Consider the following 72089-nt stretch of genomic DNA (forward strand, 5'->3'; position numbering starts at 1 on the left):
ATTTTTTTGGACGAATTTGTGTTTTTCCATCAGCTGCCCAAGTAGCTCAAAGAACAAACTTACCTCTGTTTTATCATGGCAGTATGGTTACACGCTCTTTACTCACTTTTCGTCCAGGTACGTCTTTTTCGTTACAAGAAACGAAAGTTTTGTTAGGCATCACACGCCAAATAAGCCCTGATTCGTCTGCATTATAAACCTGTGACGGGACAAGGCAGGCTCTATGCAGGTGGTATCGTTAGAAAGTTTCTCTCCTGTAATAGTCATTAAACGTATACCATGACGACTTTTAAAACGTTCTAGCCATCCTTTGCTGGCCACAAAATCATCTTTTTTTGTTAATTCCTTATAAAAAAACTTAGCTTTCATCGCCAATATGGGTCCCGAAATTGTTGCATGCCTGTTTCTTTCCTGAAGAAACCACATGTACAAAGCTTCTTCCACTTCTGGATGTTCAGCTTTCTTGAGTGTCTGTCTCTTGCCTGGCCCGCAGTCAGTAGTTGACACGAACTTCTTAACCTTCTCGTGGTTTTTTTTAATGTCATAAATTGTAGATCGGCCTACGCCGTATTCACTTGCTAAACTACTGAAAGTTTCATTGCGATTTAAGCGATCTAAAATATCACATTTTTCTTTAATTGTCAACGTTTTGTGCTTTCGCTTCTGGGTTTGTGACGACATTACTAGGTACTACATATACCTAATACACAATGAATAAATAGTAAACAATGAACGTACGCTAGGCCGTACCGCTATCACTAGTAGTCAAATTCAAACTAAGTAAAACAATGCATACGCGTCGGTGGCGCGTACGAGTTGTGACCTGTTCAAACTTGCGTGATCTACCATATATTAGCAAAGATTGTCAAACATAATAATGTCGTGTCGGATTACAGGGGGCGCCGAGGGTCCACTGTATTTTTTATACATTAAATCAATGCGACGACATTTTTCTAATGTATTTCGCATTTTCAATTTCAATCACCTTTTTATTGAAATCGGGTATTGTTTGTATAATTTTTTTTCAATACTAAGTACAGAAAGTGCATTTAGCCGATCCTGAGACATGGTATTTCGGAGAAAAGTTTTGACTCTTTTCAGTGTCGAAAAACATCGCTCGCTCTCTACTGAAGTAATTGGTATAGTGCACAGAATTCGCAATAGTTTCATTGACTCTAAAAATGTTTCAGTCAGGTCATTATTATAGAACAACTGTAAAATTGCACTATTTGCGTTGGTGAAATCGTCAATGTACATATATTGCGGAAAGTTCGTTTTTAAATTTGTACTTGTCCCAACCGGCGTATGTGGATACTGTGATCGTGAAATCTTTGTCGGGAAAAGTAGAACGGTATGTGGTAAAGTTCTCGCAGTAAAATAATTTGACTGCTATCAAAAAATCACAACAATTGAATCTGTTATTTACTTGAGTAATAATTACATCGCACACTTCTTTTGCTATGACAGAGCTAGACGGTTTAAACCTTTTGTGAGGTGGTTCTTCAGTTGATCTATGTTGTTGCGTGCATTTTGTATACTGATTTCAAAATAGTTGAAATAAAACTAGCTATAACGGATTTGAATTATTAATTATTTTTATTTTTAACATCCCGACGTTTCGAGCACTTTACAGCGTTCGTCGTAGTAATATACGCGATTCAAATCCGTTATAGCTAGTTTTATTTCAATGTGTAATCGCGAAAATTTAAGATAACATTATATCCAAAATAGCTAATACAGTTTTTTATATGAATCAAATCAATATTTCGTTTTGCGTTTGTTTGAATAAAATGTAACTAGGGGAAGTCTGGGCAAAGTGAACACCTTAATGTTTGAAGTGTTGTAGAAACAGAAATAGTTGACATAGAAATAAAATTATTTGTTTATAGAAATCAGTATTTATTAAAGTTTTCAATATAATCAACAGAAATACGTAACATTAATACTTTAGTCAAAATTATTAATAATATGAAATTAGGAGATCTATCCGCTTTGCCCAACCCACCGGGTAAAGTGGATAAGATGATAGGGCAAAGTGAACACAAGTAATTTTTCTACAATAAAACTAATCAGTACAGTTGTCACAAATAAATAAGCCTATTCCTTCATAAGCCGTACATTTTTCATGACTCCATTGGCTACAGGAGCTACATTGGATCCAATCATCTATTGGTTGTCCGTTTATTTCTGTATAATCTTCTCCACAAAAATAACAAGTATATTTTATATTAGTATCTTCTTTCTGAGCTTTCTTAACTTTATAATTTTTGGTATTTTTCTTTGTTATATTTTTGGTTTTTGGTTTTTTATCTAAATCTTTGTTTAAATTTTTTAATACAGTTGTATTCATTTTTGTAAACTTAACTTTTTGTTCCTCTTTCACTGGAGTGCTCGTAAGAACTTCTGACTTTTGTATCTTTCGCTTGCGGGTACTCATTGGCACACATGGTGTTGGAAGGGGTTTAATCTCTTTGGGGCTGAAATAAATTGCAGAAGCAGATGGTTCTGGACCTTTTTCCATGCAGGAATCATTTTCTTCATCCATCATGCTTTGAAGTGGGTCTAGCTCATTGAGATCTACAATTGACGTTGTGGTAGAATCAATAAATTCAGGCAAAGATATGATCTCTGTAGGCAAGGCACAGTCCCGTTTCAAAACCACATCTTCATCTTTAGTAGAATCATCTTTTTCAGGTCCAATTTTTTCAGGCGTTGAAGGAACCAAAGTTGCTTTGTCTAATTCTGGCATAGACACTTTAGAACTGTTTGAAGTCTTATTTTCTTTTCTAAACTTTCTAAGACTTAGTGTTGAGGATCTTTCTGCATCAACAGCCATTTCGAACGCTACCAAGTTTGATGTGGAAGGACCTCTTGATGATCCTTGAATGTTTGATTCCAAACTTACTTCCTGACGAGCTGGCGGTTCACTGTTTGGACCTGAAGATTTATCAACTTCAGTTGATGTTTCATCATCCACCTCATGTAAAGTCACAGATTGGTTGGTTTCAACCGCCTCGTGTTGAGCTCTTTTTCTAGATGTCGAAGGGAGTTCGGAATTATCTTGATTAGCTAACGTTTGAAGACCATCATCTTGATTAGCGACATTACGATCACAGAGGCTTGTTGAAGACGGTGCGTAGTCTTCTTCTCCGAACACATCTTTATTTATTGGCCATAAACCGGGTGTTTGAAAACCTTTGACAGCATTGTTGGCAGTAGCACATTTCAGATATGCAGGAGTGAACAATCTCGCCACGTCATATTGGTTGACAATCCTTCCTGGATGCGCCTTTTGGAATCGGTTTATTTCTTGTTCAAAGAATATTTTTAGGGGGCCATATACGGCAACATCCAAAGGTTGTAACTTGTTTGATGTGTGAGGGGGTAGGGACAAGAGAATTACATGGTTTTGACTTGCATACTCCAGGGCAGGATAAAATTTGTGGCTTTCATGATTATCCAATATTAGTAAAACCTTACTCTCTGCAGTGGGTCGTACATGGTAAGTAAAAAACCTGATCCATTCCAAAAATATTTCTCCATTAATCCACCCAGATGGAGAGCAAGTTCCTTGTGTTTCTGGAGGAGAACCATCCAACAGGCGATCTTGCATCCTTTTGCGTGCAAATATCATGAATGGTGGTATAAATGATCCAGATGCATTGCAGCAACACACAATTGTTGTGGTTTGTCCTCGTTCCGTGCTAGCAATGACCCCTACCTGCTTCTTACCCTTAGTAGAAAGAACCTTAGGTGGCTTATTTGTTGACGTTTGTATCCCGGTTTCATCGACATTGTATATCCTGCTACCATCGATCTTGTGTTTTTCTACCTGTTCCGACAGCAGCTCGTAGAACCGTTCGACTTGAGGACGATTAAAGCCTTTAACCCTGGCAACTGAAGTCGCTTCTGGAACTCTGAGGCAAATGGATGGATTTCTACCCAAAAAACCAGCTAACCAGTCATCTCCTGCTTTCTCATTTTTGTCCCAACTTGGTGGACGTGCAAGATTATTTTTCTTTGCGTAAACATAGACTAATTTTTTGAAATCTTCACGAGTCAATCCATAAAAAACACTGTCCATCTCTCTTAAATATTCTTGAAGATCGGCTTCTTGTGCGTCAGTAAATACTTTGCGAAATCGGCCAAGCTGAGCAGATGAACTACCACTTTTCACATGCCGATAAAGTGTAGCATAAGGTAAGCCATATTTTGTAGCTGTCGTTTTCACTGGAGCCCCAGACTTGCATTCTGCCACAGCAATCATCATTGTATCTTCACTCCACTGAGCTTGATCTGTTTTTCGTTTATATTTATAAACCATCTGAAACAATTGAAGATATAAATACTACTTAGTCACACTCAACTTCTACTAGGGCAAATCGAATAGGCAACGGGCAAAGCGAATATAGTATCCGCTATGCCCAAATCACTTTGCCCGGCATGTACTTTTTGAACAGAATCTAACCTAAAACCGAATACAGTAAGAATTACCGAACGAATCATTCAGTATTTTTACTTGAATACATTCACTTCAAGGACACAATCGACTCATAATCATTCTAAACATATACTAATAGTTATAAACAAATTACTTACCATGAAATGTTGTAACAATTGTGCACTTTTTCGATTTTTTAAATTTAATGCGAAATTAGACGCGGCCGCTCGTTAGTTCGATTGGTACAGGACTGAGGGGTACCGGGTGGGTGTCCCTGCGCATGGCGGACAGAATCGCGGCCGAAGTTTGCTAGTAGTGGGGAGTATTCGCTTTGCCTGGCCTGTTCGCTATGCCCGGACTTCCTGTGGCAGAATAGATTTAAAAAAATCAAGGTAATGTAAAAAAAGTACTGTCGTTCAAATATCTCCTCGGGTCCTAGTTTAATTAGGACGGGGCGGTGGTCGGAGTTTAACTCGGCGGGCGACTCAATCGAGCGCAGCGATAACGCTACGTCGTTTAAGATCGCTATGTCGAGTATATCGGCGCTGTCTTTGCGATTGCTCGTTAGCGAAGGAAAGCGGGTCGGGGTGAGGGGGGCTACGATCTCGAAAGTGAACGCAGCGAGAGAGGTTAACCGGTCGAGTATACGACCGTTGTTATTAATTTTGAATGAATTCCATCGGGAGTGCTTAGAGTTAAGGTCGCCGGCCAGAATGACCGAGCTACCCATCGAAAGGAGCGACTTGAGGTCGCTTTCTAGTACGAGCTTAGTGGGCGAGAGATAGACTGAGGCTAGTACGATAGATTGATGACCTGTCATAGCCAGCTGACAAACAGACGCCTCGATGTTGCTGAGCTGCGGCGGATCTAGAGGTGAGCAGTGAAGCGACCTCTTATAATAAATTAGAGTGCCCCCGAGGGCGGTGGGCCTATCATTGCGGATGATATTATAATTCGCTATCTTAGGATCGCGAATGCTCGGTTTTAAGAAAGATTCCTGTACAAGCAGGATATCAATCTGATGCGCGGTAACAAATTCGCGAACTAGGTGGATTTGATCGATAAGACCGTTTGCATTAAACGTCGCTAAAGTTAGCGATCGGGGTTTGATTCTACTTTTGATTGACGCCATTAATGCATCATTTGGGTGGGGACTTGGTAGCGCCATATGGTGTCGATAAGACCTGCGTGTTCACAGGTCGCCTGAATCCTGGCCTGCGGATCGTGTTGCGCTGAGCGCAGCTTGCCTGCCAGGGTGCTTAACTCCATTGGATTGAAGGATCCAATGAAATTGCAAACTAGTTGCAAATCACCCGCGATGCTCGTACCGGATGGCTTGTCGGGTGACGCTTTAGTCGGGGTACTTTTTTTGCAGCCGTTGGAATAGGCTGCGGAGTGGTTGAGGGCTTGGGACCCATCTGGAGGGGTTTATCCCAAGCAGAGCCCCGAGGGGGCGGGGCTGTGACTACAGGAGTCGGCTTAGAGGCGACTGAGGTCGCGGCCTTAGTACGGCTGTTCGCTTTTTTAGCAGCGAACGACTGTTTGCGCCGAGGCGCTTTATCGCACCCGCGGTAGTTCGCGGGGTGACCCTTCGTCCTGCAGAGGACGCACGAAGGCGGGTCGGTCTCGCTGCGCTCCTTGCGGGGGCAGTCGCTGGTGCCGTGGTCACCTAGGCACTTGACGCACCTAGGGCGGGCGAAACAGTTGCGCGCGGAGTGCCCGTACATTTGGCAACGGTGACATTGCCCCGGGGCACCCCGGTTGCGGGGGACTTCTATTCGGATGCCAGACAGGTGGCCAACCGATTTGATGTTAAAGATTTTCTTCCCTTCCGGGGAGAGGTCTAAGACAACGAGCACTAGCTCGTAGGGGCGTTTAGATTGCGCGTGGTACATCCTGTGTACCTCGCGCACTGGCAGGTCTTGCTCTTTGAGGCTCTCCATGATGAACTCATTGCTGAGTTCGCAGGGGAGCCCCTTGATGACCACTCGCAGCTGCTTCTCGTCTTCGAGAGCGTACGAGTGGTAACCGATATTGTTGCTCCGCAGGAAGGCGGTCAGGCGCCTGTGTTCCGCGGAGGTCGGGACGGTGACTTTTATGCCTTGCGCGGTGGTGCGCGCGTGAGTGTAGTGAATACGCTTCTGCGTAATCATTAGGGAGATATGCTCCCAGGCACTCTTGTCCTGAACAAAAATCGGGGGCGGGGCCTTCACTCGAGGCTCCTCGTTAGATTGGGACTCGGGGGGTCACGCCGACTCTTCGCGGGGAGTTGGGGCAACGGTCGGACGCTTCGGAGCTTCCGATTGGTGGGGCGCCACGCTAGGCTCCTCCCTCTCCGGGCGGACTGCCTTAGTGGGCGGTGCCCGCTTGGATGGGGGCGTGGTTTTAATAATAATAATAATAATCATTTATTTCAGACCATAATTTACATAGATCCATATAGTGTTAGTAAAAATAAATAAATTAATCTTAATGCCTAAATTGGTTAGTAAGTTCACAAAAGCAATTTTACTTAATTATTTATGTATGACATTTTTTTTTAAACTAATTTTAAACTATTCTACTGGACTACGTGAAGTCGTATCCAGTGAGCTAGTATTGGTGAATCCCAGCGGTCCGACAATGCACGCAAGATGGTGTTGGGACTGTCCCGTACTCGTCGAAGTAAGGACGCGCAGCGTTTGCGCATGATGGAAGCAAAACCATCTGTGTGAGCCTCTGCAAACATGGCAGAGGCGCTGCAGTATCGCGGCAGCCCCATCAAAATCCTGAACGCATTGTTGTATTGCACACGTAAGTCATTGTATGCCCTCCGAGTATAGTTCACCCACAGACTGCACGCATAGAAAGATTGACAATATGCGTTAAAGAGCGTAGTTTTTACTTGTTTTGTACATTTTGCAAATCTGCGGATCAACATATTGCAACGAACAGACAGCGACCTTCGTTCTCTCTCTATATCAACATTATCTTTCATATCTTCCGTAATCCAGTGACCCAAGTACTTAATACGGTCAACCTTTTTTAGTGATGTACCACAAAGTGTAATATTTGGTACATGATTGTAACGCTTGTGATCCGGTTTAAATATCATAAACTCACTTTTCGTTGGATTGTATCTTAGTCCATGAGTCACTGCATAACTTTCACATATACTAAGAAGTCTTTTCATTGCACTACTTGAGGGACTCAGCAGTACCATATCGTCTGCGTAGCTAATATTATTGACACAGACTCCGTCAATATGACAGCCGATTCCAGTACTGCTAAGCTCCTCAAGCAGTTTATTAATGTACAAATTGAAAAGTGTGGGCGAGGTCAGACCCCCCTGCCTCACTCCGCAATCCAACCTATACTCTTCAGAGTGCTTACCAGCCCATTTAACATTATTTCTTTGGTGCCTGTACCAATATTTAAAAACTGATATAATTTCATCAGACAAATTTGTTTCAGTTTTTAATTTATTCCAGAGAATGTCATAAGATACAAGATCAAATGCCTTGGAGAGGTCTAAAAAGCATGCATATACTGGTGTTTTCCTGACATTATAGTATTGAATCGTTTGCTTGAGGCACAGGATAGCACTTTCCGTAGAGAGGTCAGGTCTAAAGCCAAATTGTGCGTCATTAAGCGAGACGTGTTCATCCAGTCGCCTTCCAAGCAAACGGTCAAACACCTTCGCCGTAACCGTAGCAAGCGAGATCGGCCTATAGTTAGAAACGTCCGATGAATCACCCGTTTTATTTTTTATAATGGGTACCACTATAGTACGCATAAGATTATCAGGTACATATGAATGCCCAATACACAGATTAAAAAACAACGCTAAGATTTTTGGTAATTGAGCTCCTGCATGTTGCAGGTGTTCAATGCTGAGGTTATCATGTCCAGGGGATTTACCTCTTACCATATTCTTTAGCACTTCCGTTACCTCATCAGCTGTAAATATTATACTACGGTTTGAGTTACAAACCTCAGCATCAGACACCTGCAACACGGGTCCTAGTGGGGATTTTACCTTAAAGTACTGCTTAAACAAATTAGCAATTTCACAGGGTTCATGAACACCAGCAACACTGATAGGAAGACCTGATCTTTGATTAAATCTGTTGGTGGTTTTCCAGAATTTGCCAAAGTTCTTGTTTTTATGGTGTTCAGCAATAATATCCATTTGTATGTGTTGCTGGTTGTTTTGACACCATTTCAGTTTCGATTTAAATATACGTCTGGATTCGCACATTTCAATATAAGTATCACCTGTAGTTGGCTTGCCGTAAAGTACCCAGGTTTGAAAATAAAATCTCGCCTTGTCGTGGGCGTCACGCACATGCTTATTCCAACCAATAAGGAATTTGTGTTTACGTTTGACTTTAACAATATGACTACAGATTGCAGCCTCAGAGAGGATATGTACTATATTATCATATAACTGATTTATTTGTGTTCTGTGATATGTATTACTACACACACTATCACAACATTCCATCAATTCCTCCGGAAAAACTAATGTTGATAACTTTAATTGACATTCGTAATGATATTTAGATATTTGTTCTTTATCCCGATGACCCCAAATGATTTTATTTTCACACCTGTTTGTTACATTTATTTTAGATGTTATTACATTAAGATTACATTCTATTACTAGAGGATAGTGATCAGACCAATAGGTATCATAAAGAACATATATAGACGTAACCGCAGGCCGGACGGCACTAGTCACCAGGCAGTGATCGAGCCAGCGACGGGAACCGTGTGCATCACTAACAAACGTATAGCTGTCTGATGGTAATAAGTCCATGTCTATACACGACCACATTTGTTCTGAACAAAACGATGTAAGTTCTTTTTCAAACAACTCACCCGGGTGTGCGCTGCGTTGTAGTCCCCTAACATAAAAACAGAGTCCACGTGTTGATTTTCAATTATAGCGGTTATCTCACTTAGACACTCAGTAAATTCTACTAAATTTTCACCACAATCGATAGGCATATATACAGAGAAAAACATTACACTGCGATCTTTGAGTGTGGCCTTAATTGCTGTAAGACGCACACTACTGCACTTCACTACATTTACCATAGGAAACACATCTTTCCTCCAGAGTAAGGCTACACCACCGTATGGCCTACCACGAAGCACTCCTGCCGATGTATCCACAGCTGACGTACCCGTGTACGCGAAGTTGTTACTCCCTAGAAAACTGAGGTCATGCGGCATCAGCCAGGTTTCCTGTAGCGCAACCACGTCCGCCAAGCCACACAGCCTCCGTACACAATCCACAGATCTTATAACATTTTTGCAGTTGAAAGTAACTAATTTAGTTTTGCTTATCATATTACGTTTTGATTATTCACACTGTTCTTATAGGCGTTGGCATTCACACGTTGTTTAAAGTCAAAAAATCGCCTATAGGCGACTCCTTCCGGCCAAAATTCATCCGACATAAACAAGTCTAATTTATGTTTAGGTACAAATATTTTGTATGATTCATAGTCTTTTTTTATTTTCATACTAATTTTTTCTATTAAGCGCAGACGCTTTGCGCTTGGACGATTTGGACATGACGGACCCGTCGTCATCCGTTTCCATGGATGGTACTACATCCACGGGGTCGGGGCTAGGAATGTCCGCACTCGGAATGGGAGATTCCGGGCGGTCAGGGGCGGCCGGTGAAGCCGGCGAGTCGACAAAGACTACCTTAGTAGCTTTGACGGAGTTCGTGTACCCGGCTAGGATTTCCGGGTGGTGAACTTGGAGGTAATTAAGGAGGCCCTCCAAGACCTCCATTGGGTTGGTGGCCATAGTGGCTCCAGTAAGTAAAAACTATCCTCCCTGCCTGGAGGGCAGGGAGTGTGTGCCTTACGGTGTAGACCCTACACTGTGAGTTTCTGTTACAGTGACGTAACAGAAGTGTGTAGGGGAAAGTGGGGTAATTGGGAACACCTAACTTTCAACCCTGTAAAATAATAAAAAAAAGTCATAAGTGTAATCAACTTTTATTGCAACATGAACGTTACTAATCTAGCTACAAACAAATTAACTCAAAACTCTTGGAATTAAACTTTATAATAAAGAATATAGAGAAAATCAAAAACATTGCCGTTCGCATTTACCCAATATCGTGTGGGGTAATTAAGATCAGTCCGCGGGGGAAATACGAACGATATGGGGTAATTGCGAACGACATACTTAAGTCTTAATAAAGTACTATAATTATTTGGCATAAATCACAGACGTAACCCCTACTGCATTGGCCGCTGGTACATTGATCATGTGCCCAGTTGTTGCAAATGACGCACATGATCCAATCTTCTGTGGGTGGAGATTCATATCTTTCATTGCAAATTATGCAGAAATATTCCTTTTCATTTTCATTTCCTTCAAACACCTTCTTTAAATTTCTGACCTCTTTCCGCTTTAGTTGTGGCTTCTTTGTTGCAGTTTTAGTATTCTTTTTCATTACAAACTTCTCTTTTTTAATTTTCCTTTCAACTTGTCTTTTCTCTTTTTCCTCTAATTGTAATTTTATAGGTGTGCTGGACAAAATTTGCTAATGTTTTTTATTTCGTCTCTTGGAATGAATGGTTGTTGTCGAAATGACAGGTACATTTGTTATTTCAGAAAGTAGCACAGGAACTGATGGAGTAGTATCAAGGGTCATATCCATAACAGTTTGATTTATAATATCAGAAGCAGCTGCATTTTGACTCTGATTGTCAATAGGTTCACTCGAGCTTTGCTCAGCTGGAGTTTCACGCATGAAAGTACTTGAGTCTAAAGTTTGACTGACGTTATGTTCGTCTGATAACATATTTTCAAAATATTCTTTAAACTTGTCGGTGTCCATAGGACAGATTCCAGACACCTTAAATCCACTTACAGCTTTGCTAATGTTGGCTGTTTTATTATATGAATTTGTGAAAAGCTCTCCCACTTCATATTGGGTGATTCGTTTGCCAGGATGATTTGCCATGTAAAGTTCACACTCTCGATTATAGGCCATCTTTAGTGAACTAAAGAAAGTGAAGTCCAAAGGCTGCATTTTGTGAGATACGTGAGGTGGCAAAGAAAGAAGGTGCAAGTTATTTTCTCGATAAAGTTTGTATGCTCCCAAGCTAATGTGACTCTCCTGATTATCTAGTATTACCAAGACTGGTGCTTCATTGGTAGCTTTTACATAAGAAATAAAGTGTTACAAATATGGACTCGTTTATCCAACCTGAATCAGAAATGGTAGCAATCATATCGCTATTACAGCCTTTCAGCAACAGTTTACTCATTCTTTTTCTTTTAAAGATGAACATTGGAGGTATATATGTCCGTATTTATGCAAAATGGAACCACACAGCAAACACACACTTTCGAGATATCAAAGGGTTTACAAAAACATGTGCAGCACTGTTAAATTAAGTAAAATTACTATTTTTTTATTTAAATATGTTGATAAATTACTAAATTTAGTATGTGTATATAATTTTTTGTTGATTATTGGTAAACCTTCTAAATAATTAAGAAATCGTGCATGTGGTTCCTTTAAACATTAAGTAATCAATAGGTTTTCTCATATACAAAAACGAACCACAATCTAGGGATTTGTTGATATAAATGAAACTATGTGATTTATAATCGGGATAAAGCTTTAATTTATCAAAATTACACGTTTATTCGACGTTATCATCAAATTGAATTTCGAAATCAACCGTGTCTAGTCCATCTATGTCGTCTTCTATAGTATTATCACAGTCGAGACCATTATAAAAACTCTGTGCATCTTGTGGTATGAGATGTAATATGGATTGAATATCGGCTAGTTTTGCGGGTGATACTGGCTTCCCTGACGGCCACAAGGGAACTAAATGTTCCATTAAGATTAAAGCTGGTCTGCCACGAACAGGTGCTCTCCCTATATTAACTTCTACAGCATTACCAAAGAAGTCTGTTTTAAAATAAATTGAGTTTGGTGAGTCTCTTTCTATGTATATTTCCCGAGTTTGTAGCCAATTAATACATTCTTTGTTAATACCACGTTTTCTATTAATAATCATTTTTTCAACATTAGAAGTTCCCAGAAAATCTGATTTTGCCATCACTGTCACTGTAAGAGAGTTCTTTTTCGTGCAATCTTTCATAACTTGTACATAATCATCAGGAGTGTATAATCTCGGATATTTTTTCATTGCTGATTCAATGTGGGAAAAATCTCTGTAATTGGGTAGGTAACTATGTCCGGGAATCAAAAACTTTTGTGTTATTTTTTTTTCAAAGTGGGATGACAATGCAAAAATGCTTTTAACATCAAAACTATCTTTATGTTACGATTTTGTCCGCCACACGAATCGCTCCATAAAATTAGTTCCTCGACATCTTCAGAAATATGCTCGAATAAGTATTTTAATAGACAAGAGCCGACTTCCTGAGCACCCTTCCCAGTCATTCCTTCTATCCAAACAAAACACCCACTTGAGTTGGTTTTTGCCGAATAAATACCCATATTATACAGCCAAAGCTGTCGTTTATAGTAAATAATTCCAGGTTTCGTTTATAGTAAATCTTAGGCATTGGAATCGTTTTTTGTAGATCAAACGTAAGACATTCTATTTCCTTACATTGAGTAGCCAGAATAAGTAGCCGCGCCTGTTCCCATTTTCGGCAATGGTCTTCGCGTTCTATGGCTATTTTTTCCTCAGCAGTTTTGCAATGAGTTAATTTTGCTTGTAATGTGTCACACTTGTTACACGTGTCTTTTTTAAGAGGCGCTTGTTTAACCCTTTATAACGCAACCTCGTAAAATTTATAAATTACCCAGTTTTATGGTAGTTTTCAATAAATTAAAATACACGTATTTTTTAATTTTTCTTTATTTTTATTAGAAAAGTACCAAAATGAAAAAAAGGGGAGTGTGACAGATATGTTACATTGACACAAACTGCTCCTTTAAGATGTATGGAAGGCCCTATAACAATTATTTTGTTTATTGTAGCATAACGCTACGCCACACTTTTCACACAGCGTTTGTGTTACGCCTCCACATTTAGGATATTTACACCTGATCCTTTTCTCAGCCCACACAGGCCAATGACCAACTTGGTCTTGGCGTACAGCTACCGGGGGCACATACTGAGCTGGACCTTTGCGCTTTTTGGCTTGAATTTCCGGCTCAATGTTTCTCCGTGTTATATTTGCCTTTGTCCCGATCTTACATAATACTGTACCAACCTCTTCTCGGAAATCGGCTGACGACAATATGTTCTCTTGCATGTTTTTGGTTTTATATACTCTCTTATATAGCAACCAGGCATTGGACATAGCAAGATCCAAAAAGTGGTAAAACATACGAACCTGCCATCTTTTGCTTCGGAGTTTGATCTTATATCTTCCCATGATACTATCTATCAAATCAACGCCGCCCATATGACGGTTATATTCTCCGACTATATTTGGTCGATCAATGGTTATATAACATTTACGCACCTTATCATACCTTGAAACTTGAGCTTTAGGTAGTTCGCCTACAAAACTTGAAGCAAGTGTGACTATTTTATTGTCTTTCCAGGCAACTGTAGAGATCTCTGTTCCTTCAATACTGCCAACATATTCAATTGAGTAGCCTCGATCTTTTTTAGAGATCTCTTTATCCTGGGGGAGTTTGCAATCAGGTATGCGATTACGTCGTATTGTCCCAAGGCTAAGAATGCCTTCTTTGGCTAGATATTCCAAGAGTGCCAAAGATGTAAAATAGTTATCGAAATAAAGGCGATAGTTTTGATTTCGCGGTATTTCACGAGAAAGTCTCACAACAACATTTGATGCAGCTCCTAAATCTGGTTCACCAGGCTCAACTTTATTTTCTGTTCCAGTTTCAGGCTCAAATTTGTATGCAAAACCGCTCACACCACTCAGTACATAAATTTTGTAGCCCCATTTATTTGGCTTCTTAGGGTTATACCTTTTCAAATTGTGTCTGGCTTTAGTTGAGCAAATTTGCTCATCCACGCAAAGATACTTTTCCAGGGGCACATTCTGGCAGGTTTCATTTAGAGTTTGAATAACTGGCCTAATTTTGAAAAGACGGTCATGGTCGTTATGATCGCGAGGAACATTATTTGAATTGTCGTTGATATGTATAAATCGCCTTATTTTTTCAAATTTATTTACTGGCATTGTGTCTTTTACAAAAGGTGTTCCTATGTTCCTGCTCCAATGTTTCGTAACTCTTGGAAGATGCACTAACGACATGATGTATACAAGTCCAATGAATTGCTGCATATCTGTCTCTGTGACACGAAAAGTCTTACTTGGATCTTTTTGCACAATATATAGATTCGTTTGATTGGCAATGTTTTCAATCAAGTTTTTTGGAAATATTTTGAAAAAGAACTGGATCGGAGTATCAAGGTCTAAGAAATCCGGGGACAAGGTCTCGTTACCTGTGAAACGGAGTTGTTGCTTATTCAGTTCTAGGTTCCTCTTCCTCGTACATTCAGTTTTTGCCTGGTTTGACGGCGATTTGCTGATGATCTTGACTGGGAAGAAGATGCAGCGGTGGGCGAATCCTGGGAAATATCATCATGATGCTCCAAACCTTCAATAATACTATTGATATCTAAACCCTCAATATTTTCAGAAGCTTCATCATCACAAGGGAGGTCCAGATCTGGAATAAAATCTGGATCTGCAACGCTGTCGTCATCATCGTCCAATCCATCCTCACTAGCTTCATAATCAAAGAGAAACTGTTCGATTTCCTCTTCTCGCAGGTTTCGAGAAGTCATCCTGTAAAAATATCAAACAAAGGTCAATGTACTAAACGATAGGAAAGTCATTAGGCAATGTACCAGAAATGTCACAAACCATAATTCAATAATTTTATAACAAATTACTTAATTTTTACGCGTAGTTAATAACAAGTTATCTAAATTACATACTTACTTTTTAGTTTCACAGCACAGCTAGGTATTTTATCCAGTTTTTATATTTTTTTCGAATTTTTCAATCCTTACCCACTAACGTCTTTTAAAAACTGACGACATGAGAATTGCGAACCAACTTTGATACAAGTAACGCCATCTAGTTTGCATAAATGACACTAAGTATGTATCAAACGGTTTGTTACCGTCGTGACACAGTGAATTAAAATGGAATAAAACAACAACTTCAGATTTTTTGAGGAGTTGTTTTGTTTGTTAGAGTTATGTCACATAGTGATATAAAGGGTTAAGATTAAAATATGTGTAAAATAACTTTGTGTACATAGCCTTACTAACCTTCTCAGCTTCTCCTACATGTTCACAGTATAAATCGTACATCTTGTCTAAAGTCATGTCTGGCATAAGATATTCGGTCTCGCGCTCACTTCTTCTATAGTGTGATTATACTTAGGAAGAGAGTTTATGTGACATCTTACTTGGGAAACTAATTCATCGCTGCATTTGTTCTTACCTCCACTTTTTGATCCTCTTTTATCTAAACAATCTTGTGACCTCATTTTAGTCGGAGCAGTATTAACTCTCTTTGTAGAAACACCAAGTGTTTTTACAAATAAATCCCGGTATACTTCGACTTTATCTAATAGATATTAACGAGAGAATTTTTTCTTCATATTGCTATTAGTCATCCTTCTTTTAACGTCGGCTTCTTTGACGCTTGCTGCGATGTACATATTCTGGGTATTGTAATTTTCTAGTTTGTAAAAAGTCTCAAATATTTTATGTCGATTGTTTGAATCTATTTTTTCCCAGCACTTTGTTTTACAATTACATTTATAATCAATAAATACTTTCGGTTGGACTTCGATGTTTTTATAGTTGTGAAAAGCCTTATTAGAATGTCTGTTTCTCTTTCTTTCCATCCTTGATGGACCGCTATACTTAAATTGTCGGCCTTTCTTTGGTCTTCCTTTCGTAGGTACTTCGTCATTAATACTCACTGTATCGTCATCAGAACATGGTATAAACGCTGGTGATTTTGGAGTATTTTCGCCTTCAGAAGCAGACTCTTCTATGATAGTGCGCCTAGACTTACCGTTAGGTAGCCTCATTTTCTTGCCGCCAGCAACTATTATATCATCACCATAATCTGATGAATCTGATGAATCTGATACATAGTCAGGACTTTAAAAAGGGGACAAGTTTCAAGTAGGTCTAATATCGGCAAGGAATATTCTTCTAAGCGATCTGGCGAAGTTAAATTATTGCTTAGAGGTGAAGAAAGCTTATCTAGAGCCTGTGACGTACTAGGTTCTTCACTACCTTGTGCTGTAATAAAAAAAAACTTTTATATCTTACGACAATAACGCGTGGTTCTATAAATATATGGCCACAGTGAAATTATTTTGGTTCTTATAAAGCCATGTCACCACTAGACAGGATATGTCGAGTGATGTATGTCGCCGAAGACATCGAGCGACAACGTTGCCAAAAGGGTAATGAAACATAGGGCCACATAGGACAAATGTCACCTAGTGTGAACGCGGCTTTACGGTTCTTCATAAAGTAGTAACACACACACACACACACTCACGCACGTACGCACGCACGCACGTACGCACGCACGCACGCACACACCCACTCTCTCATTATTCACATCAACCCACCACATCACCAGAATCATACCCAAGTCTTTCATACCTCAGCACTCATCATTACGTAGAAATGTAAATATAAGTATTTCAAAATTCATACCTGCATACTAGGGTGGGTCGCTTTTGTATGGAAAAAAATAAAGTTGTCCAATAAGTTTTGTAATAGCAAAAAAAAACGTGACCCACATACATTAATGGAAAAATAACGAAAAAAAAAATTTCTAGGTTAACCCCATCTACCCGCGCATTGAGTTTGAAAAACTGAAATTTTTGATATTTTTGTAATTTATTTGAAAATTAATTTCTCGTGACCTGTAGGAAAAACAACTAAGTAAACCAATAAAATAAAGTGCTTTTGGACTAATTTTTATTATTAAGAAAGAAAAATCAACAAATAATACGACAAAATAATAATAAAACATGTTCAAATCACGATAAAATCTTTTTTACTTTCGAACTTAGGCATAAGTTTTCGTGATCTAATTTTATTTTTAATTAATGCTTCTCTTGCTTTTTTATGGCAAAGCTGGATAGATGCCTCGGTCACTGTTTTAACAGCTCGCTCCACAGCTTGAGTATGACATGGTAGCCGCAGGAAAAGGACTTCATCATCACCACCTGACTCAACTAGGGAATGAAGAGTCTCATCCGGGACATTGGTCAGTATAGGTGGTTGCGAGTAAGATTGCTGCCAGTCTATCAAATCGATGTATGTCGAAGCGTTTAAATTTATCTTTGGCACTTCAAAAACTCGAAGCTGACGGGGTTCTGATGGTTTCCTCGCCTTTAAAATGCGTCTAGCGGCAAGTTCTCTTACATGTTTTTGTTCATCAGATAACATAGACAGGAGCAAGTTCTCTGGGTGCGCAAAAAAAGCATTTCGCCTTAGTACAGGATCAACAACACTCTGCAATTCTTGCGGAAGATATCTAGAATAATAAACCAACTTCCAAAAGTGCCTTGCTCCATCTTTACACGTCGGATTTAATTTGATTTCAAACCAAATAGGAGAATATACTTTCACTACAAAAACAGCTAGTTGTTTCAGTTCGTTTGTTGGTATCTCAGTAGCCACATATAAGCGCAAAATCCTGTTAGCCTTTGTTAGCCACCTGGCATGTGACATTTTTCCGGAGAGCGATTAGACAAATCGGGAGAGCACTTACCACTTATGACGGCAGATGTGATATCATAAAGGTAACGTTGATCAGAACTGAGGTATTTTACATTTGAAATGTCTGGTAACATGCCTTCTATCCTTTCAAACACGATAACAGGTCGCTTCTCACAATCATCTAATAACTTTCCGATAGCACCTGAATAAGTATTAGGTCCTGTTGTGGTGCCATCAAGTTTTGCAAATAAATGTCTCAAGGGCAGTTCATTTAAGTGTAAAAGGCATATGATCCATTGAAGTGGTCGTTGTAAACGCTTTTCTAAAAGCCGTATGACTCCGCCGTATTTGCCCGTATTGGTTACCGTCCCATCACAACCTATGGCAAGAGTATCCTCTAGAGACATATTCAATTGACCTGTTACTGTTTGAAAGATAGCTGACTCTAACCCTTTTGCAGTTCCATGGCTTGGAACGGCATACCCGACATAAACCGATCCTGGTTCTTTAATTATTGAAATGTGTTCTTCCACGGATGTCAAGCGGTATTTTTTGCCCCCTTTCATAACAATTTTCAGGGTTTTATCTTTTCGTCCATCAAAAAATAAGGCAGGTATAGTGTCTAAATGGCCTTGAGATAATGTTTCTTTTCGTAATTTTTGTCTCGCTCGCCGCAATTTTGACTTATCGTATACTTCGTTATTAATTTTCGCATCTTGCAAAACAGCAGAAGCGACAGCAGCGGCTGCTCTGTCGGATATCCCGTATCGGTCACAGATAGTTGACAAATTCTTCAGAGATGCTATTGTACGTTTTTTTGATACTGGTTTTAATGGACTTGAGGGCACAAATTGTTTTTCATCGCTACTTTCAGACGTTATTAAGGTATTAGGATTTTCGTGAGAAGGACCTGGTTCACAAACGCTAGAATCGTAATAGGTTTTAAGCTTAATTTTTCTATCACTCAGTTTTCTCTTCCTCTTACTTGTCAATAAATCAACAGTTCCCATAATCATTTTTCTCTCCGTTCTCTGATCTATTAAAAAAGCTCGTTCTTCCTTAGGAATCTTTTGGTCCTTGGAACATTTGCATAACTCTAAATCTTTACACTTACATGAACTCAAATCAAACAGTTTTTCCGAATTTCTATGAAAATCTTGAATCTTTCCTTCTGATAAACGCTTCAATGATTTTAATAAATTTTTACACTTTGCGTGGTAACTTTTAATCAATTGCATCACACGATTATGAGACACAGTAGGAATAGACGCTTTTCTCCACAAACATTCAACTTTAGATGACACTATTTCAGATATCTCATTAATAGATGGCTCCTTTTTGGAATTGTTCTCAAGTTTAAGCTGATGTCTTACTAAATTATAATATTTCATAACTTGTTTGTAAGTGGGTAGTTGATTTTCGTTAATATCTTCCGGAGCACCAAAAATGGGTCAACTTGTGGATTTTCGGGTGTTATTTGAAATCTCCATGATGCACAACGTCACAAAACTAACAAAAATACTTAAAATAGCGAAAAATGTAGATGAATGCGTGCGACCTTTCACCCGGAACTAATTAGACGCACTGAGACAATGACGCGTTATCGACAGTTTACGTCCTCTTTCCCCGCTCCTTCCCCCGCATTGTACGGACGATTACTCTAATAGTTTAGACTGATTATTGTTTATGTTACGTTTATCTCTGAATATAAGAATGTACTATCATTATAAACCATGTAGTTCATACAATAAACTCTGATAAAATAAATACGATTTTAACAATTTTTCCGAATTTTTAAACGTCATGCGTGGGTAATTAATATTAATAAATATTAAAAATAAATATACAACTTTTTACCCAGGTCATCTTTTGCGCACTATTACAAATCGAAATTCGGAAAAAATATTTTTCGACCCACCCTATTATACATATCAATATGGAACAACTGAGTTTGGCATTCAACTTTTTATTCGGTAAATAACAACGTTTCCACGTTATACGATCCTGAATCGCGCTCTCAACTTTTTCTACGATTTTTGCTATATATACAATTTCACCACCCTATTAACTGGGCGGACAAGGCAGCCTGGGAGAATATCTCTACTGATCTCTACTCTAAGATCTCTGCAAAGATGAATCCGTTACACCAAGGCCAAAAATCCCTTCCAAAGTATTAAGGTCCAGGTGCCCACGTCAGAGGACCATAGGCGTCTGACTGCACACTTGAGAGCTAAAAACATCGGCTTTCATTCCTACGCCCTCGAAGAGGAGAGGCAGCTGCGTCAGTCATACATACCTACTTGTATGTAAAGAAAAAGTATTTTCTTTAATTTGAATTCCATAAATTTTCAACCGACTTCAAAAAGGAGGAGGTTATCAATTCGTCTGTATTGTTTTTTTTGTTTTTTTTTTTGTTTGTTACCTCATAACTTTTCACTGGGTGGACCGATTTTGATAATTTTGTTTTTTGTTTGAAAGGTAGTGCTTCCTGTGGGGTCCCATTTTAATTTAATTTTTTTCCGATGATGGTATCCGTATGAAAGCGACATAAGTCTTAAATTTGCATTATGTATATGCGCGACAAATAGGTGAATAATTGAAATTCACGTTAACCAATTTTGATAATTCTTTTTTTATTATAAAATATATACTTCAAGGGTAGTTTGGTGAAAGTTTGGTAAGGTTCTGAGCATAGGATCCATGACAAAGTAACGGAACGAAAGGGAACGGAACAATTCTGAGGAGCACGTTAGCGATACTCGATCGAATCTTTTATTTATAGGTTATTTGGATATTTGAGTCAGCTTCCGTAATGTGGTTATGTTTATATAATTATCATAGTCAAATATTATAATTAACTAGCTACCCACCCCGGTTTAGCACGGGTGCAATACTGATACTAAATATACTACAGAATTTGTTTATTTACGACATCACATCGCAAAATTATCAGTATTATCAGTATATTGTTCATGTATTATATACACAATTCTTCCCCTTGAATCACACTATCTATTAAAAAAACCGCATCAAAATCCGTTGCGTAAATTTAAAGATATACAGACAGAGAAAGCGACTTTGTTTTATACTATGTAGTGATGGAACTCCCATGCGGCTCACAGTTAGGGTGCGATGTGGGGCTGAATTTCTTACTATCTTTAATCAAATTTTGTATATGTGATGTGATGTCATATGCTGTACGACATATATGTGCTCTTTTTCAAAGATTTTTTGCTAAGGTCGATTACAGCTCTTTCGAGGGATCCTTGTAGTTTATGCCGCATGACGTATTAAAGCCGCATTTTCGAAAGTCTATTTTTGCTTTATTCGCAAGTTTCCTTTGAAATTGTCCTCGAAGTAGTTTCTGGCTCATATAAACGGAACGCTTAATCTATCCATATTAAGAAAAAATAGTTAGTCAACATCAGCTTCACTTAAAATCAAAAAATAAATAAAAATTTTAACAAAAAGAAAAACCGACTTCAAGCAAAACACTATTTAAAACAAATGAATATGCACCCAAAAGTAATAAAAATAATTGCGTATTCAACATACTTTTTAGAGTTCTCCTAAGAAAAATGAAATGAAAAATATTAGACTACTTAAAAGTCGATTTACGATTATATAATGTAGTTATAATTATTGCTATATTTGGAGTCGGTGTCAGCCAAGAAAACCCTTCAGTATCTATCAAAAAACAATACGAGAATACTTTAACAAATATGTTTTTTACAAATTACCTTTTATACAATAATATATTGGATCAATCAAGGGGCTCGTATCGCTTCTTTCTTTTGATTGTTGGGGCAAGGGCACCGTGGCTGACACTGGCTCCAAATATACCAATAACTATAACTAAGTACGTTATATAATCGTAAATCGACTTTTAAGTAGTCTAATATTTTTCATTTCAATTTTCAGGCAGGGAGGTTAGTTTTTCACGTACTGGTGCCACTATGGCCACCAACCCAATGGAGGTCTTGGAGGGCCTCCTTAATTACCTTCAAGCTCACCACCCGGAGTTCCTAGCCGGGTACACCAATTCCGTCAAAGCTACCAAGGTAGTCTTTGTCGACTCGCCGGCTTCACCGGCCGCCCCTGACCGCCCGGAATCTCCCATTCCGAGTGCGGATATTCCTAGCCCTGACCCCGTGGATGTAACACCATCCATGGAAACGGATGACGACGGGTTCGAAACCGTCACGTCCAAGTCGTCTAAGCGCAAAGCGTCTGCGCTTAAAACCACGCCCCCATCCAAGCGGGCACCGCCCACTAAGGCAGTCCGCCCGGAGAGGAAGGAGCCAAGCGTGGCGCCCCGCCAATCGGAAGCTCCGAAGCGTCCGACCGTTGCCCCGACTCCCCGCGAAGAGTCGACTTCACCCCCTGGGTCCCAAGCTAACGAGGAGCCTCGAGTGAAGGCCCCGCCCCCTATAGGGTAAAACCGGGATAGATGCCGCGCTGGGATAGATGCCTCGTTTCTAAAAATTCAACTACCAGAGAACAAAACAGCAAATTCGTTGTTTACATACGCGCCACATGCACCCCCCACCTCAGTGACGCACGAGTTGTTGTGCTAGATGGACGTTTCTCGCTTGTGTGTCGAATTACATTCGTAGCGGACGCGACGAACGCTTCAAAATTTCAAACGTAAGTATTCACTATTTCATATCTTTATAAACAGTTAAATGATTACATTTTAGTTGAATTGTTTTAATACATTGGTTCTTTGAGAACACATTTAAGAGTCAATCATTGATGTTTGCATTTATTTTATTTATAAAATAATGAGAGGCATCTATCCCTAGTGAAAAGGATAGTTGCCCCGAGTTTACAAGGGATAGTTGACTTTAGGGGCATCTATCCCTCTATACTGCAAGAGCCTTATCGAAGTATTTAAAAGTCATAGTCGTGAATATTTTCGTATTTCCTAATAGTAGAATATTAGAAAATACCAAAAAAAAAATGTATCCAATTTTAATTTCATAATTCGAATATGATGAAATGAGTGTCGATACAGTGTTTTATTTATACTTACTTTGCTTATTGTAGGTGAGTCATGCCAAGGAAATACAAAAGAAAGGAGGGCGTACGAGCTCGAGTAGTTTCTTGGACAACAGAGCAGCTACAGTCAGCTTTCCATGAATTGGATAAAAAAGAATTGGGGATCAATGAAATATCCAGACAATTTGGGATTCCATCCAGAACATTGCGAAGGCGTTACGCTATTAAAAACCAAACTAAGCTGACTTTGGGAAAACATCCTGTCCTGGGTTTTGAACACGAAAAAAGGTTGGTAGCGCACATTTTGAAGCTTAGTGACGAGGGATTTCCCCCAGATAGACGAGCTATACGTACGCTAGCATACCAATTTGCCGAAAAGCTACAGATTCAACACAATTTTGATAATGAAGACCAGATGGCTGGGAATGAATGGTTCAAAAGTTTCATTAAGCAAAATCCAGAGTTGTCTATTAGGCAAGCAGAAGGTTTGTCTGTCGCTAGGGCTAAAGGTCTCAACAGAGAAGAAGTAAATAATTTTCATGAACTTCTGACAAAAGTCCTGGCCGATAATGATCTCTTGGATAAGCCTGAAAGGATTTATAATATGGACGAATCGGGAGTTCAGCTTAACAATAAGCCTAGCAAAGTTGTTGCAAAGAAAGGTGCAAAAGTAGTAAATTCAGTTACATCTGCGGAGAAAGGTGAAACAATGACTATCGTAGCCTGTTGCAATGTCATTGGTAATTTTCTCCCACCAGTAGTAATAATTAAAGGTGTAAATAAGAAACCAGAATTCGAGAACGGTCTACCACTGGGCTCAAATGTGTACATGAACAAAAAGTCGGCATACATAAATACCGATCTTTTCTATAAGTGGCTTACGGAACACTTCATAGCTTTGAAACCGCGAGGTAAGGTTTTGCTTATTTTAGACGGGCACTCATCTCATTCATCCGCACCAGACATGCTGCAAGTTGCTTCTGATAACGATATTATTTTGTTATGTTTACCCAGCCACACTACCTCAGCTTTACAACCATTAGACGTAGCGGTGTTTGGGCCATTTAAAACATACTTTAACCATGAAACTAATCAGTTTATGCGCGCAAATCCAAATAAAAAGATAAGCCGTTATAATGCTGGAACCCTTATACGCAACGCATGGATACGCGCTACTACACCTGCAAATGCTCTTGCTGGCTTTCGAAGATGTGGGATTTATCCACTAAATCCTAATGCTTTGCCCGATTCTGTTTTCACTATATCTGATATTGCACATCGCAGTGACAATGATCCTGATCAACCCTGTGTGCTACATCAAACTACAACAGCGCTTCTTCAAACATCTTTAAACGAAAATGCAGAACCTTGTGAGCATGTTGAAGTTGAACACAGAACACAAACGACTATACCTCCAATTTCGTCAATTGATTGTCCAACTACATTTGAAAACGAATATTTGAATGTCGCAGACCTGAACATAACACCACCCAATATGCCATCAACTTCATTCAACCGAAACTCACCCAGCTTTTTGATCGATCCTCAGATTTTAGAAGATACGATTATTGATATTGTTGATATAGGTGATGATTCACTAATACGGATTCTAGATAACGAAGAAAAAGAAACACCTTCTAAATTTTTAGTCGAAGCATCACCAATACCACAAATTCCTCTGACTTTAGCAAGGAGAGCTAAACAATCGGCAGATATTCTCAATTCTAGAGAAAAAATCAAAGAAAAAAGGGATATTGAAGACAAGACTGAAGCTACCAAAAAAAGACAAACAATAAAAAAAGCAAATAAAAAAACCAAAGAACAAATACAAAAAAATAAAAATAAGAAAGGAAAACTAAAGAAAAACTATGACTCAAGTGAAGAAACAGATGGTGACGTGACCGATTGCAGTCATAAAGAAAATAATTATTATTTAAAAGTAAACAAGGATCGTGGACTACGTAAAAGACTAGCTATTTATAGCTCAAACAGTGAAAATGAAGATCACCTCTCACCTAATACTGAAAAAGGTAAAAAAACCATAGGACTACCCGTGAAAAAAACTAAAAAAAATAAATTTGAAGAGCCTAATTCTATAGATGAAAACGTTTGCGTAGAATGCTTCGATACCTATAATAATTTTAAGATTTTCGGGTAGGTTAAAATATCAACAACAAAAATTTTTGCTCTTAAGTTTTTATTTAATTAAAATTACATTTTTCTGCAAATAATAATACATGAAGTGTTAAGTTAATATAATTTCCCACATTACCTGGTTCACAATCAATTCTCAACATTAATACAAGTACGATGGATTTACATAACCAACTCAGCAAGAACATGGATGACATTGTTAAAATGTTCGAGTCCCGCATGAATCAATTTGATAAAATGCTCTCACTGTCAACACAAGCACAAGGAAGCACTAAACCACCGACCACTACCTTTGGAGACTTCAGTTCTCTCGCCTCGGACTATGCCGCTTTCAAAAATGTAATCTGGAAGACCCTTAGTATGCTTCGTCAGCAATTAGAGCTGCTCTCGGTGGGTTTCGATATGCAGGAAGCTCGTTCCCGCAGCAGAGTGCTGCTTTTTCACGGTCTGCCGGAGAGTATTGACGAGCAAGTGGAGAGCAAGATTCAATCCGTGTTGCACAATGAATTAAAGCTGCCTAGTATTGATTCTTCACAGCTGGATATCTGCCATCGTCTTGGCACAAAGAAGGAAAAACCAAGACCAATACTGGTTCGTTTTATTGCCACAAAGCACAGAAATCTTGTTTGGAACTCTAAAACATCTCTTAAAGGGTCTGGAGTTACTATATCGGAATATTTGACTAAGCCCAGGCAAGAATTATTCGTTGCTGCTCGGAAACATTTCGGTTTGAAAAATTGCTGGACATCTGACGGAGTAATCATTGTGGCGCTTCCAGATAAAAGCCGTAAAAAGATTCTTACATCGGCCGAATTAAAGGATCTTTGCGAAAAGTTTCCTCAAGTTTCCAGTGCGCCGGACCAGAAGACAAGATCTCGGCGGGTTAAAGTTACTACAAAGTAAAGGTTTCTCATATATTACTATAATTGCTGTCTGCCATTCATTACGTCACCCGTGTCTATGTTTTGTGTCCGTGTAGTTGGTTTTAAGCTGCCAATTAATAATATACCCTACCACACTCGCTGTGGACTTCTGCAACATAAGGGGACTCAACTCCAACTTGAATGCCGTTCACTTTCACCTTGAGACGGCGAAGCCGGCCTTGCTCTTTCTTACCGAGACCCAGATATCTTCTCCTGCCGATACGTCTTTTCTCTCTTACCCCGGGTACAAATTGGAGCATACTTTTGTGCCACGAGCTGGGGTGTGCGTTTACGTCAGAGATGATATCTGCTCTCGACGCCTCGGCAGCCTTGAAGGGCAGGACCTATCAATTATCTGGCTGCGCGTAGACTGCGACGACCATCCGCGAATCTACGCGTGCCTTTATAGGTCCCATAGCGGTAATGCCGAAACCGACCGACTGGTTGAGCACGTCCAATTGGCTACAGATTCCGTGCTGCAGCAGACTCCATCCGCAGAGATCATTATTCTGGGCGATTTCAATGCTCATCATACAGAGTGGCTTGGATCACGCACCACTGATCATGCGGGTAGATCTGTTCTCGACTTCGCTTTGGCTTATGATTTGACACAACTGGTCACCTCGCCAACGCGAATACCGGACGTGGAGGATCATACACCTTCCCTGTTGGACCTTCTGCTGACTTCGCATCCGGACGGCTATAAGATTGTCGTCGATCCCCCTCTGGGCTCGTCGGACCACTGTCTCGTCCGGAGTACAGTGCCAGTTACACGATACTCACGACCTCGTTTCGCGGGCTGTCGTCGCGTGTGGCACTACAAGTCAGCAGATTGGGATGGGATGCGGTCCTTCTTTGCATCTTACCCATGGGGGCGAGTTTGTTTCTCGATGGATGATCCGAGCGTTGTTGCTGACTCTGTCGCCGATGTGGTGCTTCAGGGTATGGAACTTTTCATTCCATATTCTGCGGTGCCCATTGGTGGCAAGTCCCAGCCCTGGTTTGGTCGCCTCTGTAAGATGGCTTCACGCCGAAAATGGGAACGCTACCAAGACTGGGCTAACGCATCGGCGTCTCGTGATACAAACACCAGCACATTCAGAAAGGAATATAACTCTGCCTCCAGGTCCTTCAAAAACGTGATAGCTGAGGCGAAGTCGAAGTACATTGGCAGAATTGGCGAGAGACTGGTGCGCTTCCCATCAGGAACACGTGCGTTCTGGTCTCTCGCTAAGGCTGTCCTAGGGAATTTCTGTCAGCCTTCTTTTCCATCTTTGCACAGGGACGGTGAGTCATTGGCCCATACCGCGAAGGAGAAGGCCGATCTTTTAGGGTCTCTCTTCGCGTCGAACTCGACTCTGGATGACCAAGGAAAGTCACCTCCATCAATCCCGCGATGTGATACGACGATGCCGGAGGTTAAATTTCGGCAAAGTGCAGTTCGGAAAGCACTTCTTTCCTTGGACATTCACAAGTCGAGTGGACCCGATGGCATCCCTCCAATCGTGCTACGGACATGTGCTCCCGAGTTGGCACCGGTCTTAACGCGTCTTTTCCGGCAATCCTACGCATTAGGCGTCGTCCCGAACTCCTGGAAGACTGCTTTGGTGCATCCGATCCCTAAAAAAGGCAACCGCTCAGATCCGTCCAATTATAGGCCTATAGCCATCACCTCCTTGCTCTCCAAGATAATGGAGTCCCTTATTAACTGCCAGCTCCTGCGGTACCTAGAGGAGAATCAGCTGATTAGTGACCGCCAGTACGGTTTCCGTCGGGGTCGGTCAGCCGGTGATCTTCTAGTTTACCTTACTCACAGGTGGGCTGAAGCAGTTGAGAGCAAGGGGGAGGCATTAGCAGCCAGCTTGGACATAGCGAAGGCCTTCGATCGTGTATGGCACAAAGCGCTTCTTTCGAAGCTTCCTTCTTATGGGCTTCCCGGGAAATTATGCAATTGGATTACCAGCTTTTTGGCAGATCGGAGCATCAAGGTCGTTGTCGACGGTGCATGCTCTGACTTAAAATTCGTCAATGCTGGTGTTCCACAAGGCTGCGTTCTATCACCCACTCTGTTTCTTCTGCATATCAATGATTTGTTGCAAATCGGGAACATTCATTGCTATGCAGACGACAGTACCGTTGACACCTTATACACCGGCCGCGCTAATATTTCTCGGGAAAACGTCGAAGAAAACCGGAACAAACTTGTGTCTGAAATCGAGTCTTCGTTAAACGAAGTCTCGAACTGGGGCCGGCTAAATTTAGTCCATTTCAACCCCAAAAAGACGCAAGTTTGCGCGTTAACCGCTAAAAAAACACCATTTGTCGTATCTCCACGATTTGAGAACATCCCGATAGCCGCTACAGGTAGTATCGGAATACTTGGCGTTGATATTTCGAGCCTCGTTCAGTTCCGCGGTCAATTGGAAGGCAAAGCCAAATTGGCTTCAAAGAAGCTCGGTGTGCTCAGCAAGGCGAGACAGTACTTCACGTCGGCCCATCGCCTAAAACTTTACAAGGCGCAAATTCGGCCTCACATGGAGTACTGCTCTCACCTCTGGGCGGGTGCTCCCCAGTACCAGCTCCTTCCATTTGACCGCATCCAACGTAGAGCGGCTCGGGTTATCGACGATCAAGCCCTTTCCGATCTCCTTGATCCTTTGGCTTTGCGTAGAGATGTCGGATCACTCTGCATCTTCTACCGAATTTTTCACGGGGAATGTTCCGAGGAATTGTTCGGATTAATCCCGGCTGCTGAATTTCACCTTCGGACATCTCGTCAAAATTCTAAGTTTCACCCGCACCATCTTGATGTCCGAAAATCCACAACAGCGCGATTTCTTAGACATTTTCTGCCTCGCACAACCACTCTGTGGAACCAGCTGTCGCCGGCGGTTTTTCCGAACCGATACGACATGGGAACCTTCAAGAAAAGAGCCTACTCCTTTCTCAAAGGCCGGCAACGCACCTGCAAGCCCCCTGGTGTTGCAGATGTCCATGGGCGGTGGTAGTCACTTTCCATCAGGTGAGCCTCCTGCTCGTTTGCCACCTATTCCATAAAAAAAAAAAAAAATATATATATATATATGTTACTCTTATTTTTTCTTATGTACGAGTCGGTAGTCTAAAAATTCGTCAAATTCTTTAAATTGTTTTTAACCAGTACAATTTAACCTCAAAGACAGGGTACTTGAACAACGGTCAAAACACTGACGTGTGACAACTGAGAACTGACATTAACACGCTTGACAGCGGATTAGCGTTCGGATATTCTGCTTGAAAATTTTTATCTTTGTGGTGAATAAGCAGCTATATTTCTTTTTCTTTGCATTTTAAATTTTTAAAATAGATATCTATTTAATATTTATATTCTGTAGCTACTATCTAGAATTTCAAAATATTTGTGTCGTTATATGTATAATTGTAGATATGTAGCATAGATATAGACTTTCTTTATTTTTATTATTTTTTTTTCTTCTTTGTTTCTCTTTTTGTTATGTATTTATTAAGCCAGGGACTAATAATGTGGGAGATTATTTGTATCGCTTGTGATTAATAGTACTTTTATTTCGTTTAATTGTTTTTGCTATTTCTTTTATTTAGATTAAGGTATATATATTTATATATTAATATATATTTTATATCTATATGTCTGACTTAAGTGATGCTTGTATAAATGATGATTTCTTTTCACGCTCCTCTGATGATTTCCGTAGTGTTTCTAGCCATAATCAATCTTTTGATAGTGAAAGCTTAACCGTTGATTCACAATTAAATTCTATCTTTTCCTGCAATTCTAATGGTCTTAATTTTGTACATATAAATGCGCAAAGCATTCCGGCACATTACTCTGATTTTCTCGCATCATTTAGCAACGTGCAGGTCGACGGTATCCTTGTTTCTGAGTCTTGGTTAAAACCTTCTCTTCCTTCGACTCTTTACACTTTACCGGATTTCACTCTAATTCGTAATGACAGAGTTTCTCAGAGAGGGGGAGGTGTTTGCATTTTCTTACGAAATAACATACCCTTTCGGTTAATACAACAATCATCAAACCTTTCCCCTAACATCCTTGAATACCTCTTAATAGAAATTTCTTCCCATCACACTAAACTTCTTTTAGGGGTCCTCTATTGTCCTTCCTTAAATATTAATTATTTTAACACCTTTGAAGACCTTCTTGAGAAACTTTCACCTTCTTATGAACATGTGATCATAATGGGTGATCTTAACACTTGTCTCGTGAAAAATGATCACAGAGCGACAAATCTAAAATCTATCGTGTCTTCTTTTAATTATACTATCCTTCCTCTCTCATAAACTCATTTTTCACCTAATTGTACTCCGTCTCTTCTTGATGTCATTATTGTCTCCAACCCTCACAGTGTGTCAGCTCATGGTCAGCTGACAGCTCCTTTCTCCTTCCATGATTTACTCTTCGTTAGCTATAAACTCTCCTTCTCAAAGCGCAAGACCAAAACAATTTTAAGGCGCAATATGAAAAATATAAATATTGCAAATTTATGTCATGACGCCAATAGTATTGACTGGAATAATGTGTATACGTTTACGAATGTTGACGATAAGGTGGCCTATTTTAACGAATCTTTGACAAAATTGTATGACAAGCACGCTCCAATTAGGAAAATTAAGGTAAAACATCTTCCCGCACCTTGGCTTACTCAAAATATTAAAAACATGATGGCAAAACGTGATAAAGCCAAGAGAGTCTCTAAAAGGGAACCTACTGACCTCAATATTGCGACGTACAAAAAATTGCGAAATCTCTGCAATAGGATGTGTAGAGATGCTAAACGCCGTTTCATCCACTCCTCCATCGATAAACTGACCACTTCACAAATGTGGAGATTTTTTAACTCCTTAGGCGTGGGTAATCCCTCAAAATCTTCTCAACATTCATTTGATTTGAATTCTCTAAATAAACATTTTTCTACTCCCCCTTTAACAATTTCAGCCTCTACGAAGGCTGAAACTTTGTTAAAGATGGCGAACGCCATCACGCCTGATTGTATTCCTTTTAATTTTCATACAGTCACAGAGAGCGAAGTCAAGAGAAGCATCCTGTCTATCACTTCCAAGGCGGTTGGTAATGACAACATTAGTCGGGATATGTTAATACCTGTCCTTGACTCTTTAAACCCTGTTATTACTCACATTATAAACTTTTCCTTTGAATCCAATACCTTTCCAACAGTTTGGAAGTTAGCACACGTGATTCCTTTACCTAAAATATCAAATCCCTCTTCATTTTCACAATTTCGTCCCATCTCTATTTTGCCTATCCTATCAAAAATCCTTGAAGACGTTGTACGTAAGCAAATGTCAGAATTCCTAACACATAATCATCTCCTTAGTCCTTTTCAATCCGGTTTCCGTTCCGGTCACAGTACTTCCACCGCACTGCTTAAAGTCACTGAAGACATTCGCTTTGCTATGGACAAAAGAGAGTTTACTATTCTCATTTTGCTCGATTTTAGCAATGCCTTTAATTCAGTCGACTTTAATGTATTGCTTGGTATCCTTCGCTCACTTAACTTTGCTCAGCCTGTGATTGATTGGTTCCAATCTTATCTTCGTGGTCGTCGGCAGATGGTTAAGTCTGATGAGGCTTCCTCGGACTGGGCTGATCTCTCTGCTGGCGTTCCGCAAGGTGGCCTACTTTCTCCTCTTCTGTTTTCAATCTTCATTAATGAAATTACCAAAGTTATTTCTTCTCACTACCATCTCTATGCAGACGATTTACAACTTTATAGACACGCCACCTTATCAAATCTGTGTTCGACCATACATGATATCAATTATGATCTTGCAAAAATTAAGAACTGGGCTGCATCCTTTGGGCTTCTTGTTAATCCCTTGAAGTCGAAGGCATTGATAATAGGTACCAGACAGTTACGTAGCAAGATTAATTGGGATATTGTACCATCAATTGTCTATGGTGGAACTCAAATTGCATATAGTGACCAAGCTTGTAATCTGGGGTTAGTCATAGATTGCAATTTATCATGGAGAGCTCAGGTTAACGAAGTCAGTAAACGTGTCCATTACCCTCTGCATTCTCTAAAACGTTTGCAGAACTTCCTTCCTTTCAAAACAAAAATTTTACTTGCACAATCCCTTCTTCTTCCCATCCTGGACTACGCTGATGTTTGCTATCTTGATGCGAATGATGAGCTGCTTGACAAACTAGATAGACTTCAAAATTTGTGCATTCGTTTCATTTATGGTCTGCGCAAATTTGATCACATTTCTCAATATCGACGTCAGTTAAAGTGGCTTCCTATCCGACTTCGCCGGAGCTTGCACATTTTATCGCTTCTTTTTAAAATATTAAAACATGATAGCCCTGATTACCTACATGAGCGTTTTCTGTTCTGTCCTGCTCGTGAAAGACCAGTACGCGCATGTGTGGCGTCGAAAACTCTTGAGGTACCATTTTTTAATACTACTTCCTATGGTAACTTGTTTTCCGTTGTTGCCGCTCGCCTATGGAACTCTCTTCCAGATAATATTTTCCATAATAATGTTACAATAAGTTCGTTTAAAATCAACACTTTCTTTCCACTTAAGTTTAATTTATTTTATATGTATGTATTTATATATATATTTTTTTTTGTATCTATGTACGTTGAATGTATATATATATATAGGTATATATTAATGTATTTATTTGTATTTAGTGTGTAATATATTAATTTATCGTTAAGTCTATTTTAATTTTATAATATAAAACTAGTTGATATTGTACCTACACCATAAATCTGTACTACAAATAATCTCCACTAGATTCAGGGTTTCTGGAAGAGATCTCTTGTTAGAGATAAGTTATCCCTATGTACACATTTTTCATTTATATAATTCTCTGTATACTCTGTTGGTACATAAATAAATAAATAAATAAATAACACGAAGTCCAAATCTGATTGGATCCAGTGCATTATGTGTCAGAAGTGGCTGCACGAAACATGCACACTTTTTAAGAACTATTGCTCAAGATGTGGAAAACTTAAAATGTCCGGTTCCACTTAATGAAGGATAATTCCTTACAAATATGTTGATTTTTTTAAATGTTTAAATAATATAACTAAGGTTAAACGAAATTATTAATTTTTTTTGTTGTTAGATATTCATATGAATGTTGATTTTTTTTAATGTTAAATAATTATTTCTACGTTAAAACGGGAATGTTTCGTTTGAGATGATTCTATATGATAGTTTTAATATGTTATCGCTTAAACAGATTTTTTTATATATTTTGTAGACATGCATAAATGTAAATAAATATGGTTAAGCATTTTATATTACCTACACATGTAGATAATAAATAAATATTACATTTTGATTACGTATTCTTGTTAATTATTTAAAAAGGCATCTATCCTCCTAAGTGACTTCATAGTGGGGCATCTATCCTTATAGGTAGGCACCTATCCCCAAAAAATGTGTTTCGCAAGAATTTCATTTTTGCAAAACCAGTAATGGTTAGGTAAATAAATACAGTTTCTAAAGCTTTATGAATGAATAAACTAACTATATTACAGGGTCAATCTAAGCAAATATGTTTGGTATTCAAATAATGAAACACTTTCGAAAAGTGGGGCATCTATCCCGGTTTTACCCTATTCGTACAGGACAAGAGTGCCTGGGAGCATATCTCCCTTATGATTACGCAGAAGCGTATTCATTATACTCACGCGCGCACCACCGCGCAAGGAATAAAAGTAACTGTCCCGACCTCCGCGGAACACAGGCGCCTGACCGCCTTCCTGCGGAGCAACAATATCGGTTACCACTCCTACGCTCTCGAAGACGAGAAGCAGCTGCGAGTGGTCATCAAGGGGCTCCCCTGCGAACTCAGCAATGAGTTCATCATGGAGAGTCTCAAGGACCAAGACCTGCCAGTGCGCGAGGTACACAGGATGTACCACGCGCAATCTAAATGCCCCTACGAGCTAGTGCTCGTTGTCTTAGACCTCTCCCCGGAAGGGAAGAAAATCTTTAACATTAAATCGGTTGGCCACCTGTATGGCATCCGAATAGAAGTCCCCCGCAACCGGGGTGCCCCGGGGCAATGTCACCGTTGCCAAATGTACGGGCACTCCGCGCGCAACTGTTTCGCCCGCCCTAGGTGCGTCAAGTGCCTAGGTGACCACGGCACCAGCGACTGCCCCCGCAAGGAGCGCAGCGAGACCGACTCGACTTCGTGCGTCCTCTGCAGGACGAAGGGTCACCCCGCGAACTACCGCGGGTGCGATAAAGCGCCTCGGCGCAAACAGTCGTTCGCTGCTAAGAAAGCGAACAGCTATTATTTACTCGACTCAGATTGAAAATTCTTCAACTATTCCCCCCGCTCAAAGTGATTCCGATTTATTAAGTGTAGCTTCTGGTTCTGAAGATCAAACGCCAGTCAACGAGGACAAGAATTCTAATCTATTCCAATCGTTACCATCCATCCAGGAGTTACCATCCATCACCCGTACTAACAACATATCGCTCCACGTTTAAAATAAATAAAAAGTGGTAAAAATAGTGCTAAGTGTCCAAAAGTGTGTTAATCGTGTTCGTAATCATTCAATTAACCGGGAGAAGTGAAAGTTTTGAAAAATTCCCTACAGTTCCTAAGGGATAAGGCTCTTAAGTTCCAACAGGAATAACGTCCTAAGGGATAGTATCTCGAATTATTTCGCAAATCCATCAGGAAGCCTGCACCAAGACCTGCAGTTTGACGTCCCAATTTCGAAGATCGGACTTCAAATAATCGAGATACAGGTAAGAGAACATCGCCAAATTACCCTTGTTAACACATTCACGGACATCCCGTCCACAGCCGTAATTTTAGTCATAAGTAATATGACAACACGTCTGTGGCCGATCAATTTCAATTCATAAAAACTACCCTTCCCGTCTGTAGCCGCTCCGATTTTCATAGCAATATAAGAAGCCACGTGATCAGGTGTCACAACGCACTTGCTCTTTAAAAGATTCGTGTCATAAAACAACTTCTAGGTAACATTTAGTACAAATGCGTTTACGAGTTTACTCACACATACGTGTATGACATCCCGCTTGTGGGCGTGACCGATACATTATTGTTATTTGGCGTCTCAAGGCCAGTGTCACGGCGCGCGCGCTTCGCGTTGGTGTGTATCACGGGAGCGCTGTCTAGTGATTTTCGTATCAATAAAAAGGTAAATATGACGGCAAATGTGTGTTTATATTATAATTTTTTACGTAAATCACTTATTTACGATTCTAATGGCACTATTTATTTATGTAGGTATGTGATATTTATATTATTTTATTAGTGTAAATATAATTTTACTATTTATCGTTGCAGATGCCACCAAAACGTAAGAAGGGTGAAGCTGCTTCCCGTTCACACCTTTTTGATGAGTTCGAAGAAGGAGAAAGCTACCACGACCCATTCACTGATGAGGAGGGTGAGTACGGTTCCGACAAAAACTATGAACCAAGAATGGAAGACAGTAGCAGTGACTCCGAATTGGAAATATTTCCCCGAATGAAAGTTAAGGCTGTCACGGTACGAAGTGATAGTTCAAATGATGAGTCTGTTATCGAAAATAGTGATGACGATGAAAATATATTCCATTCGGGCCACTCACTGCACAGGACTCTTGGGTTACCCCTTCCTCTCCACGACAGCTCTCCTGTTCCAGGCATCTGCACCTCTTTGAATAATCATGAAAATGCTCAGCGATCCGCTGCTACATCCCCTTCCCTGCTTGAAACAAATACGACAGCCGAATATTCCTGTTTAACTGGCCCACGTATCCCCATAGATGAAACTACTACAGAACGAGATATTTTCGATCTGATATTTACACCAAACATTGTTGACCGTACTAATGCCTACGGAAAATCGAGAAAGTACGATAAAGTTTTTGGGTCTTTCTTTACTTTCGGGACATATAATGTACCCGATAAACGTAAACTATTTTCACAACGTGATGTTTTATATTATCACCCCTTACGTAGCTACATTATGTCAGGTCGGAGGTATGAGCAAATTTTACGCTGCCTCTGTGCTTCAGAACTAGAGGCCAAAGGATCTGAAAAAATAAATGGATTTATTGATATAATAACTCAAAATTTTCAACATGTTTACTATCCGGAGAAAGAATTATCACTAGATGAATCTCTCATGTTATATAGGGGACGTCTGGCCTTTAGGACCTATACGAAAAGTAAAAAGACCAAATATGGTATAAAATTTTATGTTTTGACGTCTCATGACGGCTATGTGCTAAATATAAAAATGTACAGTGGAAATCAGGATGTTGATGATTCCGACAGGACTGGCACGAAGTTGGAAAATCTCGTCTTGCGGTTAATGAGACCTTATTTACTAAAAGGTCACGAGTTATATATGGATAACTTCTATAATTCAGTGCCTCTATCTGAGAAGCTTTTGGATTTAAAAACACACACGACTGGTACTTTGAGATCTAATAGAAAGGGTAACCCTACTTTTATAGCAAAGAAAAAGTTGAAGAAGGATGAATATATTTGGTTGCGTAAAGGGAAAGTTTACGTCAGTCATTGGAAAGATAAAAGACAAGTGTTGATGTTGTCCACATTGCATCACCCAGAAATAGTTGAAGCAGAAAACAGGTAAGGAAAAAAACGGAATAAGCCAAAAGAAATAATTCAATATAATAAATATATGTCGGGGATCGATCGAGCAGATCAGATGATCAAATATTATTCATGTCCCCGTAAAACTATCCGCTGGTATAAAAAAGTAATTTTTCACCTTTTAGACGTTGCTGCTTGGAATTCTTACTTTCTGTATAAAAAGTATAATAAACAAGAAAAATTAGAGTTTATAGAATATAGAGATAAATTGATCAAGAGTCTTATAAATATACAAAATAACTTGTCTGTGGAAGATCTTTTACCTGGGAAAAATTACTTGGAAAAAGTATCCAGTAAGTGCATCAAAGCCAGATTCTTCTACTGTCAACTTAGGCAGGGCCAGTGCGTATACCTGCAAAAGAAAACTCAAAAAAGAATTTATCCTTTTTGAATTGTAGAGTTTGCCAAAATCATAAAATACGTCGAGAAACAAGCTATAGATGCAAAGGATGTCCAAGTTCACCACCACTTTGTCCAACTTGTTTCGAAGAATGGCACGCTAACTTGAACACCGACACCGATAATGAAAATGAATAGCTGTCATTTACATAAGTCTATGGTTAGCAGGATAGTTTTAATATTTTATTTTCAGATAACTGACTGAAGTTGAACTGACTGATGAAAAGAATAAGGCTGTTTTTGTGTTCCTACTATAAAATAAAAACTAAGTTTAGATGTTAAGCTTTAGTTGGTCTGATTTGTTTATGGTTGATAAGAAGAATTTTATAATATTTTTATATTATCTGTCAAGGTAAATAATTTGATACAAAGAAGAGGCTATTGATTATGTTCCAAAAATTGATATGTTAATGTTTACTATTAAGTACTTATTTAGAAGCTAAGTTTTGTTTATTTTACTAAGATGGTTTTAAACCGATATAGTTTAATATTATCTGTTATTGATACAAAGAGGAGGCTGTTAACTATCTTTCTAATATTGTTAAATGTCGAAATATTGAATATTCAGAAGGTTGATCTCTAAACTGTGACTATTAGTGTTAAATTTTACGTTTGTTTAATTATTATATTGATTTTCAATTCCTAAAAAACTTTTATTTCATTCTTCCTATTTAGTTCTATAACGTACTTATACCTATGCGGCATTAAATGTCTAGTCATACGTCTTCCGCCTGACAGATTCGCCTATGAACGTAAATGTCACAATGAAAATAACATAGCTATATTTTGTAGGACATACCGCCTGCAGTGCAGGTGATACCGCCTGTGAACGTAGCTGTCAAAAAATATATTATTAACTTGACTTACAGTGACAATACGTCTGCAGGCGGTAGCGGCTGTGACCGTTGCTGTCCTTATATGCAGTTCTATACATATTAGTTATGACATAACGTCTCACGCCGATAACTCCTATAGGCGTATTTGGCATAATACACACACATAACAGTGTTTAATATAGCAAACCGCCTGGCGGCGGAAACGTCTGTGGCCGTTGTTGTGAGATCATTATTCAGAAATAATTTCAGTTATGGCAATACTGGGACGGTGTAAAAAAATGTATGGAGGTTTTGTGTGCCATGTTACAAATTTTTGAAGGGGGCTTGTGTCCGTGAATGTGTTAAAGCTGTGAAGCTATGGAATATGTTTCCCCCGGAAATTCTTTGCTCTGATTCTATTTATTTAAACGTCTTGTGAAAACTCACTATCTTTCCTTACAATAAGTAATGTATGTACGTTTATTGAATATGTATTATATGTATATAAAAATGTTATATGTGTGTATGTATATATAAAGGTGTCCCAAAATTAACGCAAGATTTGAATTTGCCACCATTTGTACACTGAAGTGTTGGCAACCCTGAAAAAAAAGCAATTTGACAGCTAACAGTATAGGGTTATTAAAAATGGAGCGTTTCACGATAGAACAACGTGTCTTCATTATTAAAGAATATTTCAAAAATAGTGAAAGCTTGGCGGCTGCAGTTCGAAAATTTCATACAATATATGGTCGGAATAGTGTTTTAACTTCGTCAACTGTGAAGAGTTTAATTGAAAAATTCATGGAGACTGGATCCGATGGAGACGCAAAACACACTGGTCGTCCAAAAACAAGCCGTTCAAATGTGAATGTCGAAGCAGTGCGTGAGAGTGTTGCTGACAATCCAGGAACCTCAATTCGACGTCGTGGACAAGAATTGCAAATTTCAAGAACCTCTCTACAGCGTATACTCACCAAAGATCTGTGTCTTCATGCTTACAAAATTCAATTAACACAACAATTGAAGCCTAATGAACATGCACAGAGAAGAGAGTTCATTGAATGGATTATTGAACATCAACAAATGGACCCTGATTTTTCGAGCAAAATCATCCTAAGCGATGAAGCACATTTTCATCTTGATGGCTTTGTCAATCGCCAAAATCGCCGCATTTGGGGTTCGGAGAACCCACATGTGATTGTCGAAAAACAAATGCATCCACAACGCGTGACTGTATGGTGTGGATTTTGGGCTGGAGGCATAATTGGGCCATATTTTTTTTAAAATGATGCTGGTCAAGCAGTGACTGTTACTGGTGCTCGATATCGCGACATGATTACACAGTTTTTTGTGCCAAAATTGGATGATATTGATGTGTCCAATATGTGGTTTCAACAAGACGGTGCCCCATGTCATACAGCCCGTGAAACAATTCAATTACTGCATGAGACGTGTACTCTCTCGTTTCGGTGATCAAAATTGGCCTCCTGATCGTGTGATTTAACACCATTAGACTTCTTTTTATGGGGTTATTTGAAATCACAAGTCTATGTCAACAAGCCCACAACCACCCGTGCATTAAAGGAGGAGATTCAAAGCTGCATCAACGAAATTCAGCCACATTTATGCAGAATGGTCATGGAAAATTTCAACAAAAGAGTGCGCATGTGCATTCAAAGCCGTGGAGGCCATTTGTCCGATGTGTTATTCCATACATAACCCTATCCTATGTACTTTAGGAGTCAATAAAAATATAACTATCAAAAGACTAAAAACGGCGTTTTCTATTTAATTTAAATCTTGCGTTAATTTTGGGACACCCTATATTTATATGTATCTATGTATGTACGTGTATACATATTTATTTATATATAACGTATGTAGGTTATATATATTTTACATTAATATATATATTATAAGTCATTATTTTCTTTTATCTTGAATATTATTTTATTTTTATTTTTGCACTATCCTGTTTCTGCTTTCGCAAATCCTTTCACCGAAGGTTGTCTGTTAGAGATTGCTTTAGCACTAAGACCGCCTTTGCACGCTCTTATTTTCTTGTCTTTGTTGTAATTGTTCTCTTTATTTATATGTCTTTCATTGCGTGTGAAATAAAGTATTAAATAAATAAATAAATATTTTCTATGTTTTCTTGAATCTTGGAAATATTCGGGATACTTCTTATCGAGTTGGAATTGTAACTCAATTTATTTAGTTGGGAGCCAGTGAGTGCTCATGTTGAAAATTAACTACCAAATACGGAAAATAATATTATATTAGCTAAAATGGTTATAACATTATAGATAATTGCCTCATTAAGTATTTGTACAAGTATTCGTGAAGATGAAACGAATGCTGAATAAAAATAAGAAAATACTGATTACATTGTTTTAAATATTATTATATATATAACCTAATTACATATATGATACAACCGCAAGGTAGTAGTAGTGAGTAAATTTAAAATATATTTTATGACATGCTAACACGTTATTTAATTACATTAAATATAAATTACAATTGTAAAGACATTTAAGTAATTTAATAATATTTTATTATTAAATTACTTAAATTAGAGAACAAAATTTCACAACAGAAGATATATTTGTTATTTGTACCTTTCGGTTAAATGAGTACCTACTGTAATTGGGAATGAAGCTTATGCGATTATGGTTAACTTATGTAGACCGAGTAAACTATCTGACAAAAACTTTGAAGATTTGGTCGCTATAATGAAAGCCTAAGGTCTAATTTCACCAAACTATGTTTGTTAAATCTTAATTAGTAATTTACTAATGAGTTGTTAATAATTAACGGGCTGTTATATCATTAAATGTCCCAGGAACAAAATTTAACAAGCCGTTATTAAACAGAACATTTAACTGAATGACTTGTAAGTTACTCACTCTTATTTTAAGCAACCAAATTGAAATGCTTATTTGTGACATGTCATTTAGACGAAGTTCGGTAATATTTTATCTAGTCGTATAATACTTCATTTGTTGTGCTACGCGACCAATTTCAAAAATCGTAAGCTCCGAGTGATTTCAATGAAATGGTAACTACTTTTGATTTAAACCGATTGAAACGTCCAATAATCATAAAATGGTAATATTTATTTTTGAGTTGAGGTTATGTAGCATTATTTTGTGCTTTTTGATTGTGTTTGTGGTTTGGTTTATTGTGCTTCTTATTGAATATAAATAACTATGTCAAAGAAAACACGCGGACCGAATTTTTCGTCAAATGAAAAGGAAATCCTTGTTCATTTAGTTACAAAATACAAGGATCTAGTTGAAAATAAGAAAACGGACGCAGTAACTACTGCGATCAAAAATGAAGGATGGAAGAAACTAGCGGAAGAATTTAACTGTTTGAGTTCATTCTATGTTCGAAACGTAGAACAATTAAAAACCTGTTGGGATAATATTAAACGCACTATGCGGAAAGACAAGGCTGCGACGAAAAAAAATAATTTTTTAACTGGTAGGTTCTGACATTGTTTTTTGTTAATAAAATATGAAGTAGTACTATGCAATGAGTACTAATTACTGGTTTTCTTTCCAGGAGGAGGGAGGTCCGATATTCCACCACCAGGACCTCTACAAGGACAAGTGGAAGTGCTACTTGGACCTACATTAGACGGATTAGAAAATCCCTACGATTCTGATGTTCAGTTTATAGATCAGGGACTAACTGGACCAAAAACTTTAAAAGAAATGATTACTAAATCAGTAAGTTTAAAATTTTAATTCACTTTCATAATAACTCTCATTCTGAAATTTATTACAATATAGAAGTCATTGCCACTCAAAATACATTGTTTTTATTTATTTACCAGGATGTTATAGTGACTGATTCAGAAATACAGACAATTCTGGATGTCAATGTTGCTACTTCTTCACAAACATCTCAGGATTCCACTCAAGAAGATAAAGGTTGTACATTGCCGACAAATGAAATCAAAGATGACAATATCTTAACTGAGGTGCGTAGAAATACTTGTCTTTTAGTTTTTTTATTGTCTGACCAATATATTATGCATAAATTGTATATAGGTGTAGATTGTAATAGCATGGGGGGGGGGGTCCCGCCATCTTGACATTCCTCTGATAGGATGATGATACCATATCATGAACTTTTGTTACTAGTTTTTCAGGAGGATGTAGAAAAGAATAACTGGAGCTCCTGGACTCCAAAACTTTTTAAAAAAAAATGTCAAATACATTGTCAGCAAATAAAGCATCAATCCATCAACTTGGTTACATCGACGTAGGCCGAAGACTTCTTTGCAGGATAAAGTTCTGCAAAGTAAATTAGAATTTATAGAGACGATGAAAAGAACTACCCAAACAGACGCTGCTCTTAAAGAATTAATTTTACAAGAACAGCTAAAACAAGAAAAATTGAAAACTGAAAAATTACAACTTGAAGTTGAAACATTAAAAAAAAACCTTAATTAGTAAAAAAAGTAAAGTTTTTTTCATTGATACAACTTTGAGTTGTAATTTGCGATTTTTCAGTTTTAAACCTTGTTTTTTTTGTTTTTGAATGCATGCAAGTGAATCATGCTGGATTAAGAGACAGCTTAGTTTTTCAAATTTTGTATTAAATTAAAGTATTTTAGCTGTACAAAGATTATAAGTAAATAAATAATAAATTCTGTATTTTGTAACTTTATTTATTATTTTAGTACATAGTAAATAATCAATGTAAATTATGGGATATATGTAAACTCTTAAAATAATTATTTATCAGCATTCTTCGCTCAGGATTTATATCTCTGACCCCTTCAGTATTTCTTTGTTCCCTGATATGGCCTTGACAGAACATTTCTTCCCATGGTACAGTAAGCTCAAGTTCAAGATCATCTGGTGGTATATCTTCTTTTGCCTTTACTGCAATATTGTGTAGAACATCAGTGGCAACAATAACAGGGAGACATTTGTTTAAGTGAATCTGCATCCCCAGGGCAAGTACAGGGAATCTACGTTTCCACACCCCAAATAAACGTTCAATAGGATTCCTGCTTCTTATTTGTGCCTCGTTGTAAAGAATCTCCTCTGGTGTTTGTGGATTATCCAGAGGCATCATGATATAAGACCGATTCATGTACCCACTATCTGCCAATAATATAGCATCCCCATACCTGCCTCTCTCAAACAAAGCATTTCTGTAGGAAGCGTTCCAAATAGTCTGGTCTTGACTGCTGCCAGGCCATCTTGCAACCAAATCTAGAATTTGTAGGTTTGCATCACAAATTGCTTGCACATTTATAGACATGTAGCCTTTTCGGTTTCTAAAATACTCAGCATTTTCTCCACCAGGGGAACGAATACGTATATGTGAGCAGTCTAGAGCTCCCACAGCTTTTGGAAATCTTGCTATATTATAAAAACTCAACTGAGTTTTTCTTATTTCTTCCTCAGTATTAGGGAATTTGATAAAGTTGCGGCTTAATGAGGCTATTGCAGCAGTGACCCTGTGTATTATTCTATGAGATGACGACTTACTTATTCCACAATAATCTCCCACTGTTATTTGTTGAGAACCAGTTGCATAATATCTCAAGGTCAAATGAATCTGATTAATGGGAGAAATTGATTCATTCCTGAAACAAAATTAAGGTTGGATTAGGTTTGTTTTTTGATGTGACTGATGCGAGGTAATTGCACTTTTTTTTTATTTTATTTTAATTACTTACTGAAAATAATTTTAGGCACCTAAGTAAAACTAATAATAAATATATTAACTTACCGATCTGATGGATATTCTAATTTATCTTCAATCAACTGCAAAATATCTAGGGTTGTTTCTTTAGATAAACGGAATCTGGTACAGAAATCTAAATCGTCGTATTCCTCGAAATAAGAACGCCGTTCTTTATAAATTCTTGGGCGTCGTACTATTGTGTCTAAGTAATCTAAATTTTTTAAAACATTATTTTCGAAAATAAAATTGTACGCAGCGTCCATCTTGAATTTAATTGTCTGTTACGGTCTAACGGACCTCTAGAGCGGTGATTAAATTTAACGGCTTGTTATAACAAATAAACACGCGTTAACTCGTGGTGGGACACTCGATAACTTTAACAGTCCGTTAACTGTCTTAACAATACGTTAAATATTTAACAGGGTATGGTGAAACTGGACCTTAGTGTTAGACGAGATGGTCATTCGGCAGCGTGTAGAGTGGCACGGACATCGTATGCACGATAGGCTTAGATGTTAATGTTGTGACTCTGACGATCGCTAAAGAAGCTCTTGTGTTTTTGATAACATCTATTAACGGTGCCTGGAAAATCCCAGTTGGGTACTTTTTTGTCGATGGATTAACCGGGGAACAAAAGTCTAATTTACTTTTACAGTGCTTAGAACTACTTCATAGTACAGGAATTGAAGTACTTTCCATGACGTTTGATGGTTGCCCGGCTCACATGTCGATATCAAAAAACTGGGGTGTTCATTTGATTTAAATCAATTGGTGACGAATTTTCCACATCCTATCACAAAAAAGCCAGTGTACATTTTTGTCAGATGCATGTCATATGATGAAGCTGGTCAGGAATTCATTTCAGGCCAGCGGAACATTTACAGACAACCAAGGCAAGGCAATAAAGTGATCTGATTTAGTTGCACTTAATAAGTTACAAGATAAGGAGCATTTACATCTTGCTAATAAATTGAGATGCAAACACATATTTTTTAAAAATCAAAAAATGAAAGTTGTTTGGTAACGCAGCTTATGAGTCAAAGCGTTGCCAATGCCTTAAAATTTTGTGCACAAATGAATCGCCCCGATTTTATTGACGTCGACGGCACTGTTAATTTTCTTGAAATTTTAAATAATTTATTTGACATTTTAAATTCGCGTCACATGAATCAATTACATTTTAAGAAACCCCTTCATTTTAGGAAAAAAAAAATTTTTGCATTCCTAGACAAGGCTGAATTGTATTTGAAGTCTTTGAAACTTGTTGATGGACACGAACTTGTCCAGTCTGCAAAAAAAACCGGGATTTTGGGACTTCTCGTTTGCATCAAAAGTTTAAAAGCAGTTTATGTTACGACAATCGAAAAAGAAAATAAACTACACTATTTCCCATCATATGAATTTTCACAAGATCACATAGAACTAACTTTTGGTCATACCAGAGCACACGGTGGTTGTAACAATAATCCAACAGCGCGACAGTTTAAATCAATTTACAAAAATATTATAACCCATATAGAATTAAAAGATTTTAATAGTGGAAATTGTGTAGCCTTAGAAAATATTGCTATTTTAAATTGTACATCAGCTGTTAACAGAATTAATATGACCACTTTGACGCCATTTCAGGACAATGATTCTACTGAAAGCAATGGTAATGATTTATTTTGTGAATATGATATTAGTAATATGTCCGAGTTTGCTTCACAGGTAGTTACGTATATAGCAGGATCCGTGGTTCATTATTTAATAAAAAAAATTAAATGTAACACATGTGTATCAGTATTACTGGGGCCAGATAATACCGATGAAAATGTTGACTTTATAAAATTGAAAGACAACGGAGGTTTACTTATACCCAGCAAAGATGTCATTATTATTTGTAAAAAAACAGAATCGTTGTTGAAAAATACTGTTTTTGACAAAAAAGTTATAGCAAATAAAAATTTTAAAATTCAGTTAGTAAGCAAAACCTTGAAATATTTTCTTGGGCACAAAATATTCGATGATATCAATTTTCATCAATATGATCAGTCCCCAACTGATAACCACGTCATTCATTTAATTAAATGTATAGTAGAAAAGTATATGGGGATCCGCCTTAATTATTACGCGAAAAATGCCATAGAAATTGTTCCAAAAAGACAGTTATTCAATAAGTATCTTCATTTTACGGGACAGTAATCTTTATTATTTTTTTAATGAAACTCTGTTTAAGGTTTTACACTACACCTGCTTAAAAACCTTTTTTTATTTGTAAGTACTTTTAAGTCAACAATAAAAACATTTTTATTAATAACTTTGTATTTTATTATATTTTGAACCAGTAGTCAATCACTAGTGTATACAGAAATGCTTGTGTGAGTTAGCGAATTTGTATAGGACAAAGCATTGTTAAACTTAATACAATTAGTATACGGTTTAGTAAAGTTTGGATGGTGCTCTTGATGCTTACGTGTGCGTGATTGCGTAGTTATTTGTCTTGAATGTTGTGAAGCCCCGCCCTCCGGCGACATGCGTTTCGATAGATATATGCCATTTCTATTACCTTATTATTTAGATTTCTGTGCTCCTGACAGACAAATGCAGCCAGCAAAACCTTCGTTTATCGTGACCCCAACAAATATTATAGCCACACCCAAGGAAGTTAGAATCCAAGAGAGAAAAACAAGAAAACGCGATAAACCTGCAATACTTACAGCTTCTCCATACAAGAATGACCTCATTAAAAATATAAATAAAAGACAAAAAGGAAATAAGACGACTGAGAAAGAGAAACCTAAGAATAAAAAGAGTTAAAAGGAAAAACCTGAAAAAAAGTAGACGGGAAAAGATAATAAAACCAAACGACGACGTACGAACAAAAGTGACACGGATAATAATTCATCTGAAAATGACGAAAATGATTGTCCTTGCATATATTGTGGGTACTTATATTCACAGTCCACTGAAGGATGGGTTGTTTGTGGCGTGTGCCATAGCTGGGCCCATCATTCATGTGCAGGTGTAGACGACGAGGATGATGAGGCACATATATGTGATCGTTGCCAACCTAATTAAAATGTATACCCACTATGTCCCAGAGCATTTCCCGTTTTGCCCCGATCAAGGGGGCAAAATGGGATTATTGAGATGCGTCATTTAGTCGATTAATGTGCCAAAAATATGTTACGTAGCACCATAAAAGATTATATTTACTTATATTAAAACTGTTAGTATTCCTTTGTTCTAAGAGATGTTTAATAAACGTATTGATTTTCATGTTATGACGTTTTTTTTCTTAAGTATCCTATCTTGCCCCGGTCTCTACTAGTTCCTGGAAGGAGTGTCGGTACTGAAGATGAGGATTATATTGAAACAGACGAAGAAAATATTGAAAATAAAAAGATAATGAAAACAGCAGCAAACACGACAATAGCATCGATCAAGAGTAAGAAGGGTAAGGGAAAAGGTAAAAAAACCGTAGTTAGAGACTTAGAAGAACAAAGACAAAGCCTACTACAGAAGTGGTAAATATAGCAACAATGCCCGTAATCTTTGAAGATATTACGTTTTTTGATAAAGAAGTCGAGATACCTCCACAAGGCAATATACAACAAATTGATGATGCAAGTTTTATCACGAATTTAGACTTTATTATCTTAGTATTGAACGCAAAGAAAAAAGATAAACATTATTTCTGACAAAAAAGTATTACAGAAGTCTCATCACTATGAAAAATAAAATACCACTTAAGTTGAAACCTTTTTCTAAAACAGTCCTTAAAATATCAAAAATACTAAAGTTGACCAACCAAGTACAAGCGGTTTGCAAACTAATATGTCGCGAAGACCATCTTATTGTAAAGATGATTCCGAAATTCTTAAGAGATTTATTGGACGATTCTATTTAATTTTATAAAACAATTATATCTATTACAATTTCTTTGATTATAATTTAATTGCCAAAAAATGTTTATGTAACTAGAAGGTAGATACTTCAATATCAATAAAAGGCTGATTTGAAATTTGATTATTAATTTTATTGTGCTTAAATTTTTTTTTAAACTTTAAACATTTGCAAAATTATACCTATTATCATTAAAGTCTCTGTTTATTATATTGGTCTTCAAATAAACAAAATATTACACTTAGATAGATACAACATTACTTTTTAAGTTATCATTATTTGTTGGTTTACAATATGGAACACGCGCGACCACCATCTGAGTTAACCCTCTGCGGCTGACGCGGTAGTCCAACAGACACTGCGAATTATAAAATTCTTTTATTTACTAACACTTTTAAAATTTGAGCGCCGCCATTACGTGTACCTTACCATTGCGTGTAGCAGTAGGAAGGTGTCCACGAGACTACTACGTCAGCGTTCAGGTAAGTGTCTACTATACTACCACCTCAGTCAAATGGTTTTATCTTCATAGTGTCTCCTAAACAACCACGTCAGCTAATGAGTTGAAATATTGTATGATTTTGCGTTATTTTAGATTTAAATAACTTACTTAAAATATATTACCTATATCCGTACTTATACTACAACTAGGATATTTGTATTTTAGCTTATAATCCATTAAATCGAAAAATTTATTTATTTATTTATTTATTTAAGGACAACTTACAAAACATACACCATTTATAAGTTTTAAAATAAAGGTAATTACATTTTTAGCTAAGTGTTGTTTCAATTAAAAGCTATCACGGCATGGAAAAGGACAATATTTTCTATTAACCTAATACAACTTTTTTTTTTTCTACTTCTATTATACAAACAAAAAATACTACCAAAAATGATACAATATAAAATGTAAATTACAAAAGACAATAACAAATTACCAACTTATTACTAAACAATTAAAAAATTAAAAATAAATAAAACGAAACTTTTTTTTTTTTTTTAGACAACAAAAATTTTCTAGCAAACATAACAAACAAACAACTGTAATACAGAATGTAAACGGCACAATATAAACGTGATCGATGTTGAAGGACTGGAATGTGATCTTTATTTTATTATTTTCAACTTGCAATTATTAATTTATACTGGGCGATTTAAAACTAGCTATAACTTTGCTTTTAAATTTTGGCAGACTGTCTGAAAAAACGTCAATATCAATTTCTTGATTTTTTATGAGTAGGTTATACTGTCTAGGTAGCCTACTCATGATAGAATTCTGTCCTAAGTTCGTTTTTGAGCGTGGAATCGAAAAAGGAACGTATTTACTCGCACGAGGAAACCTTGACGGCGCGTTAAGATTAATTTTTTTTACGAGGTTAGGACAGTCTAAATTGCCATTAACGATTTTGTGAAGCAAAATCTGGTCCAATAAATGTCTCCGATTGAGCAAGCTATTTAGATTAAAGTATTTTAACCGACTATGATATGTCGGTAACTGTTTCACCTTATTGCATTGATATGCAATGTGCCATAGGAAACGCTTTTGAACCCTTTCGATACGTTTGATGTGGACTTCATAGTGTGGAGACCAGACCTGAGTACAATATTCTAGACCAGGTCGAACTAAGGAAGAATAAAGGCAAATCTTGGTCTGTGACTTCTTAAAATCTTTACTATTTCTTATTAAAAAACCCAGCATTTGAAACGCCTTTGATGATATTTTGTCGATATGAGTGTGGAATTTAATCTTACTATCAAAAACAACACCCAAATCTTTGATATAATCCACCTCTTTCAATATCTTATTGTTAATTTTATAAATCTGCGAGTTTGGATGACTTTTACGCGAGAATCTTATGTATTTACACTTATCTGTATTAAGTGTCAGACCGTTTCTTCCACACCAATCAGATAGAACGTTCAATTCCTCCTGTAGTACGCAAGCATCATGATGGTTTTTTATCTGTTTTGCAATTTTGAGATCGTCAGCGTAAAGATAGCATTCACTGTGCTTGAAAATTTGCACAACGTCGTTAACAAATATATTAAACAAGACTGGTCCCAGCACCGATCCCTGTGGGACGCCTGATTGAGTTAAGAATGATTGAGAGGAGTATCCACTAACAACCACCCTGGAAAACCGGTTGCTCAAATACGAGGAAAACCACTTTAACAGGTTACCTGTTATACCAAAGGTTGAAAGTTTTTGCAGAAGAATACCGTGGTCCACGGTATCAAACGCCTTGCTCACGTCAGTGTATATGGTGTCAACTGGTATATTGGAATCAACTGAATCGGTCAAGAAGGTCACAAAAGAAACAAGGTTGGTTGCTGTGGAACGTGTCGCGGAAAAACCAAACTGCTGTGACGACATCAATTGCTTTGTATGCCAGACAATTGAAGGTTTTATTAATTTTTCAAACAGCTTACCAAAGACAGGCAAAATTGAAATTGGTCTATAATTTTTAATTGACGTAATATCCCCAGACTTTGGGATAGGTACAACTCTAGACTCCTTCCAAGACGTAGGAAAGACACCGGACTTTAATGATTTATTGTATATTATCGAAAGTGGTAGGGACAGCGCGTCGCAACATTCCACAGCAAACAAACATGGGATACCATCAGAACCCGCACCCTTGTTTCGATCCAAGTGCTTTAATCCATTAAATACTTCAGACTGTGAAAAGGTTAAGTCTGATAACCAATTTGTAAGCGAAGACGTTGGGTATGAAGCGGATAGAAATGCTGAAGTAGAAGAGGGTGGTTTATAAATGGATGCGAAAAATGATGCAAATAGATCGCAAATGTCAGAGCCATTAGAGGCTCGTCTATCGTCTAGATGCATCGATGATGGGTACGTACTTTTATTCTGACGCTTATTTTTTATGTGGGTAAAAAATAACTTCGGATTTTTGGACAAAGAGTCCTCTATGTTATTAATGTAACCCTTGTAACATGTTTCGATTAATAATGTACAACGTTTTCTTAGCAATAAAAAAGACAGCTCATCCAAGGGATTTTTATACTGACTGTATCTTTTACGTAACTTAAATTTTTCTTTGAGTAAATTTATAAGTTCTTTAGTATACCAACAGGGATATTTTTGATGTTTAATTTTGCTTAAAGGAACGTGTTTTGCAATTGTCTCTCTTATAATTTTGTACAGAAGGTCCACCATATCATTAACACTCGGTAAGCCTGAGAATTCGTCGATCCAAGAAATAGAGTTGAGTTCGTCCACAATCTTGTCAAAATCGGCCTTATGAAAATTATATTTGTCACTGGGAACCACGGGAGGTAGACCAGGTTCTCTGTAAAGTGATAAAACAAATTCCAAAGGAGGGTGGTATGGGTCGACATTACTAAGTACGTACTTGCTTTCTTGCAAATGGTCAACACCTTCTGTCGAAAGTATCAGGTCCAGAATCTTGCCCTGATTGTTCAGGATGTTATTTTGTTGACTTAAATTGTTAAGAGCTATAAAGTCGAGTAATTTTTGTACAAGTTCGCCATGTGAAGACGCTGGCGGATTCACTGAGTTTTTGTTGCAAGGCCATGTTATTGAACTTAAATTAAAATCCCCCAGAATTAATGTGTTATAGCGAGATTCCAAAATTCGATTAGTATTGTTAATAAAATTTTCAAGAATGTGCATTTGCACCGGGGGAGGGATATAGACTGCACATATGTATAATTTATCTAAGGTTCTCCGATTGCTACCCATATCCAGTTCCACCCAGAGATCTTCGCAACCGCTTTCAAATTGATTACATCTTTGTGATTTAAAGCGTTTCGATATAGCAATAAGGACACCACCACCAATTTTTTTATCACGATATTCACTAGTCTCTCGATCACGCCTATACGTTTCATAACGATTATTAAACAATTCGGAATTGAATATAGTATGGTCAAGCCACGTTTCACATAGTACAACAACATCATAATCACAACATAATACATTTTTATAAAAGTCTACAGTCTTAGTACGTAAACCTCTAACATTCTGATAATATATATTTAGTGAATAGAACTTTAACAAAACAATAATAAGGTCTCAAGGTCAGCTAACCAAGAAGTAAAAATCAACTAATTACTAATTAGATAACTTTTCCAAAGTTACAGTATTACGAACAAAGATATATTCAGATGTGTCAGTTTTACGCATATATATACGACCGCTGCGCACCCACACATGCTTGTAGTTCAGTTCCTTGGCTTTAAGTCGCGCTGCGGCGTGAAGTGACTTGTTTTCGGGAGATAAATTCTCCGTTACGTATACCGCCGACCTCTTGCCTTCACCAAGACCTAGATGACTTGAGTTTAATTTATCGTTAGGATGTTGCTTGTTGTACTTTATAGTAGCCGCCAGGAGCGTATCACGCAGACAGAAATTATAGCCGATTGTTTAATTCTTTCCTTAATAGAATTATATACCTACTTATTCGTACATATTAATACTAATAATCTTGTTTATAGATGGATGTCCCTAGTAATAACCACATATCAAGGACCTCTGTTCGTAAGAGAACATCTACTGGAACTTAAGTAAAGTAAAAGAAGTAATGAAGAGCAAATATCGATGTGGCTGGAAGAGGTAAGTGAGGATGACTTCATCATCAATTTTGAGCCTGAAACCCAACACGTTGAAGATGACGTCATTTCACGAGAAGAAAATTCAGAGGCCAATGTAGAAGCACAGCAAGAACCTGCTATTGAATTTGAACGCCAACAATCTTCAGATGACTCGCAAGAATACTACATAGGTAAAAACAGTTTTATTTGGAGTAGACGTGAGCGTCCTAGGACATCACGTGTTCCAGCTCATAATATAATTCGATTACCGGGTCGTGTTAGAACAATGAATTTTGAAGGCTACTCGGCACTTTGGTCTTAGTTGATTGACCCCACAATGCTGGAATCATTGGTACGATATAATTAGTATATATATAGAAACTGAGTTTTTACCGTACCAAATTAAAAAAAAATAGTAAGGTCGAGCTCGTGGATACAAATGTAGACGAAATGAGAGGCCAAATGGCGTTTTTCATGTTTGATGAACTGCCTTAGATTTGATGATTCGACTACCAGAGAGGAACATCTAAAAAATGATACACTTGCTCCAATATCTGAGGTGTTCGATAAGTTCATATCCAACAGTCAGTCTGAGTATACTCCTGGAGCACCGTCAAATGCCCTGACTTTGCCTCACGTCCTATCTTTGCCGATCATCTAAAAGATGTTATATCTTTTTCAAATCAATACGCTGGCAATTCAAATTTTTATGGAAAATTAGAATTTTATATGGCAACACAGAATTAGTGACGTTATGTTGGTACACCTTAAAAAAATTTGACTGTAGTCTGTTGAACCAGAGTGTGCGAAGGCGGCTACAAAAACTGAAGAACAACTTTTCAGGTATTCCATTGAAAAATCTGTATTTCCTAAATTCTTTTTAACGTTTTCTATAGAGCATTGATAGTGTTATCGTTAGATATTGTAAGATATGAACATTTATAGTTATTAACTGAAAAATATTGATGTAGGCAAAGATAGGCACCACTTTTGAACAAGTGACCCTAACATTGCCTAGGCTAGGGTTGACACAATTTATTTTTAAGAGGCCACGATGGGTTGTATGTAAATAAGAATCCGTGTATACTTTCAGTTGGGGATGAAATATGTCTCAAAATGTTGTATTTAGTTTTAAAGTAATAAATTAATTATTCATTTTTTGTTGGTTCAAGGACTAAAAATGAGCAAACCGCGAAAAACATATCAAGATTATGAAGAGAGTTTACTGAACATTGCAGTAAATCTCGTAGAAAATAAAAATATTACATCTTACGAGGTAAAAAAGCAGTTTGGCATACCTCGCCGCACGATTTTAAATAAGGTAAAGAAAAAACACACCAAAAATATTGGATGTCCCACGAAACTGTCGCTAGCTGACGAACAAAAAATTGCTAGTTGTTTAATTCTTTGTGGAGAATATGGGTATCCTCTTACCAGCTTTGAACAGAGACTTATAGTACATGATTATTTGATAAAGAATGGACTCAGTAATATGTTTAATAATAAAATTCCTGGCCAAAAGTGGGTAAGAAACTTTCTAAAACGACACAAAAATATACTGACAGTACGATCCACTAATAATATTAAAGAAGCGCGTGCGAGTAAGAGCGTGAAAGACTATAATAAATATTTTGAAAATTTAAAAGTAACTTTACTTAATATTAAACCAGATCACGTAGTAAACTATGACGAAACAAATTTTTCTGACAACCCAGGATCCCAAAAGTGCATATTTAAAAGGGGTGTTAAGTATCCAAACAAAACATTAAATAATACTAAAACAGCGATATCTGTAATGTTCGCAGCTACAGCCGGTGGAGACAATTTTCCACCATACGTGGTATACAAAGCAGATAACATGTGGACAAACTGGTGTTCTAATGGGCCAGAAGGAGCCAGATACAATAAAACGAAATCGGGCTGGTTCGACTCAGTGACATTCGAAGACTGGTTTCACACCATAATTGTACCATGGGCTGTAAAAATAACAGAGCCTAAAGTCATTATTGGAGACAATTTACCGTCGCATATGAATGTAAATATCATAAATAAGTGCGAAGAACTTAACATCAAATTTGTATTCTTACCACCCAATTCAACTCACCACACTCAGCCCCTTGATGTGGCTTTTTTTGGGCCGCTAAAAAGAGTATGGAGAAGTATTTTGACGAGTTACAAAATTCGACACCCGAGCTCAAATACATTAAACAAACAAATATTTCCCGAATTATTAAAAACCTTACTAGGTGAAACAAAAATGACACAAAGTAAAAACATAATAAGCGGATTTCGTGCTGCTGGTATACATCCACTTAATCCAGAAGTTGTATTAAAAAAATTACCGGACTATCAAAAACCATAGGCAAACATTACATACGATGAGGCATTTCTTAACTATTTAAAAGAATTGAGAACCCCGGCCAAGAGCCACACAAGAAATCCCAATAAAAAAATATTTATCGAACGTGGAAAATCAGTAAGTGCTGAAGATTTAAAAAAACAAAAAGAAAAAACAAAAAAACGAAAAGCATCAGACCAAAGCACATGAAAATAACGCAAAGATTCACCATATTGAACCGGGGGTCGTTGTAAATGTTGATAAAAATTTACGACTATCAAATAATCGAACATTATTTAAAGATATTTCTAACCTTTGCGCAGATACATCAAATGAATCTATGACAGGAAGCCGAATTCTCTCTGATATAACTATAAAATCTCCAGATTTAATTTCGTTTGATGATTATGTTTCAGATAGTCATCTTATAAAACATAATCTTAGTTCAAACCAAAGTAACAGTGATCGATCAAGTTCGGAAAGCTCAAGTATGTATACTGTTCATGATTCGTCCTGCGATGAATATTTTCTGCCATCACTGAGTGACACAGAAACCTACATTGAGGAAATGAATGAAGAAATGGAACAGAATACTGAAAAAGAAAATGATAATTGTGAAATAGGTCTTAATAAATATATTGTAGTGAAGTTTTCAACATCGAAGTTGGATAAATATTATATTGGCCTAGTAACCAATTACAACGACTCAGCGCGTCTTTACACTGTAAAATATTTAAGAAAAAATCTGAAAGGTACTTTTTATTGGCCAGTAATCGATGATATCTCCGATGTGACTTTGCTGGATATAGAACAAACATTAGAAAATCCACAAGTTGGCCGAGGTACATTAAAGTTTAATATAGCTAACTTAAATGTTGATTTGTCAAATATTTATTGAAAAGTATTTAACTAAAATCATATTGATTAAACATTAATCTTTTTGATTAAAATTTTAAGTGAATTATTTATGTTTGTTGAGGTACATTAAAGTTTAATTTAAATAACTTAAATGTTGATTTGTCAATTAAGCTTTTTGATTAAAACTTTTAGTAAATTATTTATGTTTGTTGAGGTACATTAAAGTTTAATTTAACTAACTTAAATGTTGATTTGTCAATTAAGCTCTTTGATTAAAACTTTAAGTAAATTATTTTTGTTTGTAGAGGTACATTAAAGTTTAATTTAACTAACTTAAATGTTGATGAAACTACAATAAAAACTCTAAAACACAAAGAACAAAGTACAAACCAACCAAAAAAGATTAATAAAACTAACAACATGAACAACTATCTTATGAAAGCTCCTGTTCTCTCCTATCAAAAGAAAAACCCAACCACAATGCAAGGCGATAATCAAAATCAAGAGAAGTAGCAACTATCGCCTCCCTCTCTCAGCCTCCCAACACGGCTTGTCACCGCGGGAGACAAAGACTACAACCCTCCAACAAACCAAAAAATATATATATGTACATACAACGTTAGATCTCTATTAAAACCCATACAAATGGAACTATTAAAATATTCCCTTACTAATATCAAGCATGACATCATTGGACTCTCTGAAGTAAGACGAAGCGGAAACGATATCATAGAAGATGAAAATTATATATTTTGCTACACAGGAAAACCAAAGGGACAACACGGAGTTGGATTTTTAATTAAAATAAAATACAAAACGAATATAGACAACTACATAGGAATATCCGAGAGAGTTTGCCTTTTAAATCTTAAATTTGAAAACTTAAAAATAGCCATCATACAAGTTTACGCTCCCACTCAAGACGCAACAGAAGAGGAGATAAATACCTTCTATGACCAAATAAATCATGCTAGAAGCCTTACAAATGGAAAAGAAATAATTATGGGTGATCTTAATGCCAAAATAGGTCAAAGAAAAAATGAAGAAAACTCTATCATCGGGCCCTTTTGCTACGGCATTAGAAACCAAAGAGGCGACAGATTGGTGCAATATGCAATTGAAAATAACTTTACTATAATCAACTCTATATTCAAAAAGAAGATTAATAACCTATGGACATGGACCACACCAGACAAACAAACAAGAAACCAAATAGATTACATTATGAGTACCTACCCTAAGCTTTTCCAAAATATAGAAATCTTAAATAACAACACTTTCGCAAGTGATCATCGACTTGTTAGAGCCACGATACAAATTAATAGAAAACAAAAGAAATGTAGAACAAATTTTGGTAGAGCCACATCCTACTTATCTGACATACAAAACCAAACACAGTACTTAACTAATCTAACGAATAAAATAAAAAATATACATTGGGAAGATGCTGACAATATAGAGACATTCTACTTTAAGTTAGAAACTTGTATTCACCAAAGTTGCAAAGAAATTACTACAGAAAAACCGAAACAACATATAATATCAAATGAAACGAAAGAACTTATCAAAAAACGATCAAAACTATTGCATGTATCACGAAAGACACAGAAACAAAGACAGGAACTATCTACACTCTTTAAAACTACAAATAAACAATTGAAACAAGATTACCAAGATTATAGGTTAAAAATAATAGAAAAAAATCTCCTCAAAACAGGAAGTCAAAAAAGAGCACAAAAACAGTTAAACCAAGATAAAAAGTGGATATCAAGCCTACAGTCAAATACAACTACAAAACCTTTACAAACACGTGAGGATCTAGTAAAAATAGCCTCCGATTTCTACAAAAACTTGTACAATGATGAAAACTACAACCACGAACAAGCATTGATGCAAGAGGAGAGCCAGAGTTATAACTGTGAAATAAATAGTCCTGTCCAACTTTTTAACGCTACTGAAATAATAAAAACAATTGACAAATTAAAGAACGAGAAGAGCCCGGGATTCGACAATATTCCTAATGAAGCCTTAAAAATTGGAAAACATATATTAATCCCGCACCTAATCATATTGTTCAATAAAATATTGGAAGCACAAAAGATACCCCAAAAATGGGCGGAATCAAGAATAACTCTTTTGTATAAGAAAGGTGATCCAACGGATATTGGCAACTACCGTCCAATAAGTCTACTCCCAGCAATATATAAATTATTCGCAATGTGTCTAGAAAAAAGGATAGAAATAGATATAGAGAAACACCAACCCAAAGAACAGGCGGGATTCAGACCCGGGTTCTCAACTATTGACCATATCCATACGCTAGAGCAAATAGTGGAAAAATATCAAGAATTCAAGACCCCGCTCTACCTAGCGTATGTAGATTATGAGAAAGCATTTGACTCTATATCACATGAGAGCATTTGGCAGGCACTGAAAAACCAAAACATTCCGAATATATACATAAATATAATTAAAAACATATATTCAAAAAGCACAAGTCGTGTAAAGCTCGATAGACTAGGACCAACAATTTATATACGCAGAGGTGTGAAACAAGAAGATCCACTCTCACCTAAACTGTTCATTGCTGTCCTACAAAATATAATGAAGGGTTTACAGTGGGAAAGAAAAGGAATAAATATAAACGGCAAGTTTCTCAGCAACTTAAGATTTGCCGACGATATAGTCCTTTTCTCGACGTCATCGAAACAACTGCAAGTAATGCTTAAAGATCTAAGTGACTCTAGCAATACCATTGGTCTACAACTCAACACATCTAAGACTAAAGTAGCTACAAACAGTATAAAAACCCCCATAATAGTAAACCAAACACCAATCGAATATGTCGACAGCTACATATACTTAGGAAAGCTCATTTCATTTAAAAACACACGGCATAAAGATGAACTAGACAGAAGAATTAATATGTCTTGGAAAAAGTTCTGGAGCCTGAAAGAAACATTGAAATCAAAACTTCCATTACATCTTAAGAAGAAAATCATGGACTCATGTATACTACCATGCCTGACTTATGGAGCACAGACCTGGATCTACAATAAATACACAAAAACAAAAATACGTACATGCCAGCGCTCAATGGAGAGAAGCATCCTAGGCCTAAATCTCAAGGATAAACAAAGAAGCAGTGCTATAAGACGCAAAACCAAAGTTATAAATGCGGTAACGCATGCACTGCGGTTAAAGTGGAAATGGGCTGGTCACATGATAAGAACGATGAAAGAACGATGGACGAAACTCGTCACAATATGGAAAGGTCCAACAGGCAAGAGAGCTAGAGGCAGACCTATAGACCGTTGGACTGATGACCTACGAAAGGTAGCAGGAGACAACTGGATGGATACAGCAAGAGATAGAGTACACTGGAAACAGTTGGAGGAGGCCTATACCCGAGAGGGGCCATGACTTAATATTAAATTACTTTACTATTACTTTTTTATATTAGGAATAGGTCAACTTTTTGTATAATTATTTTGAATACTTACTTTAATATGTAGTAGGATTAAGTCAAGGAAATAAATAAAGGCTTATTATTATTATTATTATAAATGTTGATTTGTCAATTAAGCTTTTTGATTAAAATTTTAACTAAATTATTGCATTCATGTTTGTTGAGGTACATTCAATTGAATAGTATTTAACCAAAATTATGTCGATTAAACCTTAAGCTTTTTGATTAAAATTTTAACTAAATTATTGCATTTATGTTTCTTAAAATAACTTTGTTGAAAATAAGTAAATTTTATAATCTTACATTCTTATGTAGTACATACAGCGCCATCTATTTAGGCGCGAAAATAACGCTCAAGCTGTTTTGTCTCTGGTCGTTTTCTTGTCTGTGCTCTCTCACGATTGTATTAAGTGTGTCTCGTAATAAAATGCAAATTATTCAAGAATAAGTGATTATTTTTTTTTTTCATCAAACTATTTTAACATGGTAGCAGAGCGTGGTTTGAAGCAAAAAGTAAATGGGCAAAGCAAAATTCAAGATCTACAAGGACTACAAGTAAAGTGAATACGAACGTGATTTTCAAGGTTAGCGTCACGCTGAGCCGGCAAAACGAAAAACGGAAGAACTTAAATTATCGTCAAAATGGCTAAACAAGCAAAAATAGAAGATATAATGATACCTATTTTCGATGGGGTTAACTATTCTAGTTGGAAATTAAGATTGCTAACTTTGTTAGAATACAAAGAATGCCACGAGGACGCCATCATGAAAATTGAAAGACACGAAGAAATTGAATGGAAAAAGAAAGACCTTAAAGCTCGAACTATAATAATGAGCACAATAACAGACAAACAACTAGAATATATAAGTGAGTGCCGAACAGCGTTCGAAATAATGCAGAAATTCGACAAAATGTACCTAACGAAGTCCACAGCAATGCAAATAATATGTCGCGGCAAAATTGAAGAAATAAAATTAAGTAATTACAGCTCAGTTGAAGAATTTTTCGTCGAATTTGAAAAAACAGTGAATGAGTTTAAGTTGGCCGGAGGGATATTAGAAGAAACTGAAAAGTTAAGATACATGCTAAGAGCGCTTCCACCAAGCTATAGTTATATTGGTGATTTCCTTGATGTTATACCGGAAGAACAAAGGACAGTAGAGTATGTATGCAGTAAAATTAAAGAAAAAAATATGACTAGTAGCAACTCTGCCAAGAATAATGTAAGCACATATGCAACCAAAACTGTAGCTCAGTGTTTTGTCTGTGGGAAGCCTGGACATCTCAAGAAGGATTGCTGGTATGGTCATCAGAAATATAATCAAGGACAACGCAGTGTTAGAGGTCAGCGAGGATTCCAGCGAGGTAGATTCAACAGTGGGCATCGAGGCAGAGGTCAAGGTCACTCCAGTGGTGAATCTTCTAACAATTTTTCAAAGGAGTCATGGATAGCTCAAGTATGTAACCCGGAAATAAATCAGGTATGTGGATCAAATGAAAAAGAAGAATGTAACAGTGATTGTGAAATTAATTGGCTTTTAGATAGTGGGTGTACTGACCATATAATAAACAATGATTCATATTTTTGTAATTCCATAGATTTAAAAAATCCTGTGAATGTAAAACTGCCTGATGGTAAAATGTTAAAAGCGACCAAAGTAGGTACTGTAAAAATTTATTTTCAAAACTATTATAACCGTAAATATGTTGACTTGAAAAATGTTTATTTTGTTGAAGGTATTAAGCAAAATTTGTTGAGTTTTTCTAAGATAACCAAGAGTTGTACTATAATAGCTAAAAATGAAAATGCAAAAATTTATAATGATGCTAGAGAATTAATAGTTGTTGCTGATAAAATAAACAACTTGTATTGCATCAAAAGTTTTGTTTCACAGAATGATATGTACGTACATTCAGCAGTTTTAACTCAAAAAGAGAAATGGCATAGAGCTTTTGGTCATGTAAATTTTCAATATTTAAATAAATTAATAAATAATAAATTAATTGAGGGTTTACCTGATAAGATAGAAAGTACTGAAATGAAGTGTTCAAATTGTATTAAAAGCAAAATGTATAATGTACCATTTGAGAATAAAAGAACAAAGAGTAATGACATTTTAGAATTAATTCCATATAATTGGATATACCAGTATTTAGTTCAAAATACTTTTTGTCTTTACAAGATGAAGTGTTTGAAAAGTGGAAAAAGACTGCAAGTGAATCTATGGAAGCTGCTGCTCAGAAAGAAAAAGATTTTGCTATAGAAGAAGGTCGAATTAAGAACGGCTTCCCGCTGGTAGATGTTTACGTTGACGGCTCCTGGTGCGCTAGATCTTATGGCACAAACTACAAAGCGTCATCAGGAACAGCTGCCATAAAAATTTTCCAAAAATTGTTGTAACTATTTTCTACCATTCATATTTTACCATTTTTTTTACCGAATGGCAATATTATGTACAATAACAGCATTATAGTTATAGGAGGTTTATCGAACGACTATGAATAAAGATTTTTATCGAACGTCTGATAGGCTTAAATGACGTTTTAACTAATATAGGTTTATACCTTCGATAAGTGTTTGATTATGAATAAGACCGTTACACTTGACAAGAGTGTTAAAAGTCTAGTATTTTTGATTCAGTAAAATATGGAGTTATATTTTAACTTTATTAGATAGGATTAAATAAATAACAATGACTTATAATTATAATTACTTCCTGCTTGGATGCCAATTTTTTACCTGTGGACAGAATCAAATTGAAAAAAATTATCTTTTGACAAACATCACGTCATTCAATTTAAATGCAACATTGTGAACATTGAAAAAAGTAAAAATGAGCAAAATTAATAAAAGGCAGAGGAGTGAAAATTGGGTAGAAGAAGATAAGGTTAGTGTAACAGTTTTATTATATTCGCAAGTCTGCAATTTTGCACTGTCATTTTCACGCATGCATTTGTAACATTTACTGTTTTTGCTTTTTAAGATCATCTTAATAGATTTGGTGAAGGAGAGAGTGCGTGAAATAGAAAACAAAAACACCGACACTAACTCCAACGCTAAGAAAGTGGTGGCATGGAATGATTTAAAAGAGAGGTGCTTTTTAATCTAATTTTGCTATTATTGTTTTTCTCTATCTCAAACAATATTCATTACTATTAACAGATTTGTTAATTGTTGTATTTTTTAAGAATTACTCTTAAGCATATCCAATGTCTAATTTCAGTTTTAACTGTATGTGCCAAGGAGCTCCACGCACTGTAAACCAATTGAAAGCACAGTGGGGCTTAATGAAAATTAAAGAGAAAAAACGGAAGGCTGAGCAGAGGAAGGAACTTTTTAAAACTGGTGGTGGTCCGCCTCCAGTTAAGGAAGTTCCAACAGAAGACATTGGTAGTTGGCTTCCTAATGAGTTTGTAGTCGACTCCAATGAATTCGACTCTGATAATGTAAATCAGGTAATTTATATTGCATCTTTTCATAGTCTACTATGACAACTATAATCACTCTTTTGCAATTACTTAATTAAGAAATATTATCATGTACTGCAAAATTAAAAAATTATCTTTACAGCACATGTTACTTCCCACTCCCTCCAGTGCAAATTCAAATGATATGGATATGGTAAGTGTAATTAAAAAATGCTTAATATGAATGTAGTGTAATACTGGAATCAATTTTGTTAATTAATTGAATTGATTTAATCATCTTTGTTTTAGAATGACTTTGGAAAAGAAAACAAAACAATTAATAAAATAATTTATTCTAGTAAGCTTGTTCAAGGATTTTTGTTACAGTAATTTTAAAAACTATATTAAGTAAAGCTACCACCGGTTCGGAATGTAGATTCAACTGAGAAGAACCGGCAAGAAACTCAGTAGTTACTCTTTTTCAACATTTATAGTACAAAGTTATAATTATACATAATATATTCTCCCTGCAAAATAAAAAGTGATTATACACACAGAAAGTATAATTTATTAAAACATTTACATATTTTCAGATAATTATGAATGTAAACAATGCAGAAGCACCACCTCCTGCAATACCTTCAACAAGCTCTTCAATATTGGATCCACCATCTCCAGAAAAGTCTTCAACATCTCAAATGCTGGGTCCAAAACCTAAAAAAAAGGTATATAAAAGTAATTTCATATAAAGAAAAACATGTTGTAATATTTAACTTAGCTTTCAATGTTTGTTTTCTTATTGTAGTGCTTCAGTAAAGGCTGTTCACCGGCAGATGAAGTTGCTGCTTGTGAAATAGAATGCAGGAGGGAACTGCACAGAAAACAAATGCTGAACCAAGACATTGAGACATCTAATTTACAGTTGCAGGGAGAGTTGTTAAAATTAAAAATAGAATACTATAAAAAAAAATGAATAAATAAATTTTAAACATAAATCTTACTTTGTTTTTTAATCATTTACCTGCAACTAAGAAGAAATCTATTCATTAAAGTGCCTTGCAATAAAATCTTGCAAGATTGCAGCAGTTCTACCTCGCCTATGGTTTGAGTCCATGTTACTCAGCTGTTCAGGTAGCTCTTCAGTACTGAGCTCATAATTGTCCTCCACCACATTTGTATCTTTGTGTGCAATTGCAATATTGTGCAAAACTGCAAGTGCCACAATAGTAGTTTTAACATTGCCAAATTTCATTGGCATGCCATGGAGTAGGCATTGAAAGCGCTGTTTCCAAACACCAAAACAGCGTTCTACAACATTTCTTGTTGCAATGTGTGCCTCATTATAATTCTGTTCAGCATGGTTATGTGGATTTAATATTGGTGTAAACAAATATGGCTCTAGTCTGTATCCAGAGTCACCAAGCAATCTCCCTCTAAACTCCCCTGCTTCAAAGCGTTCCCTTAGGGTGGATTCATTAAATATTCTTGCATCATGAGTGCTTCCTCGCCACCTTGCAACTACATCTCTGATGCGCAGACTAGCATCACAGGTCACCTACAACAATCTTGAATTTAGATTTTATAATATAAAAGAAAAACTTCCTCAATAATAATCATTAACATACATACCTGAACGTTGAGAGAGTAAAATCCTTTCCTGTTTACATAATATTGGGCTAAATCACCACCATGCTTCTTTATTTTTATATGGGTACAATCAATGCAGCCAATTACCGATGGGAAGTTCCTTATTTGGCGGAATTCCATCATCAGCCTCTGCTCTTCTGCAAGAGATGTAGGCATCTTTATATACTCTGATGAATGTTTTGCTAGCGCCCGCGCCACCCTGTTGCATATACGGCTAGTAGTAGCTTGAGATAATCCATGAAGGTCTCCCGCATCTTCTTGAATCTAAAAAACACATTTTGAAACGGGTAAAGAAACATTAATGATGAAAAATATTTATTTATAAATTTGCATACCTCACGACGTCCCCAACATCTTATTGCCGTCAATACTTGCAACTCTGGTGAGGTACCACAACCTTTAGCGCTCAGCTTCAAGTCTTCCCGGACTAAATTTATAATAAAAGTAGCCGTTTCTTTTGAAAACAGATATCGTTTTCGAAATTCTTCATCGTCCAAAGAGAATGGATTTCCTCTTGGCCGATACACTTTTCTGCGCCGATTAATGACATAATTTTCAATGATCGCAATAGCTTGTAAGGCTTGCATATTTAAAAAAAATACGTAAGAATTACTTTCACAAAAATTGCAATGTTGAATATGATTAGAAATCAAATGTCATTGCAAACGTCAGCTGATCAAAGTCGGCCATTTTCTTGCTAATATACGTTTATCGAAGGTTTGTAGTAGGGTCTTAGCTTGTATAAATCTAAGACACTTTATCGAAGGTTTATCGAACGTTTTAGTGTTATAGAACGATTATGAATAACACTTTTTGACAATCCACTTTTAGCGAGGTTTTAAACCTCCGATAACTTATTATGAATAAGACCGTAAGTGTTTAGTATAGTTGGGAATAAAGACGCGAGCATCCACATTAGTTTAACAGACTACATGACCTCTGCGTAAGCCGTGTCTAGTAGTGTTCCCACCGCTCCCCCGCCCTGCCTCCCGCAGTACCTTCCTCATTGATCGAATTAGTCACGCGTGCACTTGCATCGCGACAGCACGCTTATTATTTCCGGGGTTTTGGCGAAATATTAGTCTCTCAGACTAATGTTTAGTGATTACGTAAGGCGAGCGACCAATGGTACGTACATGTATTTTTTAATTATTTTATATAAATTACGTATATTTGTATTCCAAAAACTGTCATTTATATTAGAAGATGTTATTATTTATGTATTACTAATGTCATCATACGCAAGAATTTGCTATATATACATTTTATTAGGAATGTGGACACCCATCATCCTCCTCTTGAATTTTACGTAAATGTCATATGTAAACAAAATCATGATGCATATGTCGACAAGTTGAATTACTACAAAGCGGATTACAATAAAATTATAAAAGAATTAGAAATGGTTTCATGGGCAGATGAGCTTTTAAAATATGATTGCGTAAATGATATGGCGGATAAATTTTATGCCATAGTAAATAAAATAATTCATACCCATGTACCCAAATGTAAAAAATCTGGTACTAAGTATCCTGTATGGTACAACTCTCATTTAATACGTCTACTAGGAAAAAAATATAAATATCATATTAGTTTTAAAAAATATAACAATCCACTTGATAGATTGGAATTCCAATATCTCCGTGATGACAGCGAAAAACTTATAAACTATTGTTACTCTAATTATATAACTACAATTGAATCGGCAATAGGTGAAAACCCTAAGTATTTTTGGACGCATTTCAAAAATAAGCGGAATAAAATGTCTAACTATCCAGCACTTATGAAACTAGGAAATAAGCAATCAAGTGATAAAAAAGAAATATCTAATCTATTTGCAACCCACTTTGCCACAGTATTTGAGAAAAGATTAAATAACACTAATTATGATACAAGTCCTATTAATCCGTTAGGTGACATGCCAAATATTTGCATCTCACAAAAAAGTATCATCGCTAAAATAAAAAGACTTGACAAAAAACAGGGAGCTGGGCCAGATAATATCCCACCCATCTTTTTGATTGCCTGTATGGATCCCATTTCTATTCCGCTGTATATTATTTTCAACACCTCGATAAAGAAGGGCAAATTTCCTGAAAAATGTAAAGAGGCAAGAATTGTATCTATATTCAAGGATGGTCAGAGGGAGGATGTTCGTAATTATCGTCCTATTTCAATTTTATCAACTATGTCTAAACTATTTGAATCACTTATTTATCCTTTCATCTTTGACCATGTCAGACACTTCTTGTCTGAACGACAACATGGATTTATTGCCAAAAGGTCCACAAATACTAATCTACTGTCATATGTAACAAATCTCATAAAGGCAGTGGATGATAACAAACAAGTAGATGTAATATATAGTGATTTTTCTAAAGCTTTTGACAAGGTTGATCATGATATACTTTTGGAAAAACTTAAAAGCTTTGGTATTACAGGTTTGTTTTTATCGTGGTGTGGGTCTTATCTTCATGACAGGAAAGGATGTGTAGTGATTGACGGAAGCCACTCAGAATCTTTTAGTGCTACTTCCGGGGTCCCTCAAGGATCAAACCTGGGTCCACTATTTTTTATTCTATTTGTAAACGACCTGGCTGACTTATTTACTTCATCAAACGCGTACATGTTCGCTGACGATCTTAAAATAGTAAAGGTTATTAAGAATGAATCGGATATGATTTTACTACAAGAGGACATCAATAGATTAATTAATTGGTGCAAATGTAATCGAATGTATTTGAATTCTTCCAAATGTATCAACGTTACGTTTACTAGAAAGAAACAACCAATGTTAACTTCTTACTATATTTCAGACCAAGTGATAAAAAGTTGTAATACAGTTCGTGATTTGGGAATATTTTTTGACAGCCAATTAAGATTTGATAAACATATAGATTCAGTCGTAACTATGGCATTTAAATCACTCGGTTTTGTCCTCCGTCAGTCCAGGGAATTTAAAAATTACACTACCTTAATAAAATTATTTAACTGTTTTGTAAGAAGTAGATTGGAATACTGTTGCCAGGTATGGAATCCCTCATATAAAGTGCATAGAGACAGGGTTGAAAGAGTTCAAAAGCGGTTTATTAGACACCTAGCATTCCGTTACAAGATCCCACAGGAATTTGAAACATACCACAAAAAACTTAAATATTTTGGAATGCAATCGCTCTATGCTCGTAGATCTATACTAGACCAAAATTTTTTATATAAATTATTTAACAATGATATTGACAGTCCACATTTATTACATGAACTATGTATAAATGTACCTCACGCGCCACCTAGGCACCAACGTGCATATTTTACATATGGTGCTTGTAAAACTAAATTAGGTAAGAACGCGCCGCTAGTTCGCATGTCGATTGCATATAATTTATGTGCGACCCGTGAATCGGACTTAGACATAGGTCACGATAGCCTGTCAGTGTTTGCCAAAAAATGTGAGAATTGTTACAGTACGTTATAATATTTGTAGTAAATTGTGTGTTTATCCTTAAGTTTTATTTTTATAATTATTACTATTAAAAATGTTATGTAAAGTCTTCAATATCTGTAGTATAATGTCTGTCTAGTCTTAAGATATTTTTATAAAATACGAAGCATGTTGTGTTCTCCTATAATTGTGAGTGCATAGGTATAGGTTAAGTTTTGTGAATGTATTAGTGTAAGTTTTTTGTGTACTAACGTTGGAGATCCTTATAAAATAAAATAAAAAAATAAAAATATTCAAAGGAGTAAGAATTTCAATAGGAGCTTTTCCAAATAGTTTGTCAAGACTATCCCCTAAAGGATGGATTAATGCAGACCTATTTTATGAGTGGCTTACATTTTTCAATGACAATATTCCTCCTGCAAGGCCTGTATTATTAATTATGGACTCCCATGCAAGTCACATAACACCACAGGTACTTGCTTATGCTAAATCGCATCAGATTATACTGTTTACGATGCCTGCTCACACTAGCCACCTTTTACAACCGCTGGATGTTGGTGTTTTTAAATCACTAAAAACAGTGTGGCGCGCAGAATTGCAAGATTATAAAATGAAAAATCCTGGTAAGGTTCCTACAAGACTTGATTTTCATACATTTTTGACGCCAGTGTATGAAAAAAGTTTCACACCTTCCAATATACGTTCAGGATTCAGAAAGACGGGTATTTTTCCCTTAAATAAAGAAGCTATAAGCATTGAAGCTATTGCACCTTCTACATTATCGGATCAACCACAAGTTATACCAGAAATAGTGAGCCTTGAAGCAGATTACGATAATGAAATTGCTCAGTCTGAAATACACAAGACTGATATTGATCCGTTTGAGGAAACAGAAACAACAGAGAATATCAATCCTATAGAGATTGAACCACCCATTCCATGCACTAGTTTTGGCAATCAATCACACCCGCTAGAAGTTGCACCCCTGAGGTATTACAAATGGTATGTGAGTCAGAACAAAGAATTGTAAAGGCTAATTTGGCAAGCTATTCGTCCTCAAAAATTTTGATCCACGATATTTTAATATTACCAAAATGGAAGCCTAGCAACAAAAAACGCCAGCAGCGAACTGTCCCTAAAGCTCAATGTTTGACATCGATTGTCACAACCTCCAGCACCGATCTCAATACTGACATCAAAGAAAAAACCACCCACACCAAAAAAATGCATCTGGGTTACGAAAACGTAACATAAAATCAAACGTCAAACAGACTCCTAAAATACCAAAACCATCAAAAACTTCCGTTTCCGACGAAGACTGGTTGTGCAGGGTATGCAATGGTTGGTACTCACATGATGTTAGGATGAAAAATGGAGCTGACTGGATTACATGCTCGTTCTGTACTCATCCTTATCACACACATTGCCAAAGTCAGGATGTTAGTGACAAACAGCAAGTTTTTATGTGCGATAACTGCAGTATTGATAATTCTAGTAGTGGTGAAGAATAAAATACACCTAATGTTAATTAAACTATTCCATCCAATAAATACCTACTGATTAAGAAAATATAAAGAATTAGGTAAAGACTAATTTCTTGTTATGTTTAATTTTTTTTATTAATATGTTAAATTTGCCTAATTATGTGATAATAAATAATAAATACTCATCTAATTGTGTTATATCAGAATTATGATATTGCTATCGCCGAATTAAAGTGATTATAACAGACTTACCAAAGTGAACGTGTGATTTATAAAGCCATGTTAGGATAAGTTCTTCATTATAAAACTAAGAGATTATGACTTAAAATAGTAAGTAAAAGACTGATTTATGTTCCTACAAAAAATAAAATATTTTGATTATGTAATATTATCCCGGATTTTATTGGTAATATCTAAATTATCACAGAATAAGGTGAGAACACCCTACAGCAAATGATTCATTGGACATTAACGCCGATGATTTGTGTGAAGAAATTATGTCTTGTCAGCCATTTTTCAAAAAATTAAGTAATGTAGTGGTAAAAATTCTTGAATTTATATATTATATTTAAACAATTTGACAGCTGTATGGGCATACAGCTGTCAAATTGTTTAAATAACATTACCAATTACCATAGCATTACAAATTATGCTAACTATGGCAGTTACAGTAGCAAGCGCGGAAAGGTCCTTTTCTGAATTAAAACTTATAAAAAATTACCTGCGTTCTACAATGAGTCAGGAAAGATTAACTAGTTTAGCAACAATATCCATAGAGGAGGCCATACTAGACCATATAGACATACATGAAACTATTAAGGATTTCGCAAACAATAAAAATTTTAACAAAAAGAAAAACCGACTTCAAACAAAACACTATTTTAAAACAAATGAATATGCACGAAAAAGTAATAAAAATAATTGCGTATTCAGCATATTTTTTAGAGTCTTCCTAAGTTAAATGAAATGAAAAATATTAGACTACTTAAAAGTCGATTAACGATTATATCATGTAGTTATAATTATTGTTATATTTGGAGCCGGTGTCAGCCACGGTGCCCTTGCCCCAACAATCAAAAGAAAGAAGCGATACGAGCCCCTTGATTGATTCAGTATATTATTGAGTAAAAGGTAATTTGTAAAAAACATATTTGTTAAAGTATTCTCGTATTGTTTTTTGATAGATATACTGTAGGGTTTTATTGGCTGACACCGACTCGACACCGATAGTAAGAAATTCTGCCCCATATCGCACCCTAACTGCGAGCCGTATAGGAGTTCCATCACTACATAGTATAAAACAAAGTCGCTTTCTCTGTCCCTATATCTTTAAATCTACGCAACGGATTTTGATGCGGTTTTTTTTAAAAGATAGTGTGATTCAAGGGGAAGGTTTGTGTATATAATACATGAACAATATAGTAAAGAAACACTGATAATTTTAGAAGTTTGCGATGTGATGTCGTATATAAACAAATTCTGTAGTATATTTAGTATCAGTATTGCACCCGTGCGAAGCCGGGGTGGGCAGCTAGTTGATTATAATATTCGACTATGATAATTACATAAACATAACCACATTACGGAAGGTGACTCAAATATCCGAATAACCTATAAATAAAAGATTCGACTGAGTATCGCTAACGTGCTCCTCAGAATTGTTCCGTTCCCTTCCGTTCCGTTACTTTATCATGGATCCTATGATCAGAACCTTACCAAACTTTCACCAAATTACCCTTGAAGTATATATTTTATAATAAAAAAAGAATTATCAAAATTGGTTAACGTGATTTTCAGTTATTCACCTATTTGTCGCGCATATACATAATGCAAATTTAAGACTTATGTCGTTTTCACATGGATACCATCATCGGAAAAAAAAATAAAAAAAATGGGACCCCACGGGAAGCACTACCTTTCAAACAAAAAAAAAATTATCAAAATCGGTCCACCCAGTGAAAAGTTATGAGGTAACAAACATAAAAAAAAAAAAAAAAAAAAAAAAAAAAAAAAAAAAAAAAAAACAGACGAATTGATAACCTCCTCCTTTTGGAAGTCGGTTGAAAAAGCGAGAAAAGTGGAAATATTATAATTTAAGTAATGTTTGTATGCTTGCAAATGTTAAGACTCTTGTTGTTTTTTTAAAACATAACATAGGTATGTAATAGTGATATTGGTATTATAATCTTAGAAAAAAGTCAGCTTCTTTATTATTCATATTTAATTATTTAATTCTTTGTATTAATAAAGCATGTTAAAATTTTGTTTGAGTTTTATTTTTCGCAGTAATTGGCAAGCAGAAGCGAACGGGATTTACCTATTTAGTATCCTAATTCCTAAATGTTCCACAGTTTTGTACACTTAGATATTAATGATAATATTATCTAAGTACTGTAAAACTGGAGAACATTTATTTCAGTCAAAATTAACAATTAAAAATATTCATTCAAAAATTAAATTCGTTTTTTATGATGATTCGTTAAAAAAGAGTCGCTTCATAGGTTTCGCACACAGGCGCTAACAGGATGTCTGAAGAAGCTACTTTTCAGCCTAGCATGCATGAATAAGCTCCAACACATTCTCGGACACCTCGAATTAATTTTCAGATCTTGCCTACTGCGTGGTCTTTTGAAATACGGCCATTGGAAAGGGAGGTTTTCACAGGATACGACAACGGCAAGGTACAAGATCAAATTTTTGGAAAAAAATACGGACTTGTGGACCATATTTCGCTCAATTGTAGATGACGAAATGATACGATTGATGGTTACTCAAACCAATATTTACGCCGGACAATTACAGCTTCCTTCTTCTCGCAGTGAAACCGCATTCTCGCATTGGAGAAATGTTTCTGCAGATGAAATGCTCAAATTTATCGGAGTGTACCTGTTTACAGGACTTGTTGATTTTCCCACAACTGAATGCTATCCACTTCTTCACGAAATTTCAATGTCTTACGACAGGTTTTCCCTCATTCTAAGATGTTGGCATTTTGCAGACAACTCTGCTGATCGGAATGGAAGACTTTACAAAATTCAACCTCTAATAGACAAAGTAATTGAAAATTCACGAAAAGTTTTTACTCCAGGCGACACTGTCGCTGTTGACGAATCCATGGTCGGGTTTAGAGGAAAATTAAATATCCGCACCTACA

General features: G+C 36.7%; 6 protein-coding genes across 7 annotated transcripts; 3 read left to right on the top strand and 3 right to left on the bottom strand.

Moving 5' to 3' along the window:
• Positions 1–1815: 1815 nt before the first annotated feature.
• LOC124541747 lies at positions 1816–4682 on the bottom strand. Its single transcript, XM_047119691.1, has 2 exons — positions 4600–4682; positions 1816–4324 (listed from the first exon to the last, which is right to left on the bottom strand). Exons 1-2 carry the CDS (start codon positions 4600–4602, stop codon positions 2066–2068), a joined length of 2262 nt encoding a protein of 753 aa, XP_046975647.1. The 5' UTR covers positions 4603–4682; the 3' UTR covers positions 1816–2065.
• Positions 4683–6927: 2245 nt separating this feature from the next.
• LOC124541696 lies at positions 6928–7956 on the bottom strand. Its single transcript, XM_047119627.1, has one exon. The coding sequence runs from the start codon at positions 7641–7643 to the stop codon at positions 7002–7004; it is 642 nt and encodes a 213-aa protein (XP_046975583.1). The 5' UTR covers positions 7644–7956; the 3' UTR covers positions 6928–7001.
• A 14138-nt stretch (positions 7957–22094) lies between these two features.
• On the top strand, positions 22095–22577 carry LOC124541477 (swi5-dependent recombination DNA repair protein 1 homolog). The gene has a single exon (XM_047119392.1). The coding sequence runs from the start codon at positions 22095–22097 to the stop codon at positions 22575–22577; it is 483 nt and encodes a 160-aa protein (XP_046975348.1).
• A 2746-nt stretch (positions 22578–25323) lies between these two features.
• On the top strand, positions 25324–29470 carry LOC124541741 (protein unc-13 homolog C-like). The gene is made up of 2 exons (XM_047119683.1): positions 25324–26296; positions 29298–29470. The coding sequence occupies exon 1, from the start codon at positions 25450–25452 to the stop codon at positions 26194–26196; it is 747 nt and encodes a 248-aa protein (XP_046975639.1). The 5' UTR covers positions 25324–25449; the 3' UTR covers positions 26197–26296; positions 29298–29470.
• Positions 29471–61712: 32242 nt separating this feature from the next.
• LOC124541682 lies at positions 61713–63087 on the top strand. The gene is made up of 6 exons (XM_047119609.1): positions 61713–61845; positions 61942–62051; positions 62182–62413; positions 62529–62579; positions 62675–62723; positions 62959–63087. The coding sequence occupies exons 1-6, from the start codon at positions 61792–61794 to the stop codon at positions 63081–63083; spliced, it is 621 nt and encodes a 206-aa protein (XP_046975565.1). The 5' UTR covers positions 61713–61791; the 3' UTR covers positions 63084–63087.
• LOC124541680 (putative nuclease HARBI1) lies at positions 63052–64888 on the bottom strand. 2 transcript variants are annotated; one of them, XM_047119607.1, is made up of 5 exons: positions 64348–64888; positions 63995–64276; positions 63458–63920; positions 63387–63392; positions 63052–63236 (listed from the first exon to the last, which is right to left on the bottom strand). In XM_047119607.1, exons 1-5 carry the CDS (start codon positions 64597–64599, stop codon positions 63175–63177), a joined length of 1065 nt encoding a protein of 354 aa, XP_046975563.1. In that variant the 5' UTR covers positions 64600–64888; the 3' UTR covers positions 63052–63174. The 2 variants fall into 2 exon arrangements, with proteins under 2 accessions (XP_046975563.1, XP_046975564.1); XM_047119608.1 differs by lacking the exon at positions 63387–63392.
• Positions 64889–72089: the final 7201 nt, after the last annotated feature.

The sequence above is a fragment of the Vanessa cardui genome, chromosome 28 (genome assembly GCF_905220365.1).
Source record: "Vanessa cardui chromosome 28, ilVanCard2.1, whole genome shotgun sequence".
NCBI lineage: Eukaryota > Metazoa > Arthropoda > Insecta > Lepidoptera > Nymphalidae > Vanessa > Vanessa cardui.

Coding starts and splice junctions, on each gene's coding strand:
- LOC124541682 (XM_047119609.1), top strand. CDS start 61,792: ATGAGCAAAATTAATAAAAGGCAGAGGAGTGAAAATTGGGTAGAAGAA. Junction 61,846..61,941: donor ATTGGGTAGAAGAAGATAAG/GTTAGTGTAACA, acceptor TTGCTTTTTAAG/ATCATCTTAATAGATTTGGT. Junction 62,052..62,181: donor TGGAATGATTTAAAAGAGAG/GTGCTTTTTAAT, acceptor GTCTAATTTCAG/TTTTAACTGTATGTGCCAAG.
- LOC124541696 (XM_047119627.1), bottom strand. CDS start 7,643: ATGGTACTGCTGAGTCCCTCAAGTAGTGCAATGAAAAGACTTCTTAGT.
- LOC124541680 (XM_047119607.1), bottom strand. CDS start 64,599: ATGCAAGCCTTACAAGCTATTGCGATCATTGAAAATTATGTCATTAAT. Junction 64,277..64,347: donor GATGTTGGGGACGTCGTGAG/GTATGCAAATTT, acceptor TGTGTTTTTTAG/ATTCAAGAAGATGCGGGAGA. Junction 63,921..63,994: donor TTTACTCTCTCAACGTTCAG/GTATGTATGTTA, acceptor AGATTGTTGTAG/GTGACCTGTGATGCTAGTCT.
- LOC124541477 (XM_047119392.1), top strand. CDS start 22,095: ATGGCCACCAACCCAATGGAGGTCTTGGAGGGCCTCCTTAATTACCTT.
- LOC124541741 (XM_047119683.1), top strand. CDS start 25,450: ATGGATTTACATAACCAACTCAGCAAGAACATGGATGACATTGTTAAA.